The sequence below is a fragment of the Bacillus rossius genome, chromosome 12 (genome assembly GCF_032445375.1).
Source record: "Bacillus rossius redtenbacheri isolate Brsri chromosome 12, Brsri_v3, whole genome shotgun sequence".
In the NCBI taxonomy this organism is placed as follows: Eukaryota; Metazoa; Arthropoda; class Insecta; order Phasmatodea; family Bacillidae; genus Bacillus; species Bacillus rossius.
Window position 1 is genome coordinate 17,544,893 of NC_086339.1, and position 60,948 is coordinate 17,605,840.

Here is a 60,948-nt window from a genome sequence, read left to right on the forward strand (position 1 = left end):
TTTACGTATTTTGAATGGAAAATAAATGAAAAATCAATCAGTTATACTAACTGCCAGTTAAATAAAGGTGGTTTAAAAACAGGTCCGTAATTAATTAAAAGTACAAAAAAACGGGTTTTTAAATAGTCCCTGAACTTAAATAAAGGAAAAAAACTTAATTTAATTATTTTATAACTGGCTACTGCCGGCGATTTCGATCGCGTAGGTCCGTGGGAATAGATTATCGCACATCAGAATTTAAATCTTTAACTCAAGTATGTCCTATTCTATGTCACTGATTTCCTGATATGTATGTAACGAGTGATGGTTAAATGTCTTTTACAGATTAAAAAACATGTCACAGGCTTCAAAAAAATTGTCTGGTGCACAAAACTTAAAAAGGAAACGGATAAAGCAAGCCGAAACTGAAAAATCTGCAAATTTGCTATCAAAATTTTTGAGAGTCGAAAAGTTATCTGACCCTTCATCACCAGAACTTCAATATCAACAAGCAATAGAAGAAGACCCGCTTGAAAAAAGTTCTGATCTTGAAGATACACAGCACCATTTTCAAGAAGATTTAGCTGTTCCTGGAACCTCATCTGCATCTCAAAATATTACAGAAGAAGTTGTAACAGATGAATCGTTATCATCATCTTTTAAAGAGAGAAAACTAGATGATATTTCAAAATGGCCGCTTATTATTGACTCTGCAACAAAAGATGAAATCGTTCTTCGAGGCCCTGTTTGTAATGAAATGAACAACGAAAATCACCCAAAGAATTGTGACGGCCGTCATTTTTCAAATTCACATTTTGAAAAAGTAATGCCAAATGGGGATATTTTTAAAAGAAGATGGCTCGTGTACTCTAAATCTGCAGATAAAGTATATTGTTTTTGCTGTCGTTTACTCAACACAAACCCCAACTCTAATTTGGGAAAAGAAGGATTTGACGACTGGCGGCACTTATCAACGCGTCTCAAAACACACGAAACATCTTCAGATCACCGACGTGCTTTGAACAGTTGGATACAAGCATCGATTAGGTTGAAGAACTGTAGCGAGATAGACAGACAATTACAAAAACAGATTGAAGATGAGAATTTGAGATGGGTTGCTATCCTCGAAAGAATGATGTCGATAGTGTTCTTCTTGGCAGGCAATAATTTGAAACATTATACACCCCTAATAATGGCAACTTCTTGGGTTTGGTGCAATTATTAGGAAAATTTGACAATGTGATGATGGAGCACCTCCGCCGTGTTGTAAATAAAGAGACTAATGTCCACTATTTCAGCAAACGCATTCAAAACGAATTAATTGGCTTACTTGGAAGTGAAGTTCGAAATAATATAGTGAATATGGTAAAGTCAGCTAAATACTTCTCCATCATTATGGACTGCACTCCTGATGTAAGCCACATTGAACAAATGTCACTAACATTCCGGTTCGTTGACGTTAATGAAGAAGAAGTGGAAGTGCGAGAGTGTTTTGTTGCTTACAAGCCAGTAAGTGACTCTTCGGGAGCAGGACTCACTGACCTCTTTCTTGATTCGATTGTACAAGAATTTGATTTAGACATGAACGATTGTAGAGGTCAAGGCTACGATAATGGAGCGAATATGATAGGAGTGAACAAAGGTGTACAAACCAGAATTTTAAACCTATATCCTCGGGCATTTTTTAATCCATGTGACTGCCACAGCTTGAATTTGGTGATAGCAGATGCAGCCAAAAGTTCCGTTAAATCTGTTTCTTTATTTGGATTTCTCCAAAGACTATTTGTTTTATTCTCTGGATCAACCAAACGATGGGAAGTGATATCCAAGCACTTAAGACGGATTATCATTAAAAAAAGTTTGCGAAACTCGCTGGGAGAGTAGAGTTTCTAGTCTTGCTGCTGTTCACTTTAACTACACTTCAGTTCGTGAAGCCCTTCAAAATCTTCATGAAGAAACTAATGACTGAGTTGCAGCATCAGAGGCATTGTTGCTTATTCAGAATATGGAGCAATTTGAGTTCATAATTACAATGGTGGCTTGGTATGATATATTGTTTCAAATAAACATTGTAAGCAAAGCTATGCAGTCTGAAACTATGGACTTACCAAATGCATCGCAATTACTGAAAAACTGTTCGGAATTCGTGAAAGAGTACCGTAGCTTTTCCTCAACTCTAATTACAGCTAAAGAAATAGCGTCTCTAGCCTAAATAAACCAAGTTTTTAAGGCAGTCCGATCGCGAAGAAAAAAACTGTTCTTTGAATACGAAGCCTTAGATGAAACACCAACTGATCCGGAAGAATTATATAAAATGAACGTTTTTCTACCCGATGATAGACACAATTGAGAATACATTGGTTACACGTTTTCAACAACTGTCAAAATTCAATGATACATGGTCATTTTTATACGACATTAAAAATAATTCCAGAAAAATCCATGTTGGAAAAAGCCTGTGGTGAATTGCAAATCACTTTAACCGATGGAGAAAAATGTGACATATCTGGTCATGAATTGGTTGAAGAACTTGAGAGCCTGAACCCATTACTAAGAGATCTTCAGTCAGGAGAGCCAATAAAAGTACTTCGACTTATAAAAAAAATGATTGGCAAGATATTTTCCCGAATGTATGGACAGTGCTTCGTATCTTGCTAACTGTACCTATAACTGTTTCCAAAGGAGAACGAAGTTTCAGTAAATGAAAACTTATAAAAACCTACCTACGGTCTACTATGTGTCAGGAAAGACTGTCCGATCTTGGAATTTTGTCTATAGAAAATGCTATTGCCCAAAAGTTGAATTATTCTGACTTGATAAAAAAATTTGCAAGTGCTAAAGATAGAAAAGTTATTATCTAGGTATTTTTTTAATATTTTTACTACATGTCTACATACTTTTTGATTAATGTTTGCATGGAACATAGAATAAATTAAAGTTGACAATCATTATATTTATTATTATTATTTGTCATTTGTCCACTACATCTATCACATATAGGTAATCGCACAAACTGGTCAAACGAACATTTCTAAGATTTGAAATTTTAGACAGCAGTAATTCGGCTTAATAATCTGAGGCGGCTGCTTTTTTTGGTGGAAAATTAAGCAACAAGTTTAACAATATTTTTTTTATTTAGAGGGGCGCCATTTTTAGATCTCGCACCACCTAAAAATTTTAATAGGACCGGCACTGTCAAAGTCATTCAGATTCTATTATACATAGGTTTTATATTCTCATCATTCATGCAAAATACAACCTTTCCAAAACTCTTAAATGTTCAGAAAGCAGCATTACTTTATTGAATTTATGCACTGCTGATTTAGTCACATTAATTTAATACTTTCAGGACTAGCCAGTCACGCAGCATTTTGTGAGCGGACATAATTTACACAACTTGCCTTACATTTTATTTTTGAAACTCCTTCCCAAATTAAATTTTATTCTTGCATATTAATATTCAACTTGATTAGATACTTTAAGTTGGTTATTTCAGTGAAATATTACTAAATACATCTTAGAATAGTTGGCAAATGTATGCAATGCAAAAAAAATGTTTTTAAGATAAGTCTGTGCAAACATTCAGTACTGCAATAAGTATTGAAACATTCAGAACATAATTTCCTATTTTGCTAAGAAATACTTTCAACGAATGTCAAAATATAATTTTCTAATTAAATGAACATTCGAGTACCTAACACATGTTTGTATCATTTATATGAAAGTACATCCTATACTAGTTTGTAATTTTTTTATAATGACAACTACTTAACACTATTACTACATATGAATTTTAATCCTTAAATAATAAGCATCGTGTACATTCAGTCGTACAAGATGACCTCGTCTATCACTGCTTCCAGCCTGTGGCCAGGTCAGCCAAGTAAAATGCCTCCACCTTCCTCTGTTCTTCCACCATTCCTCATCCTCCACTTTATTACTGTCTTCTACTCTCGCCTCCACTCCTTTAACTATCTGATCTTCCCACCTCTCCCTTGGCCTTCTTCAGGGGTCTTCTTCCTGTGTACTTCAACTCCATCACTTTCCTAGGCAGCCTACCCTTATACCAATTGTTCCGTGATGGCAAAAAAAAAAAAATATATTTTTTTATAGAGTTGAGTTGATTTCTTTTGTAGATAGGAACCAACAAAAAATACATGTTCAAGCGGTAATGGAATTGGACGCTTTAGTTGTGAGTTATGAGACAATTTTGCAGAAATGTGACAGTTTGTCTGTAAAGACAAAGAATATGGAAGATGGAAGCACCATGAAGTTGAAGGTAAATTGTTGGCTTGATTTAAGAAAATTTGAGCATTAAGACTATACTTCAGTAGTTTTAAAATGAAATTTGTTTACTGATGAGTCCATTGGAAAATAATTAAAACACTTGATAAGTACTAAGTTGATGTTTATGGGTTATGTTATCTACTGTATTTGTCTCGTCACATACTCTTGGATGCCAATTGACACAGGGTCATGGGATTTAAGTTGGTGAGACTACATCTACGAGTTGCTATGGGTGCCACTGTGTGGTTAGGGCGACACGGACCCAGCAAAGACTCTTAAGACTCGCGGCATGACGTAGCCGTAATTTGTAAAATAGTGGAACTTGACACCTTGCAGTAAGTAACGCCTTGTGCAAATAAACCTGTTCCACTACCAGCAACTGACAGGCTAGACGTTACTAAAAAAAAAGTGGGCTCTTAAGACAGCCCACAAACCTATACACATCCACACATTCCCATGTGAACATGACCCATTTATTACATGCTTCATGCTTCAGTTGACATAAAAATCACAAGAATAGGAAAAAAAAAATACCCTGCAGCACAAATCAGTTTATGTATTTTAAGTCTGGCACACCTACGAATGGCTGGACGATACCTCTGTGTTAATGCCAAGAGTCCCAAGAAGGGTTTCAATTAAATTAATACAGCAGCAAGCCTCCTGAGATGAGCCCAAGGATGTAAAAAAATAGATTAATATTTAAATATGATCAGAATAACATTAACAGTAATGGGATGCTTCGAGGGTTCAACCCTGCGTAGTGATGAAGTCCGACTAGGCAGAGAGCTGGCCAATGAGCACACTGGACAACATCCCCACTCTAAGACACAAAGACAGTTGGGTCGTTCAAAAATCATACCACATACGTACATGAAAAGCACAAGGAATAAAATTCTTCCCTTAATTTTAAGACACATTATTAAACTGACACAAACCCTTTACAATATTTTTATATTAAAAAAACAAAGTATGATCAGGGGTGCGTTTATACATGTCCTAGTCCACCTGCAGACAATAAAACCAATGAAAGGTAATTATTTAAATAATTTACTAACGAAATTGAAATAACATAGCTATTGGGGGAAAAAAATGTAATTACGTATTACTTTAATAAACATTACGGGTACAAGGAACCGACACTAATGCGTTTCCCCTCCATCCTTCTCTTCCACATAGGTGAAGGCAACGCTGTTCAAAACATCCCAGCACGCGTCACACGCTGACGTACAAAGTCAGTAAAATATGGCAGGGCAGGAAGAAGAGTGGAGTATGTTATAGGAACCTGACCACATTTCTAAGGAAAATACATGTACTTAATGTTGTGTCCTGCGATTCGATGTTCGAATCATGGCAGAGCAAATTTTTTAACTGTTTATTTTAGAGTTTAATGAAATAACATGTATTAATTTGAAATAAGTTTAGTAACATTTAGTTTGAAATGTGAACAAAGGTATAAAGGAGTATTTTCGTAGTTATTCATTTGGAAAGGCATACACGCAGTTGGCTTGCTGTTGCACAGAAAATGTTTGTACAGATATTGTGGACAAATGTACTGACATATCAGCGGCAATGTACATAAACAAGTTTACTTTACTCAGTGAACTGTACAAACCAATGGATGAACCTGCATGTGCGCCGGGAGTTCCTTGGGGCACCTTGCCCCGGTACTAGAACCCACAACTGTCCGGCTGCGAGAAAGCTACAGCAACCAGACACAACATTAAAAATCACACATTACAGTCAGGCATAATTAAATTGGACTATATTTTACAAAACAATAAAAAAAAAAAACTTAAGAGCCACACAACACACTATTAAATTGACATATTTCAGAGACTTTAAAGAAGCATATTACAATAACAATAATTTACTAAATTCAGAACAATTTTCATGAATCAACATATTTCCTAAGTTCTAGTTTCTGTAGCCATAGAATATGAGAGCTTATTTTGAATTTGTAAATTGTACTATTATTTTAATGTCTTTAAATTATTAACTTTTATAAATCTACCATAGGAATGAATAATTTTTAAACCAGCGCAGTCTAAATGATTAAAACAAATCAAATCAAAATAACAGTTCAAAATGAAAAGAAAATTAGCTACAATAAGTAATGAAGCATTTAGTACTTATTAATATAATATGAAAATTAATAATGATGTTTTTGAAGTTTAAAACCTATTTGATAATATAAAAAACTAATTTTATTTGCACATCCAAGCAAATAGAATACTAACACATTTTAGTAAAGGTCTAATCAAAGATATGAACAATATACAAATATTCATCTGGTTTAGTAGCAGTAAAGAACAATATATTTCAAGAAAATCTCCAGTTACCTTCCCTGTAGTGCCACTAGTAGTGACTCCTGATCCATTACTGTTAGACAGTCTCCCATTCAGACAGGAATTTTAGAAGTTGCACCTGAAAAACCTTCACTATTCACTATTTCAACAGAGATTTAGTTATAATAAAAGAAAAGAACAACTGGGTAAAAAAAAAAAATAATAACAAAGAAACTTTAATTAATTAATTAAATTAATTAAACATACCGTTAAAAATATCATATAAATGAGTATTCTGTCTGAATGAAATCAATACAAATTATGTATAAGTACTTGTGTGGTGCTGCGGTTGCTATACATGTTGTACAGTGTTTATGCCAGAGCTGCTGTTTCATGACAACCCCCCCCCCCCCCCCCCCCCCCCCCCCGGCATTTCACGAGGGTCAAAACTCTCAGCAAAACAGCCAACAAAGCACTAGTGTCAATTATATGATACATTAACTGTCTGCCATCATGTCGGCCACCGTGGCCGCCATATTGAAAATTCGTAATAAAAAAAAAATTTCAGTTAATATATTTCAAAAAAATAATTTTAAAAATTGCCTGCGAGCAACACCACAGTCAGGTCATGAAAAACGGCAAAAATGCAGTCAAGTCACCCAGCAGCACCCTAAACAGGCAGGTCACAATCTCTGCAGTTCACCTGCCAGGTCAGGATTCATAGCTGTACAGAATTCCAGTACGAATTCCTAGCTCTACAGTAACCAGGATGCAGACTACCAGAAGGAAAGCGGTACGGGTGTGCGAATATTCGTGACTTTCATGTCATCATGATGAATATTTTGTGTGTAAAATCGTAGATTCGCTGATTACAAGAAACAATCTATGAAAACCTGCCACGGTACATGGATTTGGACGTAATCTACATCTATGCGTGTAGTCAGCCATTGTCCTTGGGTGCTGGGTAGGCCTAACTTCTGTTGTGTTCATTAAAAAAAAAACATACATTCAGAGATTTTTATTTTTAAAATGGAAGTTTATCAAAAAATTCATTACCACAAATTGATACTGGGCAAAGTGATGAAGAGTCCAGTTCAAAGAGTTTAAAACGTGACAAAAAAAAGACTAAATTTAGCTCCATCCGGCGGCGGCCACCCTAGTGCATCATCAGTTCATCACACAGCGAGCTTTGTACAACGGTCTACCATTACACAAATTCCATCCCAGTTATTATTTTTTTACACAAAACTGTGCATTGGTATTGATATGAGATCTGATACATAGGAACTTCATACAGGTATTTACTATCAATAAAAAATAAAATTGGAAGGGCAACCATCATAGGGGGTTGCACCAGGGCCATTTGAGGGTCTCTAATGTGTGGTTTTCACGGTATCTGTCACAAATTTTATATTTTTCCACCCAAGTTTCCACTTTTACAGAGCTGATGTATAGGGGCCTTCCTACAAGTGTCGTACAATGAATTGTCAACTTCTTTACCAGCAACAAGCAAACGGCAGAATGTTAAATGGAGGCACTTATGTTCTGAAAACTCCAACAGATAGCCTATTATGAAATATCCTTTACAAATTTTTTGAACATCACTTGTAGTTAAATATTATATACAAGGTTATTATTTTTTTTCTTTTAATTCACAATTCACTTGAAGCATAACCAAAAACAATTTTGATACTACCGAGTATCAAAAACTGAGAAAAATTAGTTATGTTATACATACATTGTTTTTAAACTTAGTCAATTTGTTTAGCTAATAATTATAGTTCAATTAGCAATCAAAAATGTCTTTAACCACATTTAACACAAACATTTAGACACTGTGGTGTCTAGTTTCTTTCAAATTAAGTTTACAAAACAACAACTGTTGCTGTATAGATAAATTTAGCCTTAGTACCTGTATCTTTAACCATAAATGTTGTTTATTCAATTATATTATGTATGGGAATACACCAAAACAAAAAAAAAAAATCTATTTGCCTTTGAAACTATTTGCATTCATTTTAAATACGGTATTACAATTTGATTTGAAAATATTTGACCACCAAAAATCAACAATTCGCACACCCCTAGAAAGCAGTCAGGTAAAATTTTCTAGCTGGACAGCAGCCACAACTATAAAACCCAAACACACAGAAGTCAGGTCACTGCTTCCCAGAGTATAGTGGCCAGGTCACAGACTCCCAGCAGACAGATAACAGTAAACACATAGACTCCAAGCAGGCAAGCCAGACTCGCAGCTGGACAAGGTCAGGAATACAAGGACAGAGGCCAGGTCACCGACTCCAATCAGGCAAGCCAGACTCGCAGCTGGACAAGGTCAGGAATACAAGGACAGAGGCCAGGTCACCGACTCCAATCAGGCAAGCCAGACTCGCAGCTGGACAAGGTCAGGAATACAAGGACAGAGGCCAGGTCACCGACTCCAATCAGGCAAGCCAGACTCGCAGCTGGACAAGGTCAGGAATACAAGGACACAGGCCAGGTCACCGCCTCCAAGCAGGCAAGCAAAACTCGCAGCTGGACAAGGTCAGGAATACAAGGACAGAGGCCAGGTCACCGACTCCAAGCATGCAAGCCAGACTCGCAGCTGGACAAGGTCAGGAATACAAGCAGGACAGAGGCCAGGTCACCGACTCCAATCAGGCAAGCCAGACTCGCAGCTGGACAAGGTCAGGAATACAAGGACAGAGGCCAGGTCACCGACTCCAAGCAGGCAAGCCAGACTCGCAGCTGGACAAGGTCAGGAATACAAGGACAGAGGCCAGGTCACCGACTCCAATCAGGCAAGCCAGACTCGCAGCTGGACAAGGTCAGGAATACAAGGACAGAGGCCAGGTCACCGACTCCAATCAGGCAAGCCAGACTCGCAGCTGGACAAGGTCAGGAATACAAGGACAGAGGCCAGGTCACCGACTCCAATCAGGCAAGCCAGACTCGCAGCTGGACAAGGTCAGGAATACAAGGACAGAGGCCAGGTCACCGACTCCAATCAGGCAAGCCAGACTCGCAGCTGGACAAGGTCAGGAATACAAGGACAGAGGCCAGGTCACCGACTCCAATCAGGCAAGCCAGACTCGCAGCTGGACAAGGTCAGGAATACAAGGACACAGGCCAGGTCACCGCCTCCAAGCAGGCAAGCAAAACTCGCAGCTGGACAAGGTCAGGAATACAAGGACAGAGGCCAGGTCACCGACTCCAAGCATGCAAGCCAGACTCGCAGCTGGACAAGGTCAGGAATACAAGCAGGACAGAGGCCAGGTCACCGACTCCAAGCAGGCAAGCCAGACTCGCAGCTGGACAAGGCCAGGAATACAAGCAGGACAGAGGCCAGGTCACCGACTCCAAGCATGCAAGCCAGACTCGCAGCTGGATAAGGTCAGGAATACAAGGACACAGGCCAGGTCACCGACTCCAAGCAGGCAAGCCAGACTCGCAGCTGGACAAGGTCAGGAATACAAGGACAGAGGCCAGGTCACCGACTCCAATCAGGCAAGCAAAACTCGCAGCTGGACAAGGTCAGGAATACAAGGACAGAGGCCAGGTCACCGACTCCAAGCAGGCAAGCCAGACTCGCAGCTGGACTAGGTCAGGAATACAAGCAGGACAGAAGCCAGGTCACCGACTCCAAGCAGGCAAGCAAAACTCGCAGCTGGACAAGGTCAGGAATACAAGGACAGAGGCCAGGTCACCGACTCCAATCAGGCAAGCCAGACTCGCAGCTGGACAAGGTCAGGAATACAAGGACACAGGCCAGGTCACCGCCTCCAAGCAGGCAAGCAAAACTCGCAGCTGGACAAGGTCAGGAATACAAGGACAGAGGCCAGGTCACCGACTCCAAGCATGCAAGCCAGACTCGCAGCTGGACAAGGTCAGGAATACAAGCAGGACAGAGGCCAGGTCACCGACTCCAAGCAGGCAAGCCAGACTCGCAGCTGGACAAGGTCAGGAATACAAGGACACAGGCCAGGTCACCGCCTCCAAGCAGGCAAGCAAAACTCGCAGCTGGACAAGGTCAGGAATACAAGGACAGAGGCCAGGTCACCGACTCCAAGCATGCAAGCCAGACTCGCAGCTGGACAAGGTCAGGAATACAAGCAGGACAGAGGCCAGGTCACCGACTCCAAGCAGGCAAGCCAGACTCGCAGCTGGACAAGGTCAGGAATACAAGCAGGACAGAGGCCAGGTCACTGACTCCAAGCAGGCAAGCCAGACTCGCAGATGGACAAGGTCAGGAATACAAGCAGGACAGAGGCCAGGTCACTGACTCAAAGCAGGCAAGCCAGACTCGCAGCTGGACAAGGTCAGGAATACAAGGACACAGGCCAGGTCACCGCCTCCAAGCAGGCAAGCAAAACTCGCAGCTGGACAAGGTCAGGAATACAAGGACAGAGGCCAGGTCACCGACTCCAAGCATGCAAGCCAGACTCGCAGCTGGACAAGGTCAGGAATACAAGCAGGACAGAGGCCAGGTCACCGACTCCAAGCAGGCAAGCCAGACTCGCAGCTGGACAAGGCCAGGAATACAAGCAGGACAGAGGCCAGGTCACCGACTCCAAGCATGCAAGCCAGACTGGCAGCTGGACAAGGTCAGGAATACAAGGACACAGGCCAGGTCACCGACTCCAAGCAGGCAAGCCAGACTCGCAGCTGGACAAGGTCAGGAATACAAGGACACAGGCCAGGTCACCGACTCCAATCAGGCAAGCAAAACTCGCAGCTGGACAAGGTCAGGAATACAAGGACAGAGGCCAGGTCACCGACTCCAAGCAGGCAAGCCAGACTCGCAAGCCAGACTCGCAGCTGGACTAGGTCAGGAATACAAGCAGGACAGAAGCCAGGTCACCGACTCCAAGCAGGCAAGCCAGACTCGCAGCTGGACAAGGCCAGGAATACAAGCAGGACAGAGGCCAGGTCACCGACTCCAAGCATGCAAGCCAGACTCGCAGCTGGACAAGGTCAGGAATACAAGCAGGACAGAGGCCAGGTCACTGACTCCAAGCAGGCAAGCCAGACTCGCAGCTGGACAAGGTCAGGAATACAAGGACACAGGCCAGGTCACCGCCTCCAAGCAGGCAAGCAAAACTCGCAGCTGGACAAGGTCAGGAATACAAGGACAGAGGCCAGGTCACCGACTCCAAGCATGCAAGCCAGACTCGCAGCTGGACAAGGTCAGGAATACAAGCAGGACAGAGGCCAGGTCACCGACTCCAAGCAGGCAAGCCAGACTCGCAGCTGGACAAGGCCAGGAATACAAGCAGGACAGAGGCCAGGTCACCGACTCCAAGCAGGCAAGCCAGACTCGCAGCTGGACAAGGTCAGGAATACAAGGACAGAGGCCAGGTCACCGACTCCAAGCATGCAAGCCAGACTCGCAGCTGGACTAGGTCAGGAATACAAGCAGGACAGAAGCCAGGTCACCGACTCCAAGCAGGCAAGCAAAACTCGCAGCTGGACAAGGTCAGGAATACAAGGACAGAGGCCAGGTCACCGACTCCAATCAGGCAAGCCAGACTCGCAGCTGGACAAGGTCAGGAATACAAGCAGTACAGAGGCCAGGTCACTGACTCCAAGCAGGCAAGCCAGACTCGCAGCTGGACAAGGTCAGGAATACAAGCAGGACAGAGACCAGGTCACTGACTGCAAGCAGGCAAGCCAGACTCGCAGCTGGACAAGGTCAGGAATACAAGCAGGACAGAGGCCAGGTCACCGACTCCAAGCAGGCAAGCCAGACTCGCAGCTGGACAAGGTCAGGAATACAAGCAGGACAGAGGCCAGGTCACCGACTCCAAGCAGGCAAGCCAGACTCGCAGCTGGACAAGGTCAGGAATACAAGCAGGACAGAGGCCAGGTCACCGACTCCAAGCAGGCAAGCCAGACTCGCAGCTGGACAAGGTCAGGAATACAAGGACACAGGCCAGGTCACTGACTCCAAGCAGGCAAGCCAGACTCGCAGCTGGACAAGGTCAGGAATACAAGCAGTACAGAGGCCAGGTCACCCAGCAGACACCAGCCCAGTCGCCGACTTTTAAAGGACAGCGGCCAGGTATCCTGTTCCCAGCAGGACCGCGGACATGTCAGGAATCCCCACCCAGACATCCGCCAGGTCACGGGCTCGCAGGTGGGCAGCTATCAAGTCTCTGCCTCCAAGCTGCCAGGTCGCTGACTCGCACCTGACCAGCGGCTAGGTTTCTCACTCCAGAAGGCGGACCCCTTCAGTTACATATCCAAATCACAGACTTCCAGCGCGACAGCGACCAGGTCGCAGAACACCAGCTGAAAATGAAAAGATCACAGACTCTTAGCCAAACAGCAGCCAGTGTCTTTGACTCCCAGGAGGAAATCGGCCAGTTCGCAGATACCCTGGACGACTGCCAGTTTGCCGAATTGCAGCATGACTGCGGCCACGTAGGATTTCCAACTGGACAGCGGCCATTTCGACGATTTCCAGCAGCACAGCGATGAGGTCACAGACTCCAGGACAGCAGCCAGGATTATCAGCAGAGCTCTGTTGCGCATTGAATGTATACAGAAAATTAAACTAAATTTTAAATAAGGTTCACTTTTTAAAATCCGTTATAAGTGACCCTAAATTAGCAAGTGCATTGGAGGTTTTCATTGTAGGGTCAATAACTTTTGTACAGAAGAGGAGTCTAATATTATGAATCAATGTTTGAAACGTATTGTAGCTCTGGGGGGAAAAAAAAATCAAGTAAAGCGTATTTTTTGCACCCTGTTACCGAGTTCGCAAATTACATGTACAAAAATACTAGCATTCTCTTTTTTGCAACCTTGGTTTTTTGGCACGTAACTTTTTTTTTATTTACACACTTTCACTTTTAATCATGCCATAACACAACACTTTATAATACTAAACTCAAATTGATGTGAAATAAGAGACATTTAAAATTTAAACTTATGAATGTTGTATGTTACCATATTCATAGCATCTTCCAAATTTTCGACTTTAAACTCAACACCATCATCAAACTAAGATTGCAAAAAAAACTAATCTTAATGTTACTCCTATTCAAATATTAATTTTACGTGATACTTGCTCAGTAGTGTTAGTGCTGGCGGGAGGAAATGACAACAATTTTGTTGTAAAATGATGCACATGATCTGTTATTAAGGGGCCCGCCTAGTCAGGGTATATGCTAAGCACGATAAGTGCAATGCTCGCTGGGGTTTATAGCATGGTATTTACTCTAAGTGCATGGTTATGAACTGGCACAATATCTTCTCATCATGCATAGGAAAACTTATAAATTCAAGCAATATCCATAACATTAGATGTATGTAGAAATGAAGAAGGTGTAATGCAAGGCTCTTGAGTGTTTTTAAATATACATCTTTACCAAGCATTTCATGTCTAAAATCTGTTCTAAAAATATGGATTTTAGCCCTTTTCATTCTCCTAAAAATACAGTTTATAAACCAAAGGGGTAAACCCATCCACAATCAGCAATTCATAATGATTTTTGTAAACAGCACTAGCATATCTTTAAACATTTTTGAAGCTCTACACACCGTATGTGTGCCAGAGCAGGCGGACCCCTTCAGTTGCATATTCAGAGCTATCAATAGAACAAAGCATAAAATGGACCACAACATTTTTATGAGGTACTTTTGTCAGAGACCAGTGTTGTATTGTCTCGTGCCACCATTGAGACACCACAAATTCCAAACTAAAATGGGAATTTAGAGGGGAGGGGTGGAGGTTATCATACAAACATAAGGAGCACGAAATTCATATTTAAAAATTTCAGAAATGTAAAAATTACATACAATAACTGGAAAGCACTTACAGTTACACCTAGTAAATGAACCAATGAACAAAATCTTATATATAAGGAAGGTAGTAAAGGCTACGATAATTATAACAAAAATAAAGGGTATCACTTAGTTGGAAAAAAAATTATTTAATCTAAATAAATGGGTAAACAAAATAAAAATAATACAAGCAACTGATAAATGTTTACAAAATGTATCAACACCTTTTTTGGTAAATAAATTCAAGATTATTTATTTATTATATTTTTTCTTAAGTTTAAGTGGGCACTGCCTTCGAAGAAACTATCAACACTATAAATAACAAAATAAAATAAGATTAATTTTATACAATGGGGATAATCTTATACTTTAAAGTTAAAAAAATAATATATAATAAATAATAATAATCAAGGTTTAAGTTTTGGGGCAACTGATTATATCTTGATGTCTCCTAAAATTGGTATGTGCCAAAATTTCAAGACAAACGAAAGGTTTTCCGATCACTGTCATTTATAAGACACTGCCTAAATTTATTCAGGATAAAAGTCTTTTTTACTTATTACTCAGTTTTGTTTACTCATTTCTTACACTATAATAACTGTCAGAAACAATTTTCATTCCATCATAAGTTTGATGGCCATAGTTGTAAAACAATTTGATCATTTTAGTATCGCTAGGGACCCCAGAAAATGGTAAATAAAACTGGCTCATTTCGGTGTAAAAAAATGACAAAAGCGGTGCAAACAACCGGTGTAAAAATTAGCAAGCGGTGCAAAAAATCGGTGTAAAAATAAGCAATCAGTAGAGACCCCAAAAAATTGTGAAAAAATTATGCCATTGCGGTGTAAAAAAAACCTCATAGCCTTACTGCTTCCTTATTTGCCTGGCCAATTTTTGGGACATAAGTTTCTCTAGGAGTGTTGGCTGATGATGGCAAATCCCTTGCACCTAAAATGTATACATAACTTACAATATACTTATAAATAGGTAGCATTTATAAGGTTATCGCAGAAAAATATTAATGGGCTAATTTATTCAAAACAATTCTTAGCCAAACCTAACCTAACCTTTTCTAGATTAGGTACTGCTGGATTACAGAGTCAAACCATCAATCAATCAGTCAAAAATATATTGTGGTGTGCTCACCATTTCACAATGCAATCCATCCTATTTATGTGTTTGTTAATCTGCAGTACTTGCATATTTATTTGAAGTAAAGGTAAGTTAATCGATAATATTGTAGGCCTACATATGCTTATGAACTTTTATTAGAGGGGGAAAACATTTCTAAATAAATAAGGCTAACCTTCAACATGGGTGTTACACCATTCCCTCATAGCTGGATGATCAGCTTTTTCCAAAGGAATGTTAACTTACAGCATAATATTAACAAAATCAGAAAAAAAATTCTTGTTTTCTGCACTTTCAAGCTTGTTTGCTTTATTCACGCTGTCGCCTATCGAGATTTGTTTAGACACGGTAGAATGCTTGACAAAATAATTGTCTTTTTTGTGTGTGTAATTTTCCACATGCTTTCTGCACGTGTCTTTGCGTGTACAATCAACCCGCACGTTGCAGAACTTGCACATCATAATTTTGTCCCGCTGATCAAAAATATAAAATCATCCGATATTATCTCTCTTTCGCGATCAAACATTGTCGAAGTTTTCGGCATCTTAGCCACAAATTCAATTGTATCACAAAACTTACAAAATGTGGACGGTAGTTGTAAACACTCATAGAAATGTGCACGCAAAAATGACTGCCATCTTAGCTCGATGCAATTAAATTAGGTTAGAAAAATTGACACCAGTGCGCCTTGCGGCAGAAACGACCATTATTCAAAACACGAAAACTGTGGAGTCAATTTGTTATGTTGGTAGTGCGCACATATTGAATGTTGACAATTTTTACATTTTGTTTTCATTTGCGATGGCAATATTTACTGCTTGTAAACAGAGTAATAAAAATACGTGGATTTCAGTAACGTGTCAAAACGAAGATAATATCACGGCACTAGTCTTTCAGTCTATGTTTATTTCACGCCTATGTTTATGATGGCGTAAATAAATAGAACTTACGACATAAGGACATTATTTTGTGCGAAAAAGCGTGAATTTCGTGACTATGTCAAAATCAAAGGAAAGTCGCAAAATTCGTTTAAAGTATCAAATTTTCGCGTTATTTCATGAATTTCGCGCTTCACCATTTTTCGGGGTCTCTAAGTATCGCTATTGGCTGATATTCCCCATTTTCTGGATCTTCAATAAGATAATTTCCAACTGATACTTAAAAAACTGATACACGTGAAAAAAGTAAAATTTCATCCATTCACATGTCACCAATCTTTTTTATTTATCCTATTTATCCTTTTATCATCTGTGTGTATCTTTTACTTCAATTTTTCTGTAATTTAAGGTTATTGAATGTTGAGGTTTTTAATTAGTCTCATGTATTGTCTATGAACAAATTTTATGAAATAATTTTTTTTTTTGCATTTACCAGTAAATTTTCTAATAAACAATATTATTAAGGTACTGACAATAACTTACAAATACTGAATTTATGGACACTCGCTATGTGTTTACAAAAAAGGACTGACTCGTTTTTGTCAGTTATCGGATATGTTAAAGAAGGAAATGTATCATTAGTTAGAACGGTATTGGTTTTTATCCAAATGGCCCATCACTAGATGAACGACTCCCACAACAGAATATATCTAACTGAGCTTCCCCCGAGTGCGGCGGAAACAGGCGAAATCGGAACAAATAAAACGTGATCAAAAAATCTTGCAGAACAACCAATTTCGCTAAATTATATTCTATAGCCATTTTTTTGAACATTGAAATAAATGGAAATAAAAAATACAACTAGGCCACAAAAAAAAAGTATTACGTCTACAAATCTTGCTTGCACACACTACAGTGCCATAAGATTACTTTTCGGAAAGGACCTCCCCCCCCCCCCCCCCAAATAAAAAAATAAATGTGACAGCTGTTCACTCACAGCAAGTTGCTTTGTTCACTCTGGACGTCTTCAGTTCCACAGTGTGTGTTTGGAACCTCCCAGCCGGCGTGGCGGTGACGTGACTCTCCATCGCAGCGTCCGCCCAGCTCTGCTTGGCCGTGCCACACTGCCCGCAAGCAAGGCTTTTACTCGACTCCCCAAGCGGCGACTCTGCCGCATTTCTCCAACACCCTGCAGCACACTGACGTCAAACCCACATTTCCCAACAGTAGCAACATTCCTACATTTGTTGCAAAGTTGAAATAAATGGTAATATACACACACACACACACACACACACACACACACGCATGCGCACACACACACACGTGCACACACACACACACGCGCTTAAATGTAAATGAACAAGTTTCGTCAAGCATTCTTTTAGTTTAAAGGTAACACAGAAAACATTTACAGTAGCCATTAACAATATTTTCTTTTCCACCATTCTGAAATTTTATAGTTAATTACAGAAACGAAAATAGTTAAAATAAATAGTGTAATCAGAAATATAAATAAAAAGGATCTGAACATGGCACTAGTCACATTGTTTTACTCAATTCAACCAAATTTATTTTATTTGTAATTTTGCCATTTGTCTAAATATGAAATTATTCATTTATAATACATTATTTATATTTGCTTCTAAACTTCTCTTTCATTTGGAAAAAAAAAACTATTGCTCCACAGCATGAGAGAGAGTGAAGTAGTGAAAAAACTAGATCTAAAATCTTTACAAGCATCAAAATCACAAATAAAAAACATAGGAAAGTCAGAGTATTTTCATATGTTGTTCACCAAGGCGAACTGTAACATTGTGGCTAAATTCAGCTTTATATTCACTTTGTGGATTTAGAAGGAAGACTACATATTGCAGTCATTATTTCAGAAAATTTCAACCTAGTTTGTCCTCATTGTCCATAGACCCAAAAACCAATGTCAACTCAAAAGCTCACACATGTATACGTACGTACTATATATCTAAATACTTAAATAGATATGGAAGACCTCAGAAGAGTTGGTACTGAGTTAAATTAGAGCAAAAAGGTAGAAATGGAAAAAGGATATTTAAAGAACTGATAAATCACTAAAACTATCTAAATATAAATTTTTTGTACAGATTTTAAAGTTTGTCAGAAACAGTTTTAGATACAACCAACCATTACTGCAAGTGTGACTAAAACGAAGTCTCAAAACAAAAAACTCATTTAATAAACACAATATTTCTGTAATGTCCCATAAGTTTCCAGAAACAATCCAGAAGTTTCTCAAACAAACGTTCCAGAAATTTCTCACGTATGTTCCAGAAATTTCTCAAACTTATGTTCCAGAAGTTTCTCAAATGTTCCAGAAGTTTCTCAGCCTAACATTCCTATCTTCCAAAAGAAATGTGAGCTTTGAAACCTACCTGCACATGTAGGTATAATGAGCTGAAAGCAATTTTATTTTAATGCCTATGTATGTGTGTCCAGCAAAATAGGTACATACATGTTACTTGAAATTCCGTTGAGGTAGACAAAACTTTTTTTTAGCGCCAATTTAATTATGAGTAGGTATAAGGTTTTCTAAATTTCTTTTCACTACCTTAAAAATTTAATTTCTAAACGGATTATTTTAATTTTGGTGCTGTGGTTAATTTTTTTACTTTAGGATTTTACAAAATTTTTTTTTTAATCCCATTAATTACACCATGCCAGGATGTCATACCTTGTTCAAATCATCTAGTTTCCGTTTACCAGGCCAGGCAGCGTTGAGCAGCTAGACAGCGGCCAACAGTATTTCAGCAGCAGCTAGTACTTCGTAGCAGTACCTATGAAAAATCACTTAGATTTAGAAAGAAAAAAAAACAATTTTACTCTACAACAGTCTAAAAAAAGTATAATCATTTGTTTTACCAACCAGCAAAACTAACATTAAACTCAGCAGATAAAACTACAGTGTTTCTTGGATTTACAACAAAATGAGAGTTGTAGTTACCTACTGCACATTTTTATCATATCTTCCGTAATATGTGTTAGAAAAAGTAAAACAGGCTCCAACTCCTGATAGCTGTAAACTGTCTCGATAGGATTTATGAGAAGTAACAGCTTAATACTAGTTCTATTAAAACTAACAGATTTGTCATCAGCTATGTAAATATTGAACATTGCAGCTTCTTGGAACTAAATGGGATAAATTAAAATAATTAAATGTAGTTCTATGCAGAAAAAATACAATGTTGTTTGCTAAATTATGAGTAGTTTTTTTTACTTGTGAAGACGGTAGTGTCATGGTTTCAAGGAAATAAGTTTAATACTAATGAAGTGAAAGGTTGTTTAGGTTAAGTCAGCTACATTAACAACACTCAAGAGTTTCATAAATTGTAATTTCTTTTTAATGTAGCTGACCTGACCTACCCTAACCTAATCAACCATTCACTTAAGTTACTAACTTATTTGCCTAATTTTCTGAATTCAAGACTCTACAATCTTCACAGTAAAAATCCCACTTGCAATATAACAAAATAATATGGTAATTAAACCTGGATGCCAATAATATTTTATGTGGTTCATTTATCCCTTTTAAATCCAATTAGCAGTGACACCCTGCAAATATTACTAAAAAAAAATATAGCATAAGGTAGTCAGATAAATAGAATTTCAAGTATAGATTGTGTTAAATATTTTCATCTAGTTCTTAGTCTATCTTACCATCATAATTCCATCGCTAGCAAGGTAATTTGATTATGAAAAGGGACAGACTTTAAATAAACAATGTTGAAAGTTTATTTCCTCTCTCTGCTACAGATATGCCTCAAGACTATAAAACTTGCATGCTGTAAACAATTTTCACATAATTTGAAATTTATTGATTTTCAAGTAGTATTTACCTCACAGTAGCAACTTCTGGGAAATAAGGCGAATAATAACTTAAATGAAAGGTTGGTTATTGAATACGTACAAATATATTTGTAACAATATTTAAACTCTATAAGATTTTGTGTGTTATTAATGCCGCTTATCAAACCTAACCAAATTTTGTTACTTTTGTTAATATTTCACAGAAGATGCTACACTTAGGAATTAATTACCAGCTCTAATTTTGAGTAGGTATGTAATTCTTCAACCTTCTACTCGACCTCACGACCTTTGCCGCTATTTTGGCGGTTTGCAGCTAGTCACAAACACTACATTACTGCCAAAATCAAAACCTGAACACATAATTTAATAAATAAGAAAAAATGATACTTTTAATCAGGTTGATAGTTTAAAAACCAGGTTTGGCCATCTATCTTGAAGGATAGCTCCAAATATTACCTGCTGGAACAGCCACGTGGATTGGGTGAATGAACAGGAGCGACCATTTCCCCTCCACCAGCAGACCAGACTGCGGCCTGCATGCAGCCTCCAAAGAGCAGCGCCACACAACGCATCCCAAATGTGCGCAGATAGACGAGAGCACCGGTTGCTGGCTTCGCCATGGTGAGGAGGTGATGCGACAGATACCAGCCTCGCATGCAGCCCAGCTGAAGTACTGAAACATGCTATACGTAACACTACATAAACAAAACATGTAGTTATGGCTTTAAAAAGCTCTACTGAAAGCAGGTTTTTCCCAAGAAAAAAACAAATACACACACACACACACACACACATACATACACACACACACACACACACACATATATATATATATATATATATATATATATATATATATATATATATATATATATATATATATATAAATTGTGTTCTTGTGTACTGCTGAAAATTGCTAACCATCCCACTAAAGCACATTTGTTAATTTCGTTAATTCGTCCCATTTTTAATCATGAATCTTTCCAAGAGTGCAAGTAGAGCAAGCAAAGAGGGCGCACCCCTCCACTTGCAGCATTTTGGGCCTTGATTTTAGGTAATAAACTAAACAAGGAGAAACAATGTCGGAGATGCAATAGGCAAACAGGTGTATCCCCATTCTCCTTGTATTCATATTCTGGAAAGCAGGTTGGCATATTTTTTTCTGTTCATAAAAAAAATGTGTTCTGAGCTGAGTAAAAATGTTATCAGATTATTAACTGATAAACATAATACTAAAATAACATAAGTAGTGTGACATACCCTAAGTAATATAAACAATAAGTGATGTGGGCAAACCTCATAATTATATTGAGTGGACACTTGCACACTGAATTTTTATTCTTATTGAAACTACACAATAGAATAGTAATTTATTCTATAGTACCTAAATAACACCAATAATAATACAATGCACGTTTTATCCAGCAAAGAGCCAGAAGAAATTATTATGCAATGTGTTTACGAAGAAATTAGAATCGGCAAATCTGGAAGTATCTGGATGTTGCGTGCACACGTCACATAGACACAAAAGTACTTTTTCGAACTTCATGTAGAGCAAATAATTTTAATAATGTCAATATTGCACTTATACTTAATTCACAAACAAAGTGTGCGCTTATTCACGATTTTCAAAATAGCTCTCCTTTCTCAAATGAATGTAGTTAATTCAAAACCTTCGAAAGTAGATACCATTTTAAAAAAAAAATGTGATCAAGTTTGCGCCCTAATTAATTCGAGATTTTATAATGGAACTAATAGCATACTATTTCCCTCAAATTATAGCAAAATATCTAAAATGACTTTACGGAGTTTAAAAATGGTATTTGATTATTGTTAAATTAATACGTTACAGTATAACCTCGAAACATTAACGTAACGTGCTTATGACTTCGTTCGAGGCATTCGAGGCCCAAATCAACACCAAATTTAGAGATCCCTAATATTTCCGGAATTTAGGGTATTTAATCACAGAGGTGGAAGAATACAGTCCTAAAACGCCCTTTCGCTTACATAAATCCCCAATTCACAAATTCACACACGGCATAGCTCCGTAAATACAGAGAATTCACCCCTCAGTAGTTGAATGAATTATGTACCAGATTATAAAACATCAAAAACCTATTTAAAAAAAAAAAAATTTCAAACGCTATGTAATACATGAAAAAAAATTGTTTTCCTTGTATCCGTCTCATATACGATACAAACAATAATGAGATTTACCTATTTAATTCAACATATGCATTAACTTCATGTACACTGCTAAAATGTATGAATACACAGGTAAGTGAAATATGAAATTGTAACTTGCAAGAACTAAAACAATCTGGAATGTTCGAGAACAAGTGGCCTACTTACTGCAAGAAAGGCATATGCGCGTGAGCGCTGACATCTAGCGTGTTCGCCGTAGTACACATAGCAGAAACATCTGGAATTACTCCGTGAGTGTATATAAGCAGGGGCTAACGATTTTCTGGCAGTCAAAGCTTTGAAGCGCATCAGTAGTGCGAGGCACTAAATACCTGCGAAGTGCTGTGAGCGAAGTTTGTGGCAAAGTATAAAGTGAGTATCATGTACTTGTTCTGCATTTTTAGTAATATGTTCTTGTTGCGTGAATTAAAATTGACCTGGGTTTTACAGTATAGTTCTGCGGTGTTGAAGTTGCACGCAAGTCGTGTGTTGCAGTTTTAACTATCGGATTAGTGTTTCCCAAGAATATTTGACGTATTACTTTAGATGTAAGTTTGTTTGTAAAAGGGGGCGTGGCTTCGTGGAGCTTTGATAGTATTGCAATATTTGAACTAATTTATACTCGCTGTTTATTCCATAAATAAAAATGTAAAATTACGAAAGTTACGTTGTCAAAACAAGTGCCTGTATTTACTTGGAAAAAACAGCGTAAATAACAGTTATAGTTTGAGAAAAATCTCGCAAAATACCTGGGCATGGACATTTACGGCGCCATTGTTTACCCATACGGCTTTCTGTTTTAGACAATGTTGTTGATGGGGAGTAGTATTTAACAATCAATATTTACGTTACGACTGTCTTAGTTATTGGAAAAACTCGCGTATGTATATATTTTGATTCTGGTTAATGTGTTAAAATTGACTGAATTCAGTACTGCGCTGTTTAGTTTTTTAGTTGCGTATTTAAAATTTGCTTTCAAATATTGTCAGTTCGTTGATCTAGAACAGCTACTTTCCTAAATTACATTAGCTGTGGAATAATGTTATCAATTGATTAGGGCAAGGTGACTACATCTTTAATTGGCTTTGCCCAAATACCCTTGCATAAATATTTTTAGTTTGGCTGACTTTACCTGAGTGGCAGTTTACAGTATTTCAGTCATGTAAATTAACTTGGAAATAATCCCATTACAAATGCCCACACGTTGAAACGGTATCGCTCTGCATAACTTTAGCGACATAAGTTACTTAGTCAATTGCACATTAGGTTTATTTTTACATTTCCACTACTTTGATTTGTTCGATCTGAAATGATAATGGGTGTTTCCTGGTATGGGTCTTTAGATTTCAAAGTGTATATTCAAATGGCATTTCTTCCACTTTTATGCTGCTGCTTTGTTGCCTGACGTGTGGCAATAAAGTGTATTACCTCATTCTTACCACTGTGGTCTTTATTTTATTTCAGATGGCGTTGGTACCTTTCCTTCTGAGCGACATGCTTGATGACCTGCGCAGGCCATCGAGTTTGTTAGACCAAAACTTTGGTCTTGGACTCCTCAACGATGACCTCGTAACACCGCGTGTTGCTTCTCCTCTACAGCTGTTCTACTACAGGCCCTGGAGGCTCCAAGCTTCAAAGGAGAGTGGCATCAGCAATGTGCAGAATGACAAGGAAAAATTTAAGGTGGGTGTTGAAGGTACCAGGTTCTTTCTAGCTTTTTTTTACTTTGCGGTACTTGTCATGCAGGGATTTTGTTCTAACATTAAATACTTTGCATTAATCCAACTTGCATTGTATGTGATCATCCTATTTTTCTGTTAGCATTGTATTCTATTAACAACTTTGATTTCCAATAAAATTGTTTACACTTGATTTAGGACTAACTAAAATTTTCTAGATTGCTTAAGTCATTTATTTTGCTTAATTTTTTCCCTGAGTGCTACGTCTTGAATCCCTTAACTATTATATTGGAACGAGTGCCTCAATTTCGTTTCACTATAAATAATTCTTCCCACTACACAATATTTTTAAAACTTCATTAAAATTTTTCACTGGCGTGCGCACTCGGCTTGAAACTGCCTAACTGTTGGTGCTTCAGTCTCCAACATTAGTGCTTCATCTTACCCTTCAGTCTTACCTAATTTGTCGATTTGGTTTTTCTCAGGTTATGTTGGACGTCCAGCAGTTCGAGCCTGAAGAAGTCAAGGTGAAGGTGGTGGACAAGTATGTAACTATTGATGGCAAGCATGAGGAGCGGAAGGATGAGCATGGCTACATCTCCAGAGAGTTCCACCGCCGATACCTCCTGCCTGATGATGTGAACGTTGATGCCCTGCAGTCGACGTTGTCCTCTGATGGGGTTCTCTCTATCGAGGCACCCAAGAAGGTGATGCATCTGAATTTACATTTCTAGTTATTGTATCTGTCTCCTATATTTTTTTCTGCCCAACTTTACCTCGGATAGAAGTTGCATGTTACCAACAATACGATGTACTAAGGGCGCAAACGAAAGATTATTGAATTGTGGTTAATGACTTGATGTTCAGTAAGATTGCAGGGTTTGTGTACTGTTTTTTAATTCAATATTTGGCATGCTTGATCATAATGGTTTCCAAAACTGCCTTTCGTTCCATTAGTTTTTACACAAATTTAAAGTATTATTTTAATTTCTGTTTGCTGAATATAAAACAAAGAACCTATATTTTGTATGTTTTTGTTTTCTTTGTACTACATCATTTATGTTTCAAACTACTTTGCATTAAAGCGGTGCCCGACATTCTACTGTAAGAATTTGGATATCCTTATCCTCTGGATTGAAATTTCCCTCTACAAAGTTATTAAAGTTCTATGTGTTCTGCTTGCAGGCCTTGCCACCACCGGAGAACCAGAGGGATGTCCCGATCACTCAGACTAACGCACCAGCTGTTAAGGGCCAAGAGAAAAAGGAATAATGGATCACTTCTGTTTAACTTCCCCCCCCCTGTGGTTTTGTTTCCTCATCGCAAATTAACATATATATTTGCTTTCACTGTGTAAGACTGATTATGTTTAGTTAAAAATAAATTTTCTTGGGTTTGTACAACTGTCTTTCTTTTATACAAAACGCCTATTTCTGGTTTCGAAATCATTTTAAATTGGTCATGGTTGGAAATATGATTGGATGCTGCACTCATTTGAAGCTTGTAGATGGTGATTGATCCGACATAAATATTAAAAGTTCGTAGAACTGGTCATTCAAGAATACATTGTGATTTGGACCCCTACAAAGCATTTGGCATGAATTTCAATGTACAGTCACATATGTGTAGAAAGATTTTACACTGTAATATAATATAGTTTAAATTTCCTCAGGAGGCAAAATTTAAATGAGACCTTGAAAATATTTTGTAGTGAGGAAATGATGGTTAGGTTACATTGACATTAATGTGAGGTTGAACAATTTGTTTTTAATATACAAATTTTAATTTAACAATGTTGACAAGTGATTGAGGTAACGTTTGTTAGGCTATAATTAATAAGAATGTTAATACTCCAGGAAAAATAAGATATTTAAATCCTTTTTATTTTGCTGTGCTGTTAAATGAAATTTAAAAATAAGTTAGTCCTGCCCACCTTATCTTTCTTGGTTAGAGTTAATCACTTAACAAAATTGTCTCGATGTTTCTTTGCCATGAATTTTTGAGTTAGGAATTTGTTCCTGGACATTGTAAAGTTCTAGTTTCAATTAAAAAATAGGAGCTGCACACAAATTTTGTCACCACATTCTGACTATATGTAGTAGGATAATTTATTCAAGATACGTGATGTGCACTTTGGGTAGGTGTGAAAACACTAAATACTAAGAGAAAAAGGTCTAGCTGATTAGTCAATGCATGTGGCTGGGAACTGCTAAAAAGTCTGCACTACCCAAAGGTAGTGGGCACAACCTACAGGAGGCAACCATGTAGGTGCACACCACCTGCAAGCAGATATCCACCGGCCAGCAACCCTGCATTATTAATATAATTGCAGATCATGAGAAACTGTAAGACACAAAACCCCAATCGTTAAAGCTCTGGAATTTTGCTTAAACTTTAACTTTCGTACATATGTGGAATTTGTGAATGGAGCAAATCTAGTGCTACTACACTATCTAGCTTGTATGAACTCTTAAATTATAAAGATTTCCTAGCATTCAATATGGTTGTGCTGGTAAGATTTGATAAATGTTCTTGTATGATTATTTATGTTCAATAGTGGTATGTAATCAAACATGACCAAGTGACTTGCAGCTTTCATCCAAAACTGTTTGTTGTGTAGTAGTAGTATGCTAACTGTGCTGCGTAAACACTGCTGTAATGAGTAATGTGCATATTCCTTTTTTTATAATACTGTTCATATCAGTATGTTGTGGACAATAAATGGTATTACCAGCTGGAAGGGGAAATCGGGCGAGGAACTTTTACGTGCAGTAACTTTCTCCATGACCTTGTTTGGTATGAGAATCATGTTTGAGTTGGATGTTGCTGCTTGGTGGTGGGTTATCTGCCTTCCCTTGTCACCTAGTGGCGGGCCTCTTGCTACTTATTACCGGCACAGTGTGGGCAAGCCATGAATTTCAAAAGTTGGCTGCCTGCTTTTGACCGGATGTCACCCGTCACATGATCAAGTGGTGACCACAGCTAAGGAGAATCTAGAAGTAAAAAGTTGTTACTTTGCTGGAGGTATAAGTAGGGACCCCAGCAAGCCAGTGACAGTCTACTAGCTACTGGAGTCGCATGCCGCTGTGTTCATGCTGCTCTGACCGCCGCCAAGCCGCCGAGCCGAAGTTTGCAGAATGTGTGTGCTGCCCGAAGTGGTGCCTATTGACTACTTGTTATTTATACTGTAAATATTTTGTGCTTGAAAATTATGTTATAATACAGTAAAATCAACTTAAGTATTAAAAAACAACAAAACCTCTATCAATGTTAGTAATTTGCTTTTAACTTTTCAGAATGTGCCTAAGAATATTTTAAATTCCTTGAAAAAATTAGATTGTACAAAATAGTTCAGCATGATTAAGTGATGTTTTTTTAATCTCACAGAATTTTTGTGTTTGTTGGTTGGGCATGTATAAGTCGAAACCTCTTGGGCAATGGTTGCTCCACATGTTTACACCTTTGGAATTTTTTTTTTTTCCTCTAAGAGGCATATTATCAGCTCTAATTTAAGAAAATGTTTTTCAGCACCACTGCAAAAAAAAACTCCATCTGTGGTGTTGTAGTGATAATATTCGTAACTGTTTTCTAGGATTTAACAAATATGGACTGATTGTGAAATGAGAAAAATTCTCTCATACTATGCACACGCAAGCAGAGACCTGTCTCAAGGTCAACTAATGCATCATTCATTGCAATTAATTTGGTTTTTGGCCAATGAAAGTTGAAAACTCAGCTTTATTTTTTAGTGTGATAGAAATGCTTATAGCATGACCAATGACTGGTTAAGTTGATAAGTGATCAAAAAATAAAATATTTTCACTGGTGTAGCACTCAATTCCACATGACATAAAACATCTAATGCATATCAACTTGGAAGGAATCATAAAACAGAAAATTTCTACACTGGAAATAGTTCAATTTTTTGTTTCAAAGAATATGCAAATGGGATGTGAAGTTTGTGCAGAACCAGAAAAAGTTACATTTCAGGTACACATTTTAAATATAAGTGGTAGCTTTTAATCCTTGTACGAGATCTTGCTTACGTTATTTACTACAAAAGCAAGGATGCACCTAGAGAATGAAAGCCTCGTTCACCTCAAGTGTCCGTTCTCTACATGCAAAATAGTGAATTGTAGTGCTTTCCGTAATGTTGCATACAAGTGGTGACTCATTTCATAACACACACACACACAAAATGAAATTGTGCTCCCTTGGTATTTAAGATTCATTGTACAGCAGTTTATAGTACAGTTATTTTCAAACACATGTTTTAACCACTAGATGGTAAAAAATATTGTTTTTCGAGATTTTATGGAATGCTTTGTAGTAAGAGACACTACTAAGAAATCTTAGCAAAATTTTGCACATTTGAAAGCCTATGTAATATGTAAGGTAAACAGACTTTGTCATTACATAGTGGGGTCATGGTGGTGATACAATCAGATCACTTGCTGCTTAAAGCGAAGTAGGAACTGCGGTGGACATAATCATGTATCCTGCATCTGTTTATTCTTTAAATCAGTCATCTCCTCTCATCACACGTTTTTACCTCTAGCAAAGACCTAATAGTTAAAACTTTTCAATAATGGAAAATTTATAGAGTTGTTGTCCTTTATTCTGTAGAAGGTAAAGGTAAACCATTGCAGGATCAACCGTCCATCGGAACATCGTGTGGTCTATGGCTTCCTCACCATGGGACTACATGATGTCCCCATGTATAAAACCGAGTTGTAAGGGCTGATCGTCAAGGTAACAAAAGGTTTGCTCAGTAGATGTATGTCATAATATTGAAAATATTTTCTATTAAAATTGTATTTTATACCAATACATCTACTGAAGCACCTAACAGGTAAAAGTAGGAGTTTACTTGATTTTTGAAGAGAGAAAGTAAAAACTTAAGAGGTAATTGTGGGTTCTGAACCCCCAAGGCATCGATGGAGTTTCCGAATTTGAGTTATGCTAGGGGTTTTATAAAACCTGTTATTGCCCAATTAATGTGATGTATTAGTGGGCACTGCCACTAAGGATCCCTTTTGGAGCATAGAAATGTATAAATTAACATTGGTATATCCAGTGGTGGATCCATGATTTTGGTTTGGGAGGGGCTTGAGGGAGGGCCCTCTTGAGCCCTGTGGCCCCTCCACCCCCCCACTAGGTACATCACCATCACTTAAAGTATGAGGGATCATTCAGTGTGATTGCTGTCAACAGACTATTGCATTAAGGCATCATTTAACTTGTAAATTCTTGTTTGGAGAATCATTTTGGAAGCAGAACTCTATTTATTACTAGCAACAAACTAAGATGTTAAACCTATTAAGCAGAAAATTGTTTTTAAAAGTATTGTTTTGTTAAAAAAAAAATTAACCATTATCTGGAATGACATACCTATCTGAGATGTGTAAACTAAAAGATTTTTGTATCCACTACATGCTAACATATTACTGCAGGCATCTTTAATACTATTTTTAATTTTTGCATATCTTTAGAATATTATAATTAGTGAAACAAATTAGTGTGGGGAGCACACGACGTTTCTAGCCTAAAATTTGCAGCATAATTGTAAATATACTTGGATAATGCTTAAAACTATGCAAGTAAACATTAACTTTACATAATACAGCTAGCTATAATACCAACCATAGAATAAAGAGTACCTAGTTTGTTTCGTCATAGACATATACAGCAAATATTATAGCAGAACAATATAGGAAAGTTATTAAAAAATGGGAGATTCGTTACGTTTTCTAGCGGCAGGGCCAGGTCTTTCTTAGCACATTTTGATAAAGGTATTTTGGCCTATATAATACTTTTTTTCCTAGTTTTCTGCAATTATTTTTATTTATTGTAGCTGGACTAGTTCGTACAAAGTTTGGTGGTAACAATTACAATTGAGGCGGTCTACGTAAAAAGGGCACTTTGGCTATATGTGTGTTCTGAGAAAAATGGATTTTAATATTTCACTGTTAATTTAAATATTGTTATGTTTGTTACCAATTGTACAGTATCTCAAGCAATGGATAACACAGGTTTCTTATACTAAATAATCTTATTATATGTTGATAAATATTATATTTAATAATATATCAAATAGTTTTAAATTGCATGTTATGAGCCCTTTTTACGTAGAACATATTACATTAGATATGTAAATGCCATTAAGTAGATTTACTATTGTACTAGATCTAAATGATAATTTCCTTACGTTTAAAATAAAAGTGTTTGTGTTATAATCATATTGTCTGTTACATTATTAATTTTAGCTTATAATAAAAATGCAAAAATAAATGCAATTTGTGTGCTTAGTAACAATAAATACTTTACTGTTCTGATTGTTGTTGCTGACTGTGACAGTTACGACATATTAAAAATACAATAAAGATCTTAAAATAAAAAAAAATTACTTTGTCGAACATAAGTAATAATAACAACTTAATAACTTAAAAAACAACCCCATCTTACTACTTCATTATACATGTTTTTTTTGACATTTTTGAAAAATTCAATAGAGTTGTATAGTCTGTACCACATAAGGTTTCCAGATTTTGAAAGATGCTTATCAACCCCATTGTGTTGACCTTTAATCCCTAGGAGTTTCTTGGAAAAACCCAGACTTTGCAATCCTGTTTACAGTCCGTTTTCTCAGAAGAGAACTGTCACAATCTGGAAACATTATGTGGTACAAACTATAGGCTTATTTACAAAGGGATCTAACATAAATCTTTAAAGTAAGACTTTTTTAATGTTGGAAACATTACTGATTATTGCAGTCTTTGGAACTTTTAGCAATGATTTATCATGCCAACAATAAAGTCTTTGTCATCCTCACTCAAAAAACAAAACAGGCTTTTCACATCATCTTCGTTGACCTCTGGCCATAAGCATTTTTGAAGTCTCCAGTAGCAGGTTTCCAGATACGGAAGACATCAAAGAGTTCAGTGTAGGTCTGAGAACATAAAATTGCACCATTCCTCTGGTATTTGATAATCACATACTTCATGATGGTGAAAGAAAATTTGTGTGTGGAAATAGGCTTGGTGTAGAAAAACTGTGACAGATATTTGTCCCAATCTTTCAGCAAACCCCTATCCATAATAACCTCAAATGGCGAAGGACTTATTCGGCATGTGACCATAGATTCAAGATAAGGCTTTGCACTACCAATCACTTCCTTTTTCTTGATTTTCTTCCTGATCAATCCGAAATTGCGGTCACACTGAGAAACGCTGTGCCCCCGAACAGGAAACATAATATGTACAATATTCACATTATGCACCTTGGCAAACCAGGCTGAAAATTTTGCCACAGTCATGTTTCTGTTCTGTCTTCCAGCTGCATCAGAGAGGAAAACTATTGTAGATACAAGAGCAAACTTACGTAACTGTTTCTTCCGGCAATCGTACAAAAAAGACACAACAGAATTAGGGTTTTTCTTTCCATCACACTCAGTAAAACAGTAGCAATAACTGGAATCATCATTGAAAACATGTACGTTAAAGCAGTACAGCCAAAACATTCTTTTATAAAACTGAGTATTTACATTCAATTTTCGAATGCGATAGTTCTGAGCATAATCAAACTATTATAAGAAGTGAATGGTCTTCTTTGCATTTATTTTTGTAGTTGTCACGCAACTGTTTACGTTTTTGAACTTTCCTTTTGTGCAATTCAAAGAGTGGACGACATGGATCACTGGAGTCATTATTCAGCTTGATTTTGCATTCTTCACAATAATCACATACACCCGTCTTTGGTTTACGCACACTGTATGGAAAACGTGTTTTGAAGTACTCATATTAAGTCTTATACGTCATCCCCAAAGGTTTACTACATTTTTCTTTGTAGTACTTCTTAAACATGTCATATAAATCTTTTGTAGTGAGGAGTGTATTGTCAAAATACATGTTACTTTTTTCTTTACAATAGTGACTTTCATCATGAGGTAACATACTAAGATGTACACCCATCATTTCAATCACATCATCAGATATATTTCTAGGTCGATTATTGTGAGTGCCTCTCTTCTCTTCGAAAGATTCATTCAATAATAGTTTTTTCTGAATAACTCTTAGACGTTTCACAGATACTTGATACAAACTTAAAAGAAATTTACGGCATACTTGTATCCTGCAACCACTTACAACAATAACATATATCCAACTGTGGTCCTGCGGCTTTTTTTGGTTTACAGTCTTCCTCTTAGGTTCTGCTGCAACCTCCATGCATTTTCCCAAAAAAGAATCTTGAAAACATTTTGATTGACCATTATAAAACGAATCATACATATTTACCTGTGCTTCAAAACCCATCCTCTCATAACACTTCTTTTGACAACAGTCAGAAACAAATGTGAAGTTTTTGTCACACACAATTTTCCCTGAAGAGCAAACATAACCTTCTCCTCGAGCACGTTTCTTTTTCACTTCCTCATGATGTTTGTTCTTTTGTTTATTAACAATCTTCCTTTTTCTTACAGATGTGCAATCACACTCTACCGTATTCTCATTACACCCATTCATCTTAAAAACTACGTGAAATAAATCTAACTTGCAAGACACATTGCTTCACAACATAAACAAGAACTTTAAATAAAACCATAGAACAGTGTACTGTCATGATGTTGCACATCTTACTACAAACATGTGTACCTACCAACTTCAGTTTTTAACATATTCAGTTAATTTACTATTATGCTAAACAACATGGAGAGAAAATTAGTTCTGCTTAAAAAGGGCACATAGACTAGTGTGTTTGCACGTCTTACTATAAAAAGGTGTACCAACTTCAGTTTTCTTGATATCCAGTTGAAAATTTTACTACATATGCTTAACAACATAGCGGAATAGAAAATGAATTCTGCTTAAAAAGGGCACTTACACCAATGTGCCCCTTTTACGTCGACCGCCTCAATTACGATGTTGCTAACTTCTTGAAGTCGTTCATGGTATTATGTGCAGAGATAAGTAAATGGACAAGATGGAACATTACCGATACTTCTTGAAGCTGGCATTCACTAAGCAATAAGGCGCCTATGTAGCTGAGTAATTGTTTTTATGAACAGCTGTTTTAATCAACAAACACACACGTGTTGTTATACTTCTAAGGGCCCACAATAATATCTCGTTTTTTAACAATGAATCCATCCAACAGTTATTAACATTTGATGCGTAACACTGTGATGTGTCCCGGCAACAGCGTACAGTGCTGGGGTGGCTTGAGGGGGGATGTGGCGTCCTCAGTCGGCAATCCACCATGCAGAGAGGGGCTGGTCCTCTTGCGAGGCTTTGATCAAGGAAGAGGAGGGAGGGAAAGCTCCTAGAGCGATATCCTCGAAAGGCCACTCCAGGGGAAGAGGGATGCTAGAGCGAAATCCCGAAGGCCGCTCCAGCGAGGGATTCCAGAGCGTAATCCCGAAGGCCGCTCCATGGCTTGTCGCCCAGTGACCCGCGACATATTTATGACTCTCGGGATGCTCCCAACACGAGTGGAAGCCTGCTCCTTCCCTGAGTAATGACACAATGAATTCCACTTATTTGCATTCTGCAGCAGGCGCCATCTATCGGCGCTGGGTGCAACACCATCTTATAGGATACGAGCGTAGTCATAGAGATTTAGGTAAAAAATACCCTGCGATGTCGGGGCAGCCATGTTTGTTTCAGGGATTAGCATGTAGCACTCGCACAAGGTGGCCGAGGCCAAATGCAGGACACGACAACTGCTTTTTCAATACCATCTGATTACATTTGGTCCTACGGTATTGCGACATTGTCTATTGCATCTTAAATATCATATAGATAGCAACTAATAGAGCCGATAAAAATAGTATTTCACTAAAATAATCAAACACAATTTTTTATTGTGAAAGGTGACGCCGTCCCCGTTGCCTGATCTGAATTTTACGTGAATTTAAACTGTTTAATTAATTTTGGGTCTCAAGGGCGGGGTTCCTGGCCTCGTGGCTGCAGGCAGGGACGCGTCGACAAAGGACCCCCCGGGCTGTTATGGCCTCCCAGGACGCCTTATTAATAAAACACACACATATTTTTAGCTGTTTTATTCCATCGCACATTTTACACGTTACACGCTCACGTAACTGGCAGCTTCATCGTCGACCTAAGCTCCGCGCACGCCACCCTCTATTGGCGGACTTGTTACGGCCACACGGTAACCCGGTGGCAAGTACGTGGATAGGGGGTCGTTCCCGGCGACTTGCGAGTGGGGTGCTCAGGCGCACGATAACCTGTTCCGGCCTATGTGAAAGTCCGCGGACGCAGCGTGAAATGCGTGGGCGATAGGTCCCGCAAAATTACTTACGATAACACACTACACTATAGTCACTGTGGTTAGTCCCGCACAGATGGGTATACAAAGTCGGCTACTCCGCGTGGTGGCTGGGGCCACGTTACGCTGGGTACGGGCGCGGCGGACTCCGGCAGGATATCACACGCACGACCGTGGCACGTCCCAGTTAATGACTCGTCGTTACATTTAGGTACGCGTTTGGCGCAGTGCCGCCCCGCGTGGGCAAAGAACTATTCCCCGAGAGGGGATTTCACTGGCGTGAGGCGCAGGTGCCACGAGGGGTCACCTAATTGATTACGTATCACACGAAAAAGCCCGCTGGCGGGCTACACATTATATTAAAGGACCGTGCGAAATCGCGAACGGCCGATTCGGGCCGACCGGGGAGCTGAGTTAAACGGTTTGACTATATTTACCTATTGCAGAGACTGGTGATGTTGGCGCGAAAGTTGAGAGCTCCCCGTGCATGGGCTGCCGGCCCTGGCGAGTGCTGGATGGCGACTGACTAACCTCCCTGGCCGCCGGGGCCAGGGAGGGGGGAAATTCCGCGGGAAACTGCGGAGCGCGGGAAGATGATTTCGGCCAGTTTTGTGAATGATAACACTTTATAAAATGATTATTAAATTAACATTAATTATTAATGATACATGAAAATTTGGGGCGGTTTTAATTAAGTCACACACTACGTTATTGAAATTAGGCTGAAGGCCGCAAGGTGAACACTCACAAAGGTATTAATACAAATCCACACATGAGTGACCCGGGCACTCCTACGTCGCACTTCCTTTGCACGGGGTTGTTAATTAAAAGTGATGTGGTCATTAATGTGTGTTGAATTTACAATGTTCTGGAATTGTGTTGTCCGGTGGATTAGGGCATGGGCTTTGATTCTACCCATGTTCCGCGGCGCTCGCCTGACTCGGGTGGGCCATGGCTAGGGGCACATTCCGTTAGCGGGGTCGGATACTGGTGGTTGTAGGTCGGGCTTTAGGGTTGCCTTCGTTCGGAAGACGTCAGATTTACTTGTATAAATATGTTTTTTAGTGTATTTATTAGGTATAAGAAAGACACAATATTATTTATAACAACTGTATTTATTATTTGTAACTAAGGCTAATCTTCTACATACAATTTTAATGAATGTAATAAAAATACATATACTGTATTAATAACATTTATGATTATCATTGATATTCAATATAAACTCTGATTTCACTTATAAATTATATGTAAAACTACTGAAACTAGTAACTGACTTAGCAATAATGGATATACCGACAAGCTACATATAATTATAATAGGTACATATATATTTACCGAAAATAACAATTTACATACTATGCCTCTACATCATTAATTATAAATGTGACATTTATAATGTAACTGAAGTGGTTTTACATATTGGTACAGTTTACAAAGCAATTTTTTTTTTGCATTCACTTTAAAGTTTGTATTAGAATTTTGAAATTCTTATTTATTATGGCACAAATCTTGGTTTACATAATCAGTGCATCGGTAAATAATGCTCAGCTGATTCAAAAATAAAAATAAAAATTGCATGTGTTCCTTACGAATGAAGCATTCATCTTGCAGTCGGAAAAAAAACACTGAGCATCTTAGGCCTGGGGCAGGTAGCAGGTGGTCTGCTTCTCGACAAGCACCCACCGGGGAGATGGAAACAGCTAGTTTGATTGCGACTTTGTTGGTGCTGTTTCGTCCCTCTGCCACTCTTGAGCACTGCACCAGAGTGCTAAGGGAGGAAAGCAATAACGCTGGGTCGCATAGTGTTCTCCTTGCCGCACCAGCGATCCCCATCCCATCGGTGGAGCATGTCGTGCGCAGGGAGGTTCGCTTACAGGGCAACCAGATGGGGGGATATGATGGGCAGTGGGGCGATGGGGGCGGCATAGGGCACGATGACCTCAGCTTCCTTCTCCTTCAGTTCGACCTTCTTGGTGTCGGCCGGCGTGGCGGCATCCACGGGCTCGTACTGGGAGTACTTGATGGTGGCCTTGGCGGGAGCCGGGGCGACCACGGTGTAGGGAGCGATAGGGGCGATAGGGGCAATAGGAGCGATGGGGGCAGCATAGGGGACGATGGGAGCAATAGGGGCAGCGAGGGGAGCGATGGGGGCGGCGATGGGGACGGTGTAGGGGACGACGATCTCGCTCTCCTTCTCCTTCAGCTCGATCTTCTTGGTGTCGGCCGGCGTGGCGGCGTCGACGGGCTCGGCCTCGGTGTAGCGCACCGTCGCCTTGACCGCCGCCGGCAGCACGGCAGGGTACAGCACGCTGCGCTTCCTGCGTGTCTCGGGGGCGGCGGCTGCGGCGGCCGCCGCCTCCTCGTACTTCTTCTGGAAGTCGGCGCGCGCGGCCACCACCTGCGAGGAACAGTGTGGGCGTTACCGCAGCTCTCGGGGATTAAAAATAACGATGTCGTTGCTGCAATGTTACATACCAATATTACACACCATTTTGTAACTTATAATATTTCTGTGTCTAATGTATTCTACAAATAACATGATGTGTACAATTTTAAATGATAAAATTTTATCATATTTTCTATAAACCTAATCTTGTAATTGTGTATTAGATGAGTAAATTGTTGATAGAGCAATAAAAAACTTTGCCATCACAATGGATAATTATATAGATAAATCTAGTTATCTAGTTATCATACAGTTAGTAAATATAAAACATTAAAAATTTTAAAACCATGGATTACAATTGATTGGATTAAGTCGAGTAGATTAAGAGATCAAATTTGCCGCACTACTGAAGATACAGCAGTGGTGAAGGGGAAACTTAGTTTTTTTTTTTTTTTTTTTTTTTTTTTTTGCTAATCAGTGGCTAACCAGAGTGACTTCATCATTAGAACAGACGCCCGCCACATGGACTAATACCTCCATTGTTTTCTGTTTCGTCATAGCCCACTATTCTATTATCAAGTTTATTGGAAGGTGAATTCTCAACACACCTGAATACTTGCCTTCGTGTAACTTAGTTTTTTTTCTTAGTAAGTTGAAAAAACGTGCGAATTTAAAGCTTAACATAAATATATCGAGTTAAATAACAAAGATACTTTATATGTTAATAGCGAGAAAGATATTTGAAAATTGCAGCAAGTATCTTTGGTACGTCACTTGATACTACGTACCTACCTAATGCTTTTCGACAGGTTCTGATTTTAAAGTTCCTGTTATTATTGAGGCAAGCTATTTGCGAGCACCGTAATTACATTTGAAGTTAAAAAAAAAAAAATCCCAATTTATGCTGTAATTAAAATTGCGATGCGACAGCAAAATATCGCGTTATTGTGAACTACGATTTTTACCTGTGCAACAACCAAGAATAAACGATTGCACATAAAAATGTTTCTTGCAGTTACACCCACCAAACATATGGTAGCCATCAATGCTAGCAGGTTTTTGAAACCAATATGTTTGAGAAAAATTTGTTTAAATCAAATATAACATTCAGATGTAAATATAGCATTTAAATTTAGTAAAAAAAAACTCTTGAAAACACAATAATAATTTAATACCACTGCATATATTTAACCATCTATTGAAAACAAATTTCTGACTTGCATTTCAGTAACGCTACGCTAGCAAAGCGATGGAAACAGAACATATTTCTAATGGTGAAGTTAGTTGTGGTTGCCATTTTTGTCGCCTTGACATCATAGATGTGTCAAACGTGTTTGCTTGGAAAAGTTACCCGACACCACTATCGCGTTATAGTGATTCCAATGTTAACATGAAGGAATGTTGAAAAGGGTTTGTGCAGTGTAGGTTTCCCTTTGGATTAGCCTACAGTCCACAGGGACGAAAACCACAACCACAACCCGAACAGTTCCGAAGTTTAAGAAGTAAATTGTTATGTTAGGTTGGTTTGGTCAGAGTAATAAATGTTTTTTTTCTTCCTCTGGGAGGTTAGGTTATGTAACTAAAACGAAAGGTTGGTTAGGTTCGGTTATGTAACTAAAATGAACAGTTGGTTAGGTTAGGTTAGCATTATTTAAAATACTCCATGATCGTAAAATATATAAATCCTTGCAATAAGGTGGTTATTTTTCCATGAGCGATCTGCCAACTCTGGTAACTTCGGAACCATTTCGGGTGTGACTCTCATCCCTTCCCCCGCTTCCCGATGGGAGGGTGAAGGCTCAACAGTGCTGCCAACCTCAGCGGTGTCCATGACGGGAGCGGGCCCGGCGACGGAGGGCACAGCCGGTGCCTCGGGCAGGTTGTTGGCGCCGACGACGCGGTAGCCGCCATCGTCGGCCACGTAGTCGACCGTCACCAGCTTGCTCGTGGGGTCCACGTAGCTGTAGCGGCCCCTCACCACGCCGTCCAGGGTCTTGGTCTCCACGCGAGCCTGCGGGGGGGACACGAGATAAGGCCTGTTACACGATGGCACGCAGATGGAGACGGATCTTTACGGATTAGCCCGGCAATGCTGAGCTCTTCCGATTTACGTTTCTCCGCGCAACCAACAGAAGCCAGAGTACTTGGCCATGTTTGTTTGTCTTCTAAATACCTTAAAAAGGGTTTAAATTACAAAAATATCTTACTTATTTGTATTATTTGTTTAAATGCTGTCCATATTATGATTTAGAAGCATAATATGTGTTTCAAATTAAATTAATATTTCACAATTTTAAAATGCCATCTCATTGGTTGCCAGTTGTTACATTTCCGTGCAGTGTGGAAGCAGCAGACGCGATAGTGAAATGTTCCAAATGTCTAAGAGATGCCTCGCTGTGACGTGCTCCAAGTCGCTTTCCACATCGCGATAACCGTGTTCCAACACCGGAAAAATCCGGTACGTTATTTGTAAGAAATTCAAGTGCGAATTACCTTTTCCGATTCTGCGAAATAAGTTATGTGAACGTAAACTGACACTGTAAAACTAAACGCACTTTAAAAATTAACTATTTATTACTTTATCTCCCTCCCCCCGCCCCCCCCCCCCCCACACACACATACATGCACTGATTGTTCAAATAAATGTAATATGAAAATACTGAACATTACACACGCGTGTTTGGTTGGTAGCATACGCAGACAGGCGAATTAGAGAAAACAAACCTACATATCTCATGAGAACTACGTGAAAACTTTACGTAGAAATACAATTTTTTTTTTTTTTTCACAACGATTCATTAGAGACAGCCAGAGTTTGGTTTCTTGTTTTAAAAAAATTAAGATTGCCCCAAGTAATCAAGATGAGATAAATGCATAAATGCATGGCTGAGAAATTGATACAATTAATACGACGTAAATATTACAATATTGTCACTTTACACAAAGTATTTTTGGTAATAATAGATATTTTTTTTGTAAAATGTGCTAACAAATTGTATTTTGCATTTTATTTTTATTGATTCATTTTAGCATTGTAAATATGTAAGGTAAAATATAAGACATTCTTCTCTCACACAAGAGTAAAATATAAATTATATTTTTATTGATTTTTTTTTCCGAAGCTGCTGCCGTTATATTTTTTTTTTACAAGTTGCAGCCATCTTCAAGGGCAATCAACAGCAATTGCGCTTGGAGATCCCTGCAACAAGGAACGATGAGTTTGTTAGTTTATTCGTATGTCGAAAGAAAAAAAAAAAAAAAAAAAAAAACCAGTATCAATGAAGTTTGAAATCAGCGTTGTTAAAATCCGAATGGACGATGTTTAAGTAATGCGATGAAGAGGATTGTTGAAATTCGATGACGGATGTTTGACTCTGCAGGTGTGGTAGGTTTGTTACGGTCGCCGGGCTCGGCCCCGGCCCCACGGGAGACCTAAGATGCACATCAAGTTCTGCACATTCCCGATTACACCCGAACAATTCACCTTCGGCCAACTTCGGGATTTGTTTTATTTTTTGCGCAGGGAAAAATGAATTCAAATATTAAAAGTGGTCGGTTAGGTTAGCTACATTAAAACACTATGGACGGTTAGTTAGGTTAGTATAGCTACATTAAAATAAACAGATAAATATAAATACAGTAGAGTCCCGTTAATCCGAACTAATTGGGACCGATCCCTGTTCGGATTAGCGAAAATTCGGATTAGGCGGAATTTTCTTATATAATGCCATTTATGGTCTTTATGAGGCGTGGGCTATTTAACATCTGATGTTTCAAATATTAAAGATCAGACACAAAACACACCTTTATTATTTAGCGTATTTAGCATAATATAAATACGTAAATATTTAAGTACTATGTACGTAATCATATATATTTTTTTTTTAGTTGAAGGAGAAATAGATAAATCATAATTTTTTTATGTACATGTTAATAAACGTAAGACATTACTTGAAAAAGAACTTGTTTTTCTTTGCTTTTCAAGGTTCGTAATTGTTATAAAAATATTTCTTTTTTCGTCCTAGCCCTGTTCGGATTAGGCGGATTTTCGGATTAGCGGGGTTCGGATTAGCGGGACTCTACTGTATATATAAATAAAGCCGAGGATTGTCCGGGTGTAATCGGGCAGGGACAGAACTTGATGGACATCTTGGGCTTCCCTTCGGCCCGCACGGACCGGGCCGCTGGCGCGCTACCTGCAGGTCCCCGGCGGTGGCGAAGGTGAACTGCCCCAGCTCGTCCTGCGCGTGGAACTGGCTGGACACGGGCCCCACCACGACGGGAGCCACGTGGTAGGCCAGCGGCGCGTAGGGCAGCACCAGCTGCGAGGCGGCGCACGCCAGCGAGGCGCAGATGACTGCCTGCCGAGGAAACAAACCAACCAACCCCTCGTCAGCCACCCGTCCAGAGACCACACTCAAGCTCACGAGATTCCCCCCACCAGCAGTTCTCTCGGGCGTGGATCCCCCCCCCCCCCCCTCAAACCTAGAGGACTGTAAGACGTAAAATTAAAAAAAAAAAATCCTATATTTTACAGAAAAAAATTGCTTTGTTGATAGCGCTTCTGAGCTCGCAATAACTGCCCATTACTATAAGACTCAAAAGCTTGTGACGTTGCAATTACTACAGGAGGAGACGGAGTAATGTTGCGTGCGCTGCACAGAGTGATGGATACTATCATACCAGTCTTCGGAATGAATAGAGGATCTGTTGGTTTTCTGCTGATTCGCTGTAGCGCTGAGCTTGCAAGATTTAATGAAAGAAGGACTTCCGCAAAAGTAATGAAATTGGTTGAAACAGTAGATATATTGGGATGTAAAAACTAAGAGCTAAAATGACCAAATCGATCTGGTCATCTTGACTAATTCTATTACAAAGACCAGATAAAATTTTTGATCACCTGCCTGGTTCTTTCGAAAATGAAAAAGCTGCGAATAGTGGTGCATATCCTCCAGATTTATCGCTGATTATTAAAGCAAGGGAAAACTTTTCTGTAAATTATCCATGTAAGCCAAAATATGGGGAATATACAACATACAAGCACCCCATCCAGAGATGACTTTTTTTTTTGGTTAACCCGAAGTGCAAAACTCTCGGGTTGAGCTTACCCCCTCCCATCACGGGAATTACCAACAAATCGTAATGTAACTAGCTTTATAGAATTTACATTTTTCCACACTGGACTAATTAAAATAATTTATTGTAGATCATTATTTAATGAGTGCAAATCCAACGCAAATATTTAAGGGTTTTCTTATGTAATGTTTTCATTATTAGGGTGATAGAACATCCATATTAAATTATTTGAAGTCTACAAAATATATTTTTAAGATGTTGAAATGTGAGGAAAATATTTTTTTTTTGTAGTGTAGAAGGCATAGGTCAAGCAGCACAGGTGCTCTAGGGGAGACATAGGCTCATACATCGAATGTTGGTGGGCTTTGCACAGGCTTTCAAAAATAAGTATTTTTTATATTATGCGCAGCATATTATCCTGCTTCATTAAAACTGTCAGATCAAATTGCACATATAAACGAATTATGACATAAAATAAAAACACATTAACACAAGACATACATGATACACATCAATGCGACAACACAACACATAGCATGTTAACCAATTTGTTACTTTGGTTTTCACAAAAATTTTAAACAGAAACTAAAATAGTGTATACAAAATAAATATTTAGATTACAAAAGTTTTACCAATGAATATTTGTAGATCATTCAAAATGAGTTATAATTTTTTACACATTTTATAGTTACTAAAGATTTTTAAAGTGTCACTAATACTGTAATTGCAAATTGTAATTCTTAATCCAAACCGAGTCATATCTGAATCCAACAAAAATGGTAATAAAATGTATATAATAAAAAGTGCATCAATAATCGAACGTCTAATAAATAGAAAATGCAAATGGGTTGTATAGGAATGTAGCACATTAAAAATAATTTAAATGCCTGAAATTTTTATATATTAATTTAAGAACTTTTCTGCATACTTTCAATTCTATTCTAATTAAAATCATTTGATGCAGAGAAAGTTTTAAATTTATTAAGACCTAAATATCTTCATGTTGCTACATGTTGGTTAAAAAAAGCTTGGCATCAATATAACTCGAATGTCTTAAAAGAGGACACCACGTTTAATGTCATTACTTACTATTGATAATTATCATTAATTAAATTACTTTCTTGACTAAAGGTTATACATCGTAATTCAGAGACGTTTGTTAACTGCGGAACACCTAATACCATGAAATTGCATTTGCAAATTTGACTGAAAAGAGTCTATTTGTAAGATAATTAAAACATATATACCACGCATTGCTTGACGAGGCCTAAAACTGATAATTTATTAATCATAAGATTATGTTGGAAAGTATCAAAGGCTTTGCTCATGTTGAAATAAATAGAATATTTTATTTACATCTGGATTTAAACACACATATATTTAAAAAAAAAAAGTGTGTTAAAGACGATATATCTGATTGAACATTATGTGGTTTTACAGAAATAATATTTTCAGGAATAAAATAAATGTGCCTATAAATATTTCTTCGTCAAAAACTTCTAAAATACTACAAAACAAAGGTTTCTGACTAGAATTTAACCGTCAATAATACTTCAAGAAAATATACTTATACCAATAAATGGTTTAACACACAACCACTCACTGACTGATGCACACTTAATTAAAATATTTTTGTACAAAAGCAATTTTTTTTAAATGTTTTAAACGTTTGTTTGAGCTTTATTTATAACATGATGGAATGATAATTCTACAGTTACTAAAAACTAAAACGGTAAAAAAACAAAAAAAAATATATTTTTGCAAAACTCCGTTCCCCCGGAGAAACCCCCGGAATGGCCACCGCATGGGGAGCCCAAGAAAAGAAACGGGCTCCCCATTTGGAAGCCACCTGGTAGGTTTTTTTCTGTTCCACCCACCGTTTCTTTTGGTAGCCTGACTTGTTGCAAGGGATTGTATTCATACCAGAAAAATGCCACCATTTAGTCTGGGCAATCCGCCTTGGAGGAGCCGGGGCGCGAACCCGGGTCCTACAAGTCACAAGGCAGGCGCTCTACCCCAGAACCAGAGTGGTAGAGCGGATACTTGCAGTCTTCTTAACACTGACATGATGTTATTCCACGAGTTTACTGTAGTTTCGTGTGTCATTAACACGTGCAGTAACATTTAACCTCGGTAACGAACAAATTTATGTGTTCTTATGTTGTTCGTTCAGCATGAATTATGTAATTTCATAGCAGTGAAATATAATTTGTATAACAAGCCTGGCAATTTTTTAATTGATTTCCTGCAAACAAACTTACAGTCCCGCTGTAAAATAATTATATAGAAATATAGACTACGGTAGTAAAAACATGTGTCGATAGTAAAGTTATTTTGAAATAAATGTTAGATCTTAAAAGAGTGTGTTCAATTAAAATATGAGCGTACTTACAAGCATGAAGTTATTGTATAAACATTTTATATATTTGGTTTTAAAGCCACAGAAAAGTTAACTTTTGGCTTTCTTTTGTTTTACCGTCTTAATGGGCCCACCTCGTCAGGGGTGTATGTGTGTTAGTGAGGCGGGATGATAAGTGCGACGCTCGCTGGTATTTCCAGCGCGGTATAGCCTCTAAGCGCAAGTCTCTGAACTGGCGCGCATTCGTCTCGTCGTCACAGGATAACTGTGAAATTTGAGCGGTGACCGTAACATTATATGGCGGAGAAATGAAGATAAAGGTGTTATGCAAGCCCCTTAAATGCTTTCAAGAATATGTACTGATTGTTTTATGCCTTAAGATTACTCTGAAAATACGCGTTTTAGGCATTTTAACGCTTCTAAAAATACAGTTTAAAAACTTAATCCGAAATTAAAAGTACTTTTCGGCCCTCAGCGAACTCTTAAATGCTATTCGTAAATAGGCCCCACTCGGATATCTTGAGTAGTTTTGAAATCGCGTTGTTTTTCCTGAAGCTCTGCACACCGTATGTGTGCCCAGGTAGGCGGGGCCCTTAACTTCCGCAGATAATGCTAGGAAGCTATTCAAACAACTAAATATTGTAGGTACTGGGGCAACACGAAGCAAAAATATTAACACTATTTTGTAGTGATACAGTAAATTGAAAAAACAACGGCTATACAGAGACGCACAGGTGAACCCAGCGAAGTCAATAAACAGTGTAGACAGCAAAGACGAACACCGTAAGCAACAGTTGAGCGAAATAAACAGATATTTTAAAACCACAACGATGATAGCGCAGACTAACACAGTATATGATTCCTAAGAGAACAGTTGCGACGTTTCTGGAAAGAGATCTATTCCCTTCTTAAGGCACAAATAGACTGAGGTTTGTCATGACATACAGTTTAATGAGTAATGGTGTATGTCCGAAACTACATCTATAATTAATTTACCTAGTATTTAAAATGATGCTTGTCAGTGGAAATTTTATTTAATTAACTACACTGAATTTGTTGATATTCACATAGATACTGACTTTCTTTAAACCGATATGTGTTTTGTTTGTTTTTTGTGTATATTTGTTTTCACTTCTGTTAACAGGCAGAGAAGTTTATTCAAAAGAGGAACCTGTTTCTGTAAAAATAAGTGTCAAAAGCTTAGTAAAAAAAGGGGGGGGGGAAGTAAGGTTGCCAGATTTATTTAGACAAAGAATTTTATTTTACAAATATTACAATGGCAGGAATTTCAACAAGTACTTAAGGGATCGTCAACTAACCTAAAAATTTATTTTCAAGCATTATCTTTGTAAAAGAGTTTTACGGAGGAGTTACGGAGGAGGGACTGGCTTCTGCCCCCCCCCCCCCCTTCCACAAATACTGTCTACACCCATGGTAAATGTGTACACAAAATCACATCTAGTTACACGCTATACTCAAAAGACGTGAATTAAAATTTTTCGAGACCGTAATTGTCAATTTATCGTTTTTATTGTTTTTTTTATTTTAAACCATTACTCTAAAAGCGACTCGCTGACATAGAAGTTTCACATGAAACCAACGGCTGTGAGTCTCGATACAGCCCCACCGATTTTTTTCTAGAAAATTGGTAGGATGGTTCCGTACTGCAGGTCTTGGCTAATTCCTGTCACACTGTAGCTCTACTGTGGCGTCGTGTTTTGCCGTCTGCATTGACCTCGCTATTAATATGTTTACATACAAGCACGCATTTCAGAATAAGAAGAAACATAATATCGGAATTATTCTATTACCCTGGTAAACATACATAAAAATGATTTTAAGGCTTTCATAAATTAATATTCTGAAATATTTTCACTTAACCAGCACATTACAATATTTCTTAATTTTTCTTAGTCATTGAGGCAGTTTAAATATAGGTCTAATTTCACAACTACCTAATCAGTAAAACTTAAACAGCAAACGTAAATCATTCTCAAGATACGTATAACAAATATTACTACGTATTCACAGTTCACAGGTTGGAAAAAGTTGTGATTGTTTTTATCTATTAATAATGACAATTGTTTTTTTCTGTACATCAATATGTTTAAAAACTCTTCTAATGGTTATCACAGCACATGCTAAAAACATAATACTGGAATCACAATACCCTGTAGCATCCCCAACATGACAAAAACAACACCACAGCCATTAAGAAGTAAGGTAGTAGTGCAGTCAGCCCACGAAAAGCGAACCCCAATAGCCCATCAGAAACATAATGTGGGTATTATTAATGATGTAGTAACGAAAAAATGTTTTTTTTTTTTGTGAAATCATTAATACTTAAGTTTATTTTATTGTTCTTTTGATAGACATTACATAAAATAAACTCAATTGAATTGCCACCTCAGTAGTATAGATGACTACACACCTGATGGTGATAATCTGTCGTGGCATTTTAAACATATGATATAAATAATGCAATATTTTACATACCTAACCGTCGGTTGTCAAGGAATTGTGATTTTCGGTCACTAGATTGCATTTCATTTCAACTAGTGACCTGGAGTTAAAACATTAGTTAGAATCACAAGACTTTGTATGCTGCTTATTTATACAAATTTTTTCTAAGATAATAGACATAATTTACTCATGTTCGAGTATGAGGACTGTATGGTCACGTTTTAACTTATGGTAGTTTTAGTCGCCCCCCGGTGGAATTCTTTGATTATGGCAGTCTTCCAGTATTGCAGTCTTCCGTCGCCCCATGTCAAAACAGTAGGAAAAGTGCCATAATTCAAAACTACCATATTTTTTATTTTTTCAAATCGCGGTAATAAGTATACAGTGCTGCTTCCTACAACCCATTTTCGGAAATACTTGTTTCTATTAGTGCGCGATCTGTTGAGTTGATTTATGACTGGAATTACAGAAAGTAACCGGTCAGAAGTGCTATCTGTAGCCTTTTAAGTTAACCTGGGAAACAGCTAGTGGGTTAACAGCGCTACCTAGCTATGTATCCTATACACCACTTCGAGAACAAAGCACCTGTACTCATTCCATGGAGGGTGTAAGAAAATATGGTAGAATTCCGCCTCGTCCTTTTAACTTATGGCAGGTTTCCGTTATGGTACTTTTCCGCCTTTTTCGAAGAGACCAGCCAGGCGGAATAAATCTATTGTGGTAGTCTTCCGATATGGTAGTCTTCCGCGCCCCCAGAGGAGGTCGCGGCAGGCGGCGGTCGACGACTCACCAGGACCTTCATGGCTGTTGGCGACGGCGTCCTGAAGAGAGGGGGGGAGAGGGTGTTGGCAGACCGCGGCTCGCAGGCACCAAGATGACGGCTACAGCCGGCCCGCGCCGCTTATATAGCCGGGTCCCCACGAGTCTCAGGCGGCGACCTTGGAGGGCCTCTCCGGATCCCCATTCCTACCCCCCCCCCCTCCACCCCACCTCCAACGACCCCGCCCTCCGATACACCTCGCACCCGCCGCCACGCCTGGACAACGATCCGGCAAGGGCCGCACTCCTTATTTATTTTTGGAGACATGCGTTTGAAACTTCAGATATTTGTAAGTTTGTACAACTTTATCACAACCACTGGCGGACCCAGAGGGGTGTGGGGGGGGGGGAAGGGGGGGGGGGGCATAGCGGCATGGCCTGAACCCGGAATATATATTTAATTTTCTCCTAATTCCTTGCCATAGTTTCTCCAAAACATACGTAAGTGTTATTTCACTGCAGTGCTATTGATAACAGGACGTTTTTGAGCTACAAATAAAACCAAACTAAATATTTTTTTTAAATTTTAAATGTGCCAATATTGTATTAGAAAATTTAATTTGGCCCTCCCCTGACCTTCATTCTGGATCCGCCCTTGAATTCACAACAAAATAGTGTTCGTAGTAATACTGGGTTCGGGTTCTTACCCGAGAATTCATGCCTCGCTGAGCAGTAGTTCTGCGGCCGACATGACGTACCGAGCGATCGACGCTCAAGAATCTTAATCATTGCGGTTCGTGAGCGAAGACCAGCAACATGCTCCGACGTGATCGATCTCCGCGCTCCAGCAGGGTGGCCACTAAAGAGACAGCCTGAGATCGCTCTATTGCCGTGTCGCTCACCAGCTCGGCTAGGAGGCCAGGAACTATCAGGAGATTGCACGTTGGGACTTGCTGGAAGAGGCCATTTTATTATTTTACCTCGCCATCGCCATGATAAAATATTCGAAACTTCGCGGGGAATAAAAAGGTGCTTAGTCACGCGTGACGACGGAAGATAAGCATTTTTATTTTTGACGTGACAACGTCTAATAAATCGATGAACGCCGGCTGCACGAACGAAAAAGTGTCCCGTTACGCTCATTGTTCCTTTACGCTGTGTCCCGTTACGCTCATTGTTCCGTTAAGCTGTGTTCCGTTACGCTGTCGGCGAGTGCAGTAATAATATGTTATGTTGCAATTGACTAAAAAATTATGGTGATTCATATAATGGATATATATTTTACTAAACTTTATTTATATGAAAACTTGTTCATAATTATATTTAAACTTTATAGCTAAACGCCAGTTTTTAAAATTAATTACAAGTCATCTACACGTGAACTGTTTCGTCGACTGTTTATAAAGTGAAGTGAAAAGTTAATGTGGTTTTCATTGCTTATTACAACAACAATTTCGGCAATAAAGGTTAATTATTCTTGCATTTTAAAAATCTGATTACTAGTATAATATTTATTTTTTTTATTATTAAAATAAAAATGATTCAATTTTATTCATAAAAGTATGCAATCATTTCATCAATGTTTTGTTACGACGTTGTCACGTTAAACTATCGTCCGTAAACCGACTTTACAGACAACCAATTTTTTTCCCCATCGTTAATAACCCCGCCTACCTGGGCACACGTACGGTGGGCAGAACTTAAAAAGAAACCACGTGATTTGAACACTGCTCAAGATATGCGAGTGGTGTCTGTTTGCGAAAAGCATTTAAGACTACGCTGCGAGCGAATGAGAGTTCTGTTTCAGAACTACGTTTTTTTTTTAAAGTGTATTTTCAGAAGAGAATGCACGGTAGTGATTCTCGAAAGCACTCAAGGGACTTGCATTACACCTTTGTCTTCGTTTATCTGTCATATTATGTTGCGGTCAACCGCTCAAATCTCTTAGTCGCCCTGTGCACGATGGTGAAGACTGCGCCAGTCCACATCACAGCTTTGCGCTTAGAGGCGATGCCGCACTTACACCGACTCACTAACACAAACACTAACACCCCTGGCTAGGCGGGTGCCTTAAGCAAAGTCACTGCCGTAAGTGGTTTAGAGCTATTTCTGCAATGCTGCCAACGCTAAACACAACGCGGATAATCAGCTGAACGATAAGCAGCTTCATGCTGTATCCACGTTCGTAATGCGTGGAAGGCCACCCCGCGAGGCCATTATATAATTTATTAATTTATTTTATAGTTTTTTTAAAACCGAATTTTAAAAGAAAATTTACTTTCACACTTGAATAAATTCTCAGGGAACAGCAAACTTTTAGAATTCCAACCTTTACAAGTAGAAATTTAAGTAATTGTTTTGCTTGAAGAGACTGAACATTAGAAATTTTTGGTTTTTATTTAACTGTTTTATAGAACTTTGTTCTTAAGTCAATTATTTGATGATTTCTTTAAAAACCTGGCGCAAATACACATATCCTGATGTATGAAAGACATGCTTTAAAGTAACACGTGTGCAAACTGTTTGGGAACACGATTCCTTGTTGCTTCTGTGAGCGAGGGTTTGTCGGGATGTAATGGGGAGGAAACACGTTTTATTTTACCCCACTAAGTATTACTAAGTATAATCCTTATAAAATAGTCCATGAGCACAGGGCCGGTGCAAGGTAAATTGGCGCCCTAGGCGAAAAACCTTAATTCCACCCCCCTCCCCCCACCGGACACCCCAAAAAAAAAATTTTCCTTGCCTCAAAATACATCACGTAAGCCTAAGATTTTGTCAACAATCAAATGTAAGCAGACTTGTGTATTTTTTTTTTTTTTTACTTTTTTACTTATTACAAATCATAAACAGGTCACCGTGGACTTTAGATAATTACTTATACCAATATAAACATTCCAAACTGTTACAAAAATCCATTTTCCTCTAGTTTCAATAATCGTTAAACATGTTGTATGAGCTGTTGTGTGTCGTGCTGCGCCGCCCCCAGCTACTTGGCGCCCTGGGCGGTTGCCTAGTTCGCCTGCATGGACGCGCCGGCCCTGCGATGAGCAGCTATTTTGCTATGGTTTTCTTATTTTCATGTTCGGCGTGGAAGGGAAGGGTCCGGACCGCGCGGGATTGGCCGAGGATCCGCCCACTGAGCCGGCGGGGCGGCGTCTCCGCGGGGCGAAGGACCTTGAGGTGGTCGACTCCAGGCGCCGGCAAGGTCACGGCACAAGCCACCGCGACGACGCGACGCCAGGAACAGACGACCGCTCTCTCTATATCCTTTGAATATATATATACTGTATAGAAGTCGCGAGTGGATAGGATTTACTCTACGTTTTTCAGGAGCGTATGATGAGCAGCTTGGGAACTTCACCGCTGCAGTGCGCTGCCGTAACGCCCTGTATCGTCTTAGTTGTTATTTACACGTTAGAGCGCAGCTCTGTCGCCCGCTGTCATTCCCCGCACCCTCCACCCATCATTCACTGAAGCTCAAGGTCGTTCAACGGGAGGGGGAAGGGGTGTTTGAAGAGTTCGACACTTGTCCGCTAGGGACCACCACAAGTCGATGCCCTAGAGATGGTGGCGATTGCGGCGGTGAATTAACCAACTACCTCAAAACCGTATTAGAAATTTTAACCTGGGCTGGCGACTTCTATACAGTATACATATTCAAAGCTATATCGGGGTCTCTTTTCCAGAACCCCCCCTCCTTCACCCGTCGTCCCTCCAGTCGCTGGCGCGCGGTCTACCCGTGCGTCGCGCGCGGGGAAGCCGGGAGATCACGCGGCCAGTAGCGGATCCAGAGGGGGAGGGGGGGGGGGCTAAAGGGGCTCAAGCCCCCCTCCAAAAGCATCTGGGTCCACTATTGTTTTAGTGTTTGCCTTGATAAAGTCTAGCCTCAGCTGGGTCAAGCCCCTCCCAAACCAAAATCCTGGATCCGCCACTGCACGTGGCTCAACTACCGACGATAAAGCTTTTGAGTCACCGTGCTTCATTCACGAGCCAAAAAAATGATTGAAACAGAAATAAAGTGGACGAATTATTTAAGAAATTATGTGAAAAGTTATTTGTGTGTGTGTATATATATAAACATACATACATACATACATACATACATAAATGTATATATACACATTTTTTTAATGTATTGCATTCACATAGGGCATGCATACTAAGCATTTTTCTAAAACAAAACTCAGTTTTTTTATGGTAATAAATTGTGAGCCCCTGCTTGTTTAGAGATTCTGTTTTGCTTATTTCTCGTATTACTCGGATTATCCGGATTTTAGAATGTTCGGATTGGCACCTGTGATCCCAATTAGCCTGGATGAAGAAGGTTTAACTATTCGTATTTACTTGTTCTAAAAGTAGAAATCCATACCCGGGTCTCGAACCCGGAACCCATCGTGTTGAAACACGGCGTGCCGCCGACAACGCTACACTTCGGTATTAATGTGTTTCACTGTCAACTATTTGACATTTAATTTTTTTTTATGTTCTTTAGTAACGAATTCGCCCGGGCACACATACGGTGTGCAGAGCTTAAGAAAAATTCAAGCAATTAAAAAAAAAAAAAAAATTGCTCAACATATCGGAGTGGTGTCTGTTTACGAAAAGCATTCAAAAATACGCTGAGGTTGGATGTTTTGTTTTACTGTTACGTTTTTTAAAAAAAAAGGTGTAATTTTTGAAGAGTGAAAATGGCTAATACGAGTGTTTTCAGAATATAATTCAGGCATGAAACGCCCGGTACATTACACGTTTATCTTCTTTTCTCGGTCACATGATGTCATGGTCACCACTCGAATGTCATAGTTGTCCCGTGCACGAAAGTACTGCGTGCCAGGTCGGAGCCTTGCGCTTAGAGGCGATACCGCGCTAGAAGCACCAGCGAGCGTCGCACCTATCATCCAGCCTCGCCTGCGCAGATACACCCCTGACGAGGCGGGACTCCTAACGGGTCTAGTTCTCAGCTCCAGTTAACCAGTTCTCCAGTTGCGGTCTTCCACCTTCAAGGTCAGCTGGAGGTCTCCCCGCACCACGCCCCGTTGCGACACTGTCTCTCCACCCCCCTACCGCGCGTCTACCGTCTTGAGTTACGCCCTTCCTCAATCATCCCCCCCCCTTTTTTTATTTACATCCTCGCACACTTCATCGAACACGTTCGCCTCAGCAAACGAGACTACTTATGAACAACTAAACCTCATTATACTTTCACGTCGAAGGCTTGCTTACGGAATTTTTAATAAGGTACTAATGTTTTTTTTTTTTCAACAACTGTCAGCCAAACGTGTTCTCTCCGTTATCTAAATATATCTCTCCCGATGAATGGCGTGTGCGAGAATGTATCTTGTAAATAATGCTCTATGTTAAACTTTGTTTGATCTGCATAAGGGGTACTACTTCGAACTCAAATAAAAGTTGTTAAGGTAATACGGTAAAACAATTTTTTTTTAGGAATGACAACAACTGTAATTAATATATATTAATGTGTGCTCTATCTACTCTTTAAAAAAAGAAGAAAAAATGATAATAAAAAAATTATTGAAACCAATAGGTATGTCAGTTAAAGTAAAAAGTGGGCACTCGAACCACTTGCAGCTCAAAGCTCATAAACTCATTCACTTTGAGAGCGAACACCTATAAACCTCTTCACGTTGAGCGTGACGCATAGTAAGACCCGTCTATAACAGTTCGAACCTGTGGGTGGTCCGTGTCATCCTAATTTGAACGACGTCACTTTTTCACACGGGAAACTGCCCTGTCTACAATTGCGATGTCCGATGTCACAATTATTAATTATCCTTATTATTATTATTAATTAATTAATTATCCTACTTGCGGGATATATATATAATATCCCGCAAGTATATATACGTGTGTGTGTGTGTGTGTGTGGTATATAGAATGGTATATTTCGCCTTGAGCGGCAGTCAATATAAAAAACCCAAATAATTATAACTATAAAACAGTATCGTGACTGACTGACAGACAACGCTGAGTCTTAACCGGTGGACCTAGAGATTTTAAATTTGGAGGAAACATTCTTTGAGTAACTTAGAGGTGCACTAGCGATATATATATATATATATATATATATATATATATATATTTTAAATTTTACCCTAAAAGGGTGAAAATGGGTGGTAAACTTTGTATAAAGAAACATTTTTTTTTCTTAATGTTATGATGATGAAATCTTGTAAATACGCTCTTTAAAAAAATTAAGTAACACGTGTTGCATTATTTTTTTTTTTTTATGTTTCTCCTGAAGGTGTGAGGGGGGAAGGTTTCGGGGGCGTTAAAAATCAAAATTCCCGTTTTTGATCTAAAACCCCCTCGTGGCTACGAACATTGGTGCATTCTTCGTCCCCGTTAAAATTCATGCGGGGGCGTTAAAGATTAAAGTTTCCAGTTTTTCAAGAAAATGTTCTGCAGACTTGAAACTCGGCAGGGATGTTCCTTCCTGTATTAAATAGCCATTAACTGCGAACTGTATTTTTCGAAAATCAGCTCCCAAGGGTGGTTTAGCCCCGGGCAGCGCCGGGTACCTCAGAAAATTTTTTTCAGTGAGATTACGTTCATCGGCCGCTAATGTAACTGTATAGTGAGCGACCGGATTTCGCGTGGTGAACTCTAGCATTGGTTTCTTGCTTTGAACAAGATTCAGTGTCCGTGGGAATCGATCGTGATGATGGTTATGATGATGATGACAGTTGTTCCATTCGTAGACCTTAAAACTGGTCTCTGGAGTTCAGTTAACGTACGAAACCCACGATTTTCTGCAATTTTTCAGTTACCTGTCTTCCGTGTTCCTGCGCCATTCACAAATTTTGTTGCGACGTTCTCATCGTTAACTATAAAGCGCTTTCGACACAAATATTTAACACCATAAGTCTGTAAAACAGCGATTAGTTTTCTTTCGTAATTGCATGTCTTGATGTAGGCTTTTGGACATACGCCATTGCTAAGCACATGTATGTCTGTAGAAGAAAACTACAAAAAACACGAATGACAAAAACACATATTAAGCAAAAAATTGCTGTTGTCAGGATATAAACACCACACAATACTCCACAACAGGAATATGGTCAACAAACAAAGAAAAAACAAAGAAAAATGGACTAACAGAACTAAAAAAAAACACAAATGATGACAGCACAAAAATATTGAACCCAAAAAAATTCAGCACAACAGTCAAAACGAGACAAAGCACGACAAAACGAAAAGACGAAAAAAACACAACAGTTTTCTTAAACATAAACAAGCGACGTTTCGGGAACTGCTATCTGCTCCCGACCTCAGGCAGAGACGCACATGGTACGAAAATACTGGTGCGAGTCGGATATTATAAATATATATGTGTGTGTATGTGTGTGGTATATTTCGAACTCATGTTTGTACAACGTGTCGCCTTAAGCGGCAGTGTCGACTCGACATAGTTATGATGTCACATCTGTAACGGTTTAGTCAGCATGAGACAAATAATGCAGTCAATTTGGTCCTTTTCTCCTATTTGAATACAAATATTGATGCATCTTACTGATGCATAATAAAAATAAATAAAACTTAGCCTATGTTATTTTGTTAGTTCACTTTTATAACCTCTTTAATCGCATATGCGTTCTTCACCATTTTAATGACTTTTTGTGACGGAAACGGGATCGCTGGGCACTATGTTGACTGGCTGATTGCACTCAAGAATCAACATGTTTTAAAACCCGTCCTGTGTGCAAAACAATTGATGGAAACTCAAGTTATCCAACTTATCCACAAGCACGGCTGTGCTAGTGAAGTGTTCGTGACGTCATAATCCTTCAACTTTATTTCACACAACATATTGGAAGGCGATGAAAGTGAAGGTTTGACAGTGGACAGGGACCCTTTCAGTCCATTCGTCAATTTAAGCGGACAATTAATATCTTAATAATTCATAGATTAACCAAACTTTGAATGTTTGGGTCATGGTGTAACATACATTCTAGTCTATATTATTCTTATTAAAAAAATATATATTAAGTTATATGTTATAATATATAATTATAAAATAATATGTACTATAGTTAAAGCTTAATGTTATTACTACTTTAAATATATAAAAATAGATTAATTAAAATAAAAAAACACGAACGAGTCTTTCTGTACTCGCCAAAGATGTGTAACATCTAATCTCGGTAATGAGTATTCATGTTTCATTTTACAAATATACTACGAAAATCGGACACGAAATTTAATTTACAATTCATTTGAAATAATGTCGAATTTGATACACACACACGAAAATTGTTTTTTAAACTATACATTTCTTGACGCGAATCACGCGTAGTTTCCGCATCCGCCGCTAGAATTCGCTGCCGGAGCAGCTACGTCGACTACCGAATCGTTCGTTTTGCAAAGCGAAAAAATACTCGGGAATACACTAAACACCGGTTTTTGGAAACAGATTTTCGACAAGGAGTTTGATTAAAATATCGCCCATCTTGTTAAAATTCATTACAAAAAAAAAGATAAAACTATGAAATTTCCCTTTGTCTTTGTGAACTTTGGTTGGCGCCTTCCGCCACAGATGGCAGCACCGTATGGTTGCACGTTCCAGTTCCATGCGATTTCCGTTCCATTCGCGAAATTACTATCCCGAGAGTTAGGATGTTACACGTGAAAACCAAAAATTTGAAAATGGTGTCTTAGGAATTGACAAGGTGCGACTGGAAGGATTAAGACATTGTCACTAATGTGGTTGACTCGCTGCCAACTTCTCGGTGGGCAGTTCGCTCCCTGAGTATTGGAGTGTTCTATGTTCACTTTTTAGGGTTTTTATGCTATGGACACGAAATTAATATTAGTATTCATTTGTACTATATCCACACACGTCTACGCACATAAAAATGTTTGTTCTTAATTTAAGACCAATATTATTTTGTTCTATGTCATGACATTCATAGTTGTTTGAACTTTCAGATGCTTATATCTCAGTTCCGACTTCATTGGACATAGAACACTCCAATTCTCAGACGACGATGTTGACGACCTTGGGGGCTGCGCGATACACAACAGCGCCGCAGCGGGCGTAGCTTTAAACGGGAGCATTCGTTCCGTCGCGTGTGTCGAGGTCCCCTTCGACTCCGGGACACGGCGGGGCACGATTTCACGCCGAATGACATGCGCGAAAAAAAGCTCCCCGTGTCTTATCCACGACCCATGCAACATTTACATCCCGTAACGATTTCAAACGATTTCATGGACGTAGGCTACGTCATTTCTGGTTTTCACTCCACGCAAAAGAGAAAAACCTTGCAGTTGCAATCTACCTAGCAGGACGTTTTTTTTTTTTTTTCATTGCCTTAGCGTCCTAGAGGTATCACCGAAGCAACGTGGAGGTAAACGAGTTTTGGATTCTGACCTATCGCTAAACGATGTCGCGGATTTTTCCGGTCTCTTAGCTATGGGTTGCATCGGCTGGTCGTCAGGAAAACAACAATAAGGGAACGTCTTTGTAACAACAAAACTGGGGGGTTCGATTCTCAGCGGAGTCGCGACCAAAGCGGACGTTTCCAGTGGGTTCCTAGATCGTGCATCAATTCAGGTTTACAGGAGGGCTAGTTGGGTGAATGGGATACATTACCTAGTAGGTAACTGCTGCCTTGAAGACGGCGACCGAAACGTCGGTGAAATCTTCGCCTGCGACGCGGCTAGAGCTCAGAAGCCGAGCAACATCAGACAACGTAACATTTCTGCTAAAGAGAATTTTTGTTGTTGTTGTTGTTGCAATTGAACACAGTAGTATTCAAACGTTTCTCCCGAAACTGGTTCCTGGCTGTGGTAGGTACTGACCGCCATATTGGATTGCGACGTCACGGAGGTCGTCTTGGTGTCAAATTTCCTCAAAATCCCTCATAAATGGTTAAAAGAATTCTAAAAAAATCATAGAAATTTCCTGTCGCAGGAAAAATGTCCTTTTCGATGGAAAAAATTTCTCATTTTTCCCCTCAAAAAATCTGGAGAGGCCAAATTCCCTCGGAGAGGGGCAATTTTCCACAGCGAGGGGAATTTTCCTCAGAGGGGACAATTTTCCTCAGAAGACTCATCAGAGATCATGAACTTTACTTTGATCTCAGCCGTCATTTCGAATTCTGTCATTTTGAAATGTGCCGTCACGTCTGAAATTTTTGATTCTAGAACCTTCCACCATATTGGATTCCGTCGTTTTGAATGTATAACGTCACCGATGTAATATTCGTTACGCCATCTTGAAAATCCGTAATTTTATTCCTAAAACTTAGGGAAAATTTTAAAATAACAAATATTTAAATACAATTTTGATAAAATAAAAATAACACTAACGTCATGAAGCTTCGGTTCGAACCCGGGAAGGGCAAAAAAATGGCGATGGTTCCTTCCTCCACGGAAGCCACCGGCAGACTGACCTCCCACCACCTCCCACCAGGTAGATATTACGTCAGCCAGTATGATATCATGGCATCCATATTGGGTCCGCCATTTTGCAAAAATTAACAATAGAAACGTTTTGTACAAAGTTACAATATCTTTCTTGTAGTATTACAAACTATTTCTTGGCAACATTTTTTCAAAGTATGGAAACTTTTTTTTTACTGTGTAACTGGCACACGTCCAGTATCAGTTGTGTTCGTTCGGTGTGAAGGCATGCTCGTGCAAGAGGCGTGTAGTATTTCATCACACCAGAGCTCTGACGACAAGCCTGCAAGCAGGAAAACACCGCTGTCACTATAAAAGGTTAAGATAGTGATACACAGAAAGACTTTGAGCTGTACGTGAGTCCAGGTTTACTCACTGTGGGCGACATTTCCGTTTGCCAAATCTGTAATGAAGCTTTTAGAGATGTCACAGTCTTCTCTTCTCAGGGAAGAAAGGAAAACACGCCGATACACTGCCAAACGTGACGTTGAAACTTCGCCCGATTCCAACTCCCCGAGTCCTTTGCTCTGTTGTAAACAAGGTAAAAAAAAAAATTGCTTGTCTGTAAAGTCGGTTTACGGACGATAGTTTAACGTGACAACGTCATAACAAAACATTGATGAAATGATTGCATACTTTTATGAATAAAATTGAATCATTTTTATTGAATTATCACTATTTTTTATGGATACAAAGAAGGAGTGAAATGAAATCTACAATTTAATTGATAAATTTACTTTTATTTGCACTCATTAATTCAAATATGTTTATTACTTTCTTTAACTAACAGATTATTTTAACTATAACTTTTATACATGTTTGCTATTTAACTTCTTCCAATATGTGTTATTCTGTTAAGGATAGGACGATGATATGAGAAGTAGGAAACGAATGGGAGTGTTTCAAGTTTAATGTGCGTCGAAAAAGTCAAATCGATGGTTGTTCCAATCGAGTGGAAGAGAGATAGATGCGGCGCAAGCGTACAATGAGCGTAACGGGACACTTTTTCGTGCGTGCAGCCGGCGTTCATCGATTTATTAGACGTTGTCACGTCAAAAAAAAAAACACGAGGAAGGAAGTATAGTGGGTTTGATGCAGAATTAACTTTTTTTTTTTGTGTGTGTAAACATCTTAACTCTCGGTATACGGCATTTGGTAGGAGTGATTTCGTGAATGGAACGGATGTTGAATGGACGGAAATATGTACCCGCGGTGCTGAAGTCGTCAATATGGCGGACACACGTGTAGCAACATGAACCCGTATTTAGACATTTTCGTCAACATCAGGGAACATACCAAACGTAACGGTGTGTCAAAAGAGTTTTTTTTGGTTGGGTCTCAAATTCAGCGGTAGCTCTGAGGCTGGGGCAAGCCGGGAAATCTCCAGGGGTCCCGCGTTGATGATTTTCATTTTTATTTCACTTCTTTGTCTAGGGTTGTTCCTTTTAAAGTGTGGACATGAATGGGAAAGTAAAATTAAAATTTTAATAGCATGAAAATTAAAATGCAGTACAATACAAATATCAATTCATGATTTCTCATTCGAAAAAATTTCAAATATTTTATTAACACGTATAATTACATCATTCGATCGGAATTTAATAGCAAACATTTATAGAACTGACCCGAAGATAATCTATCTGGAAATAAATTCAACATTTCTTAAAATAAAATAGCAAAACAAACGTTAAAATTTTGTTTGAAAGAGTTAATTTTTATAATCTTTCAGTGGAGGGTCTCCATTAAAATGAGAAGCCCAGAGCCTCGTAAAGTCTAGGACCGCCATTGCTCAAATTGTCTCATCATCTGATATTCACTTAACCTTTAATTAGCTATACTGATAATGCCCACATGCGTGACTTTTTTTGTTGCCTATTTTAGATAATCTTCAGTAAATACAAGTTGGCGAAAATTCGAAACGAAGGAAAAAAATTAAGCGGCGCTATTGCGATATGAATTTCCCGGTAACGGCCTCTAGCAACAGCAGCGACAAGCACGAGAAACAAGTAGCGTGGTCTGTGAGACAGAGCCGAGGGCCGGGCCTGTAAGCCACGCAAGGGACGCAACGACGCAGTTACGCAAGCACGCAACAAAACGAGAGAAAATTACAGTCGTTTTATAAACCACGTTATTCGCAAGACATCACCAACCACGCAACTTAAAATTTTAAAACTGCGGGAAACAAACTTACACCCCAGGATTCTGTTGATAATTCATATTTATCATTAAAAGAAAAACAAGTTTAAACGTGGTGTAGACCAGTGTAATAAAAATTAACATGTTGGCATTCTATACACGTAATGTTTGCGTCTTTAAAAGTTTACGGAACATTTCTCTTCAAATATGGCCCTCGGAAATGCAAGCCAAAACGCAAATAATCTAGAAGTTGGTCGATGCTTGCGTTAAATTTTATGTCTTGCGTGGTTTACAAACGGGCGGTTAAAAAAAACGTTTACGTCTTTAAAAGTTTTCGGAACTCTTCTCTTCAAATATGGCGGTCGGATATGAAAGTCAAAAACGAAAATAAACTGGAAGTTGTTCAATTGCTTGCGTTGCGTTTTTGCGATTTGCGTAGTTTATGAACAGGTGTTTGAAAACGTCGCTTTAAACATTCTTGCTTCTTGCGTTATTTGCGTAGTTTATAATTCCGGCCTTAAGACCGCGACAAGGTCGCCCGAGGCTGAGGCGGACAGCTGGGTGCATTAGCATACTCGCCCGAGCCAGGCGCCCACAGCTGCAGCTGAGTCGCCTATCGGCAGCTGGCGACGGCAGTTTGCCACTGAATTGCGCGACCTTAGAGAGCCAGGCGTTCCTAACCGTAGTCTTACGAGGGGGGAAGAAAAAATAAGAGCGCGCGTAACTCAGTTTGAGTGATAGAAGTGAAACGTCTTTTGCAATTGACTCCTTGACTCGTAAGTATATCGTTAAGGGGTAAAACCAGAGAGATAGAGAGAGAGAGAGAGAGAGAGAGAGAGAGAGAGAGAGAGAAATAAAGAAGATAATTTTCAAATTAAATGTTTCTCACTGTTGAAATACTCAAACCATAAAGAGAAAAAAATTCTGTTCGTGTTACTGTTTCTTCAAACAATTCTGCCATTTGTATGGCGTGCATATAGCAACAGAGCACACCGGCACAAGG

General features: G+C 38.8%; 2 protein-coding genes and 1 long non-coding RNA gene across 4 annotated transcripts; 1 reads left to right on the plus strand and 2 right to left on the minus strand.

The window, feature by feature from the left end:
- Positions 1 to 4,806: 4,806 nt before the first annotated feature.
- Positions 4,807 to 22,555, minus strand: LOC134537628 (uncharacterized). The gene is made up of 5 exons (XR_010076015.1): positions 20,645 to 22,555; positions 19,056 to 19,158; positions 17,346 to 17,547; positions 6,606 to 6,690; positions 4,807 to 5,965 (listed from the first exon to the last, which is right to left on the minus strand). It is a non-coding gene; the product is annotated as an uncharacterized LOC134537628 (long non-coding RNA).
- Positions 22,519 to 25,454, plus strand: LOC134537627 (protein lethal(2)essential for life-like). 2 transcript variants are annotated; one of them, XM_063378286.1, is made up of 4 exons: positions 22,519 to 22,747; positions 23,840 to 24,058; positions 24,540 to 24,761; positions 25,240 to 25,454. In XM_063378286.1, the coding sequence occupies exons 2-4, from the start codon at positions 23,840 to 23,842 to the stop codon at positions 25,324 to 25,326; spliced, it is 528 nt and encodes a 175-aa protein (XP_063234356.1). In that variant the 5' UTR covers positions 22,519 to 22,747; the 3' UTR covers positions 25,327 to 25,454. The 2 variants fall into 2 exon arrangements, with proteins under 2 accessions (XP_063234356.1, XP_063234357.1); XM_063378287.1 differs by lacking the exon at positions 22,519 to 22,747 and adding an exon at positions 22,941 to 23,255.
- An 8,656-nt stretch (positions 25,455 to 34,110) lies between these two features.
- Positions 34,111 to 47,498, minus strand: LOC134537629 (calphotin-like). The gene is made up of 4 exons (XM_063378289.1): positions 47,416 to 47,498; positions 40,924 to 41,088; positions 38,544 to 38,738; positions 34,111 to 36,739 (listed from the first exon to the last, which is right to left on the minus strand). The coding sequence occupies exons 1-4, from the start codon at positions 47,425 to 47,427 to the stop codon at positions 36,212 to 36,214; spliced, it is 900 nt and encodes a 299-aa protein (XP_063234359.1). The 5' UTR covers positions 47,428 to 47,498; the 3' UTR covers positions 34,111 to 36,211.
- Positions 47,499 to 60,948: the final 13,450 nt, after the last annotated feature.

Excerpts from the sequence above, each read along its gene's own strand:
- LOC134537627 (XM_063378286.1), top strand. The coding sequence starts at position 23,840 with ATGGCGTTGGTACCTTTCCTTCTGAGCGACATGCTTGATGACCTGCGC. Across the intron at positions 24,059-24,539 it reads ATGACAAGGAAAAATTTAAG|GTTATGTTGGACGTCCAGCA; the intron begins GTGGGTGTTGAA and ends GGTTTTTCTCAG. Across the intron at positions 24,762-25,239 it reads CTATCGAGGCACCCAAGAAG|GCCTTGCCACCACCGGAGAA; the intron begins GTGATGCATCTG and ends TTCTGCTTGCAG.
- LOC134537629 (XM_063378289.1), bottom strand. Across the intron at positions 38,739-40,923 it reads CCACCGCCGGGGACCTGCAG|GCTCGCGTGGAGACCAAGAC; the intron begins GTAGCGCGCCAG and ends TCCCCCCCGCAG. Across the intron at positions 36,740-38,543 it reads CCGTCATGGACACCGCTGAG|GTGGTGGCCGCGCGCGCCGA; the intron begins GTTGGCAGCACT and ends TGTTCCTCGCAG.